This window comes from Lycium ferocissimum, chromosome 9, assembly GCF_029784015.1.
Source record: "Lycium ferocissimum isolate CSIRO_LF1 chromosome 9, AGI_CSIRO_Lferr_CH_V1, whole genome shotgun sequence".
Taxonomy (NCBI): Eukaryota; Viridiplantae; Streptophyta; class Magnoliopsida; order Solanales; family Solanaceae; genus Lycium; species Lycium ferocissimum.
In genome coordinates this window covers 21,677,097-21,749,185 of record NC_081350.1, presented here as the reverse complement: position 1 = coordinate 21,749,185, position 72,089 = coordinate 21,677,097, and the positions used below count along the sequence as shown (strand labels likewise).

Below are 72,089 nucleotides of genomic sequence, written 5' to 3'. Positions count from 1 at the left end.
GGTTTAAGTGCCATATTTTATAGGGTTTTGATTAATCATTTTTGTTTTACTCCCAAAGCTATGAAAGTACTTTTTGGTTCAAGACGAGAGGTTCATAATAATTGAAAAATATTTCATTCCATTAGCAACGAAATACATCATTAAATTACAATAGACTTAAAAAAAAAAAAATCAAGTTCTAGACACTCTTCTACTTCCAGATGTCTTTGCCACCACCGGAGTTTTGCCCACATGAACGCTTATCATGCCCAAATTGCTTACATGTCGAGCACTTGCGAGAGTAAGTCTTTTCGCTAACATCCATTTGATTGTGATAATGGGTTAGCTTGTTTTTTCCTAATTTACGGATATGGTTCTTGTTCGCAATCATAGAAAACGGCGCGGCTGGCCAATAAGCTTGATCACCAAGGGGATGGAATTGGCCGAAATACGCTTTAAGGTATTTTACGACCTTATATTCCTCCGCCATATAATCAGTTACATTTTCGGCCATTCTCTCAGCACCTGTTCGCATGAGAACATGGCATGTGGTACGTTTGCCACTTACCACAAGTGCGTGATTGTGTACGCTCGTAACGATATGTTTGTTTCCTCCTTTCCGTCGCAATAACCCGTTCTAACTTCATACACTCGTTGAACGACGTCACACTCGGTCATTTGGTGACCCTCCGCCTTTCTTCTATGGTGCTCCATCTTTTAATCAGTGGCTTTGGCATCCATGTTCTCTCGTCGGCTAATATAGCTCTTTGCGCCTTGTCCTATCCGCAAATTGCTCCACGACCTGCCTGAAAGTTAGTCTTACCATTGCGGTGACAGGTAGTCCTCGAGTAGATTTAAGGAGTCCATTGAAAGACTCTGAGTTGTTCGTTGTGAGCATGCCCCATCTCCTTCCTCCATCAGCATAAAGCGTCCATTTGTCAATTTCTAATTTCATCAACCAAACATATGCCTCTTCACTCAATTCCTTTAGCAGCTCCATTTTTGCAGCCCATTTTCTTTGTTGATCTTTGCATCGCTGCCCCCCACATCAATTTGTTTACAGTGCCATTTGCAAACTTTGTTTGTAAATTAGCCTTTAAGTGCCTTAAGCAATATCGATGGTAAGCATGTGGAGGCTGCCACCCTTCCAGAGTACGCATATTGTGCAATATGCCTTTATAACGATCCGATAGGACACATATGCCCTGACGACCCTTAATAACATGAGTTTGTAGATGAGTCAAGAACATCCCCTATGTCTCGTTGCTCTCGCTGGCGGCAGTGCGAAAGCAAGAGGGAATATTGACCCATTGGCATCCATACCTACTGCAATTAGGAGCTTAATGTCATATCGGCCATATACATGGGTCCCATCTATCGATATCACATTCCGACAGTGAGTAAATCCATCAATACTTGGTTTGAATGCCCAAAAGACGAAGTCAAAAATTTTGCCCTCTAAAAGCCGCCATTGTACAACAGTGCCAGGATTAGCATGTTGTAGAGCCACCATATACCCCGGCAACGCCTGAAAAGAGGATTCCCAAGTTCCAAAGATCGTTTCAAAAGCACGTCTACGCCCGAGAAATCCCTTTCTCTTGCTTATGATTTTACCATATTTTGAGTGGACCATGCCAATACAAATTTTGATAGGCATCCTGCATAAGTTTAAACAAACAACATTTAGCAATGATATTTTAATTGCTATAAGATATATAATGTAAACGGTCAGATAAGTTACCTTGGAGTTTCCTCAATGTGTTTAAGTAACACATGAGCAATCATGTTTATATCTAGATTAAAATGATCTGCTCGACTTTGTCCCATATCACAAGTGTGCTTCGGGTGAAATTTTGTGATTTCCCACATCATCCATCCCTTTAGCAATTCCCGAAGCAACCACAGCCTTGAGTATGTCGCTTATAAATCAGCCTCCATACCGATCTGTTTGAGTCATCAACTTAAACTCCCGCATATCCTTTACACAATACATTCTGACAGCCCGTTGCAACATCTTTTTTTATGTGAACTGCATTCCCTTTGCAATGACGCATTCATCAGTCATGGGATTTTTTGGTTCAATCCATGTTTTTTGGTGACTTTGATAATCATCTCTTGTGAAGACAAAAGCATCCTCACGACCTTGTAGACTATCAAGATATGGAATATAGTCAGAATGCCAGCTGGGTTGAAGTCGTAGAATTGGGTTTTCCGCCACCGGAGGTGGTATCTGGTGGTGAGTTGGTTCTGGGGAGTAAAATGTGTATCTTCTTCATCCCCATCACTATCTTCATCATCGGTTACCTCTGCATTATTAGCTGGTTCATCGCCGTCACTCTCTGATGTATCCACATAACTTGGACAATCAGCGTCATCTAAGAAAGGCCTCCTTTTACACGATAGATTGCATATGTTAGAAGGTTGAGAACAAAGGATGTTGCGTCGGTCAAAGTGTTGTGGCGAAATCATAATGCGAGAAGCTACTTGGGAAGCGGAAGAGGACATGAAGCAGAGATATCCTCACTTGTTCCCTATTTCAGGTATGAGTTATGTTTTGAACTATTCGTGCACAAGGTGATTGTGTGGTTAAAATTCATGTTGGTAAATTACCTTCCTAGAATACTATCCTCATTCGAGGACGAATGATCTTAAGGGGGGGATAATGTAACACCCGTAAACTTGAACTAGGTGTGAATATGTAAAAATCTAGTATTAAGATGATATTTTATCTATATGAATCCATTCTTGGGGAATTCGGGTGGAGGATGGTCGTTTTGAAGTCAAACCAATTAGTGAAGTTCTTAAGGCCTCTTAAATTCGCCTAAGTTTTGGTAGGTCTGTCTTCTGGGCGATTTTCATGAAAATGTGTTGTGAATTTGGAAACACTTCCTCAATGAAAGTTGTATATCTTTGAAATATCTTTCCAACGGTAGGTCTCCCAGCCCAAACGGAGTTACGTACAAGAAGTTATGTCCATTTTACCGAACACTGTGCAGAATCGACGCACGCTGGAATTCCAGGCGCGTGCGGGCGCGTGCGATAGCCATGCGTCGCGCGCCGATCGCACAAAAACCCCTTCTCTGAATATTGACCTGCAGATGGTCGTGCGATGGCCATGCGTCGCACGCCCATCGCATAATAGGCCCAGATTCGGGTCAAAAGTCAGGTTTACGCGTTTTAAGTTATATTTAAGCTTGGGGTTTATTTCCCCAACAACCCTAGTCACGAAAAATCACCCTAAAGTCAATAAGAACAAGTACCAAGCCTCAAGAACCACACAAGGTAAGTGATATCATGATTCTAGGTTGAATTCAAGTTCCTAATCCCTTTCTAACATCAAACCCATGATTCTTAACATGATTTTGTGATCAAAACCTAGTGGTTGCAACATAATTCTTTCCAAAGTAATTCAAGCTAGGGTTTGGGTGTTCTTCATTAGAAAAGTGATTTGTTAAACTCTGTTTAACAAATTAAGGTATGTCTCTTTTGAACATACTCTTTCTATCGGTTTTTACGAACTTTTTTGGTTGTGGTTTGTATGTCTTATCTAAAAATCATATTTTGGCTATAAGGATGATTGGTATGTCTCCCTTTTAAAAACCTTATTTTGAATGTATATCTCCCTTTTAAAAATCTTATTGTGATTTGTATATCTCTTTAAAACAATAAAATCCTTTTTGAATATAAAGGTAATTGATATGTCTCTTTTGCAAACTCTCTTGAAAGATTGATTCTTTATAAAAGCATGTGTTGAATGATATGATGAATTAGTTTTACACTCTCGAAATTTATTACATGTTTTGATTAATGGTTAATGTGCGTGAGGGGACAAGCCCACATTATATCTAGATTGTAACAAACCTATATATGTATGTGATATTATGAATCATCTTCTTCTATAAGGGATGATGATGATGGTTAATTTTTGGGTATTGATGATTTTACAAAGGAACTATGATAAAGTAATTATCTATGATATTATGGATTTTCGTAATGGCATAATGAACTTTAATGCTATTTAATGGTGTGACTATTTTGAGACAAATTGTGAATCGGCTTCTATGCTATGAAATTGGTTGTTGTGTTTGGCCTAGCTACTCGGGAGGAAGGGTAGCCACTATGGATCCTAGTGTGTCATTGCTAGCCATTCGGGAGGAAGAGTGGCCACCGGCCCGGGGTTCGCTACGGGGTGTGATGTATGCCTAGCTATTCGGGAGGAAGGATAGCCACCGCGTACTACATAGTCCCGGTGTGATGTATGCCTAGCTATTCGGGAGGAAGGATAGCCACCGAGAATTATATGTTCGGTGTGGTGCGCTATGCGCGATATGCTTGATTCTTGGGCCTGTATTGGCATGTGTGACATTCTTATTCTCTTATGGGATTGTTGATGACTATCTTAATTGATTAAAAAGGGCATATTGAAGTTGTAACTTAACAAGAGGCTTTATAAATGGGTTTTGATACTTATTATTGAGATACATAAAGCGAATAAGCGCCTTACGTTGATTTCATATGATTTTCAAGATCGATTTCTTCATGTATTATTTTACTTTATTTTCATATTATTCATTGTCCCCGAGGCACTCACCGAGTACGAAGTACTGTGCATACCATTGTTGTTTTTGATGGTATGTTAGGTAACGAAGAGAAGAGCAGGTTCGTGATACTCGTGTGTGCTTAGGAAGGACTTGGTTGCGGATAATTTGGTGAGCCCACACACTCGTTCGTGGGACACCCTGTTGATTTACTTATTTATTACATTAGTTGTCCGGGCTGCGTCCCGATGAGTCAGACTATTAATCCTTGATCTTAGAAGCTCCCTAGTATTCATTTGTGGGTAGTTATTGAGTTATTGATTAACTCTTGGGCACGTTGTTATGTTTGACAAGCCTAGATAACTAAAGACTTCGCCGATTTAATTCTTATATGCGTGATTCGTTTACCTTTATTTTATAAACTGCTTGAGAGCGAATGTTGAACCTGGCGGGTTCAAGTATTATTATGGTGTTGCTTAGGTTCTTCCGATGTTGTTCATGACGTCGGATGCCGGTCACGTCTAGGGTGGGTTTTGGGGCGTGACAATATCTGCCTGTTATAGAGATTTCATACTCATCTGTACTAACCTTCATTTTTTCATATATGTAAGTGACTAGTGATTCATAAGACATTTCAACTGGACATTTGGTCTTTTATTGTTATACCCCGCGTTTTCAGAGCATGAGTATGACATGTACCTCACCGTAGTAATGGAGTGACGGAGGCGTCCCATGATGTTTTGAAAGGCATAAGCCATGGAAAGTATGTAACAACGAAGAAAAAGGGTGAAGTACGATCTCGTAAGTCGTAACCGGGAAAGAGTATTTTGAAACACGAGAACATGGCCATTATTAGTATAATGAATGACAAATATCATGTATGGAGAGTTTCGGAATATTTCGAGATCGAGCAGAGTGAAGAAAATAAGTTCGATGAAAATTTGGGAAATCTTTGGGCGAATTTTTAGTCAACTTTGGAGGCGCACATCTCATAGTATATATGTGGAGTTTTAAGGTGTTTTAAAAGCCTAAAATGAAGTTCGTCGAGTCTAGTTTGTAATGCAACAAACCGTTCATTGATAGGACATCGGAGTAGAGAATTATAGACGTTACAAACTGAAGCGTCGACGCAGAAACAAAGATTTCTCGCACCGCTACGATCGTAGCTACGTTGAAACCGACGTTGGCAGTTTTTTAAAAGGGACAAAAACCTCATTTTTCAGCACAAAAATGTCCCAAAATTTCCAGAAACTTCAGCCTTCAAAAGGGCTCTTATTCTCACATGAAATTGAGGATTTTGCACAAAATTTCAAGCAACCAAATGCTAACCGAGGTCCAAGAACGCGTGGCGCGATTATAATTTTGTTTTGTGTTGAAGTGAGTTTGAAGATAAGTGGATGATGAGGATTTGGCTACCTTCATAAAAATAAGGTATGAATCATCAAATCTCTTTCTTTATCAACCTTGATTGAGGAATATTTGCAAGAATAGAGTTATAGTTTGTTGTGTTGATGTTGTTGAATTATGGATTAAGCTGGCTGTTTTAGGTGGATTAAATGGATGGAATTAGCTAAGTTATGATGCATAATAATTTTTGATATTGTTGTTCTTGTTGTTGATAAGTTGTTGTTCTTGAATTTGGGAGAATAAAGTGTATAAAGATATTGTATACAAAGCGTATACCGGGCTGTTTTGTGCCGATATTCGGGGCTGTTTTACATGATTTTCGTGGCTGTTTTGTGACAATATTTTGGGGCTGTTTTATGTAATTTTCGTGGCTAGTTTGTGACGATATTTTGGAACTGTTTGGTATGATGTTCGTGGTTGTTTTGCGGTGATATTTTGGGAACTGTTTGGTGGTTGTTATGAACTGTTTTGTGGGCTGAAATGTCGTGGGATTGGCTGTAGTTGTTGTTGTTGTTGTTATACTATGGATATACGGAAATAAAGAAGTGTATATAAGCATTGGCATCCGAATGTATATTGGGCCATTTTGGAAGTAATTTAAGGATGGATTTAATTCTAGTTTGATATGAAATTGTTGGTATTATTGTCGTTGGTATTTTGATTGATGCTTGGCTAAATTGGAATTTCGAGGATTATTAAGTTTGGGAAATGCCGCCCAAATTTTGTCAAATTTCATTCGTACTTGGATTGGTTAGCAAGTGATGTGGATAATCTACTCGTGGCCTATGTTATCTTAATTTTAGACCTACGAGCTCGAGAAGTAGACGTGGGACATTTAGATAGAGTTCAAGGTATGTAAAGCTTACCCTTTCTTTCTTTTGGCATGTCTTAGTTGTAAGTAGACTATGACACGAGTCTCGGGGTAACTCCATTCTTAAGATCCGAGCCCGTATATGATTCTTATTCACTTCTGATGTTAACGTTTTTAATATGGTCAAATTATGGTTCTTAAGTCTTTTGTATGGTTGGATTTCAAATGTTGCATGTTAATGTTTTTTTTTAAGGATTCTGTAACTACGAACAACCGTAACTTCTATAGACGGGCTCGGATCGCTCCGAAACGTTCGTAGAAGATTCTATAACGAACAATATCTCTAACTTTCATAGATGGACTCGGATTGGTTTGATACTCGTCCGTGGGCCCCGAGACTTTCCCTTGTGTAGTACTAACGACTGTTGAAAGGATTTAGTGTGACTATCGCCTTAACCCTCGAACGTCGATTACTTACTTCTCTATCGAGTTTGTAATGACGATTATGTCCCTGATTTCCATAAGCTATTTCATATGGTTTGATACGTATCTATGATTCCTAAAGTTCCATTTGATATGTTCCCGAGTGATATTCGGAAGAAACTTGATTTGACTATCGTCTTGGTTTTTAGATGTTGGTTCACTTTGATTATTCTATCAAGTCTTTGAAAATGTTTTAAACTGTATATAGTTGCTCACGACTCTGCTCGTGCATATGGTTGTTACCTCTTTCGCCGAGTCCCGGGCCGGTTATGTTATCGTGCACACTACGTTATATTCCGGAGTATGATGTGTCCGGTTCGCAGAGCCCCTCGCTAGAGGGTCGGGTACCGTGTATATTTGGCGTTATGATGTGTGACGGGGATACGGAGATATGAAACCTTCTGGTGTTATCTTTGTGTTATGGCGCCAATGACGGGAGGGCGACCATATTCCTGAGCCCCCATGCATGATTTATGTTTTAATGAGTAAGCATTTTGGTATTTTGGATATTGCATTTACTTTTACGTATCTCTTGTTCTGATTATGATCCTATTTCTTGTTTTCTGCTTTGCGTACTCGGTATATATTCCGTGCGACCCTCTTTCTTCCGGGCGTTTCATGCCGCGCAGGTACATATACTTGTTTGGATAATCCACCAGCTTAGGGTTCCTGTTCAGCTGTCTTGGAGCGCTCCCTTGTTCTGGAGCCTACACTTTGGCCCAGATTCTGTTGTTGTACATATGCATATGTGTATTCACGGGTACGGCGGGCCCTGTCCCGTCATATGATTTTGTTATGATTCTTAGAGGTCTGTAGACATATATGTGTGGGTTGTGGGTGATCCTTTGTTCGGTTGTGTCTGTGTGATTTGTGATTTGGACGTCCTATACTATGATAGCCTTCTTACCGGCTTATGTGTGATATCATCTTGAAAGATGTGATTATGATCTACGTATATACATTTGTGACTTCGGGGCGACGTTCACTTTTACGTATATATGTTATTTGTACCGGTATAAGTTATTCGTACGCTATTTCTGATTAATGGGTGTGTACGGGTGCCCAGTTCGGGCACTAGTCGCGGCCTACGGGGTTGGGTCGTGACATTTATTGTAACGAACTGTACTATTGTCATCAAGGATAATACCATCCCAATGTATTGAAACCTTAACTACTGGAATATCTTGAGCCATTTTTTGTAGGAACTTATGATAGTTTTTTTTGAATGACTTAAAAGACTTAAACTTATGAAATGGATGAGTTTTTACCTCGTCCAACATTCTTCTTAAATAGATTTATATTCACCCCTATTGCGTACAAGAACATTGTGTAATATGAATTTAATTCAAATAAACGGTCAAAAATGCAGCATTGTGTTGTCAAATCGATCCTTTAGGTGTCATAAAAAAGCTGAAATTGGCATGCATGATGTGTTGTCAAATCATGTCCTATTGCGGACAAGAACATTGCGTAATATGAATTTAATTCAAATAAACGGTCAAAAATGCAGCATTGTGTTGTCAAATCGGTCCTTTAGGTATCATAAAAAAGTTGAAATTGGCATGCATGATGTGTTGTCAAATCATGTCCTATTCACAAGAACATTGCGTAATATGAATTTAATTCAAATAAACGGTCAAAAATGCGGCATTGTGTTGTCAAATTGGTCCTTTAGGTGTCAAAAAAAGCTGAAATTGGCATGCATGATGTGTTGTCAAATCATGTCCTATTGCGCACAAGAACATTGCGTAATATGAATTTAATTCAAATAAACGGTCAAAAAATGCAGCATTGTGTTGTCAAATCGGTCCTTTAGGTGTCATAAAAAAGCTGAAATTGGCATGCATGATGTGTTGTCAAATCATGTCCCATTGTGCACAAGAACATTGCGTAATATGAATTTAATTCAAATAAATAGTCAAAAGTTAGCTTCAATAGGGCTTAAACGCCCAAAAAAACGTGTTATGTCAATGTCTCGCGGAACTCCACAAGAGTTTAATTTTGCTCTTAATCGTTTTCGCGAAGAGAACAATCGGATGCAAATACGTTACCATAGGGTAGAATATGGTATACAGGGTAGCACAAGATTTAGATCCAAGTGGGATTCGGACTGTGAAATGTCCGATGAAGATTAATATTTTTCTTATAATAAGGTAAGTAGGTAGGGTCATAAAGACCCTCCCCCCCCCCTGAGGGTACTTGGGGGTTTGTAACTATATAAGTAGCCCTTTCTTTTGTTATTAGACTACACCATAGTCAATCTCGAGTAGTAGAAGCTCAGCTTGGTCTTTACTCCTTCCAAAAGAACCAAATAGCAGTGATGATGAGAGTTCAAATCATAGCAGTTTTCGATACCGGTGATTTCAAACTAGACGAGCTAAATCCGCACCTTCTTGTAGAGCGTAATGATGATTTACAAATGTGAAATATTCAGATCCGCGAGAATATTATTGCGGTTTACGCCGAGAATGGTCACATCGGATTGCCGAATTAGAACGTCTTGTTCGTGACTTGGAAAATCTCAACGCTCCAATCCCAACAAGGTACTCACTAACCATGCCTCGAGTAGGTCCAGCAACTTGCGAGATGGCCGTACAAAGGATTAGAAAAGAAAACAACAGAATGCTGGCAAGACGTTGTAGATTTTACATGCTAAAGTTGGCTGAAGAACAAGCATCATCAACCGGTAGAGAACTAACATCTCCTGAAAAAAGATGTGTGTTAAGAGACCGCCAATATCGTTCTGAGGACGATATTGAGGACTTCTATTCTGATGACGATTAGGGTCTATTTAGGCTGTTTGTCTTAGATTATGGGTCATTTAAGTTTCGGACTAAGGCTGTTAATTTGTATTTTTATTTTATGATGAAGTCATAAATTTGAATTAGTTTGGCATGTTTTTAATTCTTCAATGTTTATTATTAAAGTCTATTATTAATTGACAATTTCACAAATAAACACAAATAAATTAGTAAATAAAGGGTGCGGATTACATTATAGGGGAAAAGGTACAACTTGTAAAAAACATAATCCATAGAAATATTAAACTTAATAAACAAAATACATGTAAATAATGAACAACAACAACATAGCACAAATAATCTTCCACAATTTAAGTTTTTCTTTCAAAGCTATTTTCTCGTGTTGAGCCTCGCTAAGTTTAGCCTTCAGCAAATTTCGTTTTCTTTCGGAATCGGTGAGCAACACCTTCAAACCTTTAATTTTTTCTTCAGCTTCCACAAGCTTAAATTCCGAATCCAACTTAGCGATATCTCTAGAGATACGTGAAGTCGCGGTATCTCTATCCAAAATTGGATTTTTAAACTTCGCCGCCACCGTTTTATCCACGTGAATGCTATCTTCCCACCGAAAGTATTTGCAACCGCCCATATCCTATAAACATTATAAGAAAATCAGTTTTTTAAAGTAAAATATATGGATAACGTGAAGAAAAAAAACCGCTAAAAAAGTAAAAACAGTTACTTTGGGCACTTTACAACTCCAAAAACGACGACCCGGATTATCTTGGGTCTTTGATGTTTTTAGTTTATAGTAATAACTGCATTCGCAAATATCGGATTGTATAGCAAACATTGAAGTTTCAAAACTTTGAGACATGTTTTTGGAAGTGCAAAAGTGTGTTAAAAGGGTGAAGATAGAGAAAATGAAAAAGGAAAGAGTGCATGCGGTGGGTTGGGGTTTTTAGGGAAGGGTTTCACGCACAGTTACGTGCGCGTGAAAGGGCCAAAATGCAAATGTACACTTTGGCCCTTTCACGCACAGAATCTGTGCGTGAAGCCTAGTTTGGTTCTTTTTTTTTTTTTATGAGTTAGTTTGGTTCCCAATTTTTTTTTTTTTTGGGTTAAAAAAGTGCCGGACTCCTGATATTGTTGCTAAAGTGATCAACATAATTAAAGGTTGGCATACCAAACTTCTTTCCTCTGGGGGCAAGGCAATCTTGATAAGACATGTCCTTCTAGCCTTAACTATTCATTTACTCTCAGCAGTTACTCCTCCTAAACGTACAATGGAAGTCATTGAAAAATATATAGCTAGGTTTTTCTGGTCTCCTCTTGATAGTGGATGTTAATACCACTGAGCATTTTTTGAGAATCTCCTTATAAAGAAGGAGGAGCAAACTTCAGAAGACTAGATGATATTTATCAGGCTTTTAATGCCAAACGGTGGTGGTCCTTAAGAACTACCAATTCCTTATAGAGTGAATATATGAAATCCAAATTTATCTCTGGGATCCATCTAATTAAGTCTCAACGGCTAAGGGGACATGGGGACAAGCTTTGTCTTAGAAATGTCTGTGCAATACCAAGGATTAGATGGATCATAATAGTTTTTGTAACATAGGCAAAGGGAGCTTTTCTTTTTGGTATGACAACCGGAGCAAGATAGGTCCCTTATATCAACATGTAGGCAACAATGACAGTAATGTTGACATTAAACTTAAGGGTGTCCTGTAGAATGGCATTTGGAAGTGGGACAAATTAAACGTCGTCATCCCAAATGATATTAAAGCTGCTATCAATGCTCATAATGCTTCTATTAACAACAACAAAGAGGACAGTCCAATTTAAACCCTCCCCCAGACTAGAAATTTCATCATAGGCTCAGCTTAGAGTGATCTAAGACGAGAGGACACCAAATCAGATGGACCGCAGGCTATGACATATAAACATCCTATTCAAGATGTCCTTTATTACATGGAGGGACATTCATAAATAAGCTATCTATAAATAAGAGAATTGCCAGATTTGGGATTTCTATGGAGCCTAAATGTTATTGATGTAATCCCAATAGAGTGACTACTGAGCTTGAACAGTAGATCACCTATTCTGTCATTGAGAACTTGCTAAAAAGCTATGGCTTTATTTTGAGGTCCTCCAGGCATCAACTCTAGAAACAACAGCTTGAAACTAACATTACTCAACTGGTGGAATCACAAAACAAAAAATTCTTTCTGTGCCTCATCATCAAGATCATTCGTGCTTACATTTGTTGGGAGATTTGGAGATCAAGATGCAACAAAAAATTTGAAGCAGAAAGACCTTACATTCCCAGATCAATATCTAATGTTGCTTTCTCCATGATGCAGCTTGAAGAAAAAAATTTGGTAATGCAAGATTAGGAGATTCATGGAACTTTTTTTTGGTAATGCAAGATTAGGAGATTCATGGAACTTAATATGCCAAGCATGTGACTCCATCAACCAAAAAAAATCAGCAACCGTTGTCAAATGGATCAAACCATTGCCCAACTGCATAAAGCTAAACAGTGGTGGAAGTTGTGTTCACGAAACTTGTGGAGGTGGAGGAACTGTCAGAGATCACAATGGAAAGATTATTTTTGTTCCCAATGTTCCTTAAGGGACTGGAACTAGCAATATGGCTGAGCCTGCTTCTATGTTGTATGGTCTCAAATGGTATTCAAGGAATGATTTTAACATTGTCTGGCGAGAAACTGATTCCTTACTGCTAACAAAATGCATCAACAAGGAATGGAAGCCCCCCTGGATGATCACAAATATCATAAAGGATATCCAGAAACTAGTTGAAGAGCATGAATTTATTATTACACATTGCTACAAAGAAGCAAACAAGCCCACAGATAAATTTGCCTGATTAAGTCACGGAGCTGGTGTAATTCAAATCTTCAACTTTTTTATACAATTCCTGCTTCTGTTAGAGGACTCTACAATATGGATAAATCTTTTCTTTTGGGATCAAAGAAATAAAAGATAGCAATATCATTTATGATCCTCCATAGATGAACAGGTCTCAAAGGCCTTCTTTTGGTTAGCTAGCAAGATTGCACTAGTCTCAGCTCAATGATCATGTAAAGTTTGGGATGCCAAACTCAAATTGTAACTTTTTACACATCAATGATCAGTGGAGATCAGTTTTAAGAAAACCGGCATGGGCTAGGAAGAACACATAATGATCCAACTTAAAATTAAAATAATACCACAATATCAAAATGAAAAAGTTAGTTCATGGACAAAAGTAAGCAAACATAAACAAAGAGATGGAAGAAATAACTTTTTTCCTTATATATGTTATTACGACAAAACCAACTAAAAGAGGAAAAATAAAAATGATTAATAGTTTCTAAAAATGTTAGCAGAGACATGTTTCACTAGTGTAGTGATGGGTATAAAATATACATATATTATATACTTAAAACTATACTATTTTAAATAAAGAATATATATCATACTTCAATTTCTATGTGTTTTCTAACAATACTTTGCAAAAAATAAGAACCATGAATATAGCTAAAGATGAAAGAAAAGAGGAGATTGTTGCACATGCACTTCACAATACAAGAAGTGAAGTTACATCTTCCTTAAGGATAATTTTTTTTTAAAAAAAATATATCTTCTCAAGATACATCTTAATCATTTAATGAAGAAATTCACTTCTATAAATAGAAGGCAACTCTTTGTATAGAAGACATCTTGAGTAGTAGGAAAATAACCACATTTCTCTCTAGCTATGTTCTTGCTATTTCTTTCTTTCTTTTTATTTTTCTTTTATTTTTATTTTTTATCTTTTAGTAGATCTTTGATTTATATACTCCTTAATGGAGTAATATTTTTTTATGGGAATAGTTGATAAAGCTTGGTATGTTATTATAGTATTTATCTTTATTTTAATTATTCCTTGTCCTATTTTTATCTCTATATTTAATTTGTGTCGGAATAATAGATTTTTCCTAAATATTATCACTACTCTATTATACTTTATGTTGTGGTATTTCTTGTATTAATTTTGTAATTCTCACGAATCAAAATTAATACTTTATTATTATTGCATAAAATATTAGAGTAATAATAATTTTTAGTTATATATTATTTCAAATCTTTGATCTTGCTTCTTTCAAATCTAATTCGCAAGAAGGAATTGACTCAAGCTAGTGTATAGATTTAAGGATATCTTTGTCTTATTTCTTTTAATTCTAATCCTCACGGAGGAATTGACTCAAATAAGTTTATTGACATAAAGACTAATCTCAAAAGGTCTTTACCCCTCATGATCATTTAAGCAAGGAAATTATTTCATTTTAATTGTCATTAGTTGTAATTCAATTAATATGCATAACCTCAAGGAATGTTATTGATTGATTATTTCCAAGTGAGAAAATGTAATTGTATTAGCAATAAGCAATTATTCTTTCGTGAAATATATTACATTAAGATTGCATTATAATAATGTTATCAAGTGCCTTCAATTATTCCCAACTCTTTTTAAATCTTTAGGAAACTGTTTGTTTTGTTTAAGTAATTTACAAATAATTTACAAATTTAAGACACTACTCTCTTTTCATCAATTTGATTGTCTCAAATAGTAACCGGGATAACATAAATCTGTAGCCTAGGTAGTTCCAATCTCTGTGGGACGATATCTTAAACTATACTATAATTTGACAGAGTACGAGCAAAAAAAAAACTTTATATGCGCAGAGCTCGTCAAATTTTTGGCGCCGTTGACGGGGATTGGTAAACATCTACTTCAGATGTATTATTTATCACTACTTTGAGATTATTTTTTCCTTTTATTTTGCATCTTCAATTACTTTGTTTTCTATTACCTGACAAGCATTAGCGAATAAAACTTGCGACTATAGTTATTATTACTATAATTCTTAATATTGTTATCAGATAAATTGTATTACGATTATATTATCATTTTCACATTTTTAATTTTTTTTAACTGTCTTTGAGTACGTTGTTTTCTAATACCTAACAAGTATTAGAGAGCAATACTTAAAAAAAAAAAAAAAAAAAAAAAAAAAGACTCTTGATACTCACTCTACACGCCTTCAAAATGAATCTTAATCAACCATGCAGACTTTTTGTTGAAAATTATTGTCAAGTATAATCTTTGTGGTAGGAACCATCAGACATTGAATTGCCAATCATTTATTTATGACTCAACCAAATGTTAGTTACTTCTGATTATTGTGGTGAAAATCACCTCAGTCATGGATCAAATAGGTAACACTTTCTCATATGGTGGTTCTGGAAGACTGAAAGACCTTGAAGAATTAATTGATAAAATAAGCCACAGGTCAATCACATGTGATTTTTGTGGAGGCAATCACCAAAGCTTTGAATGCCAAACAGGTAACATAATCTCATACAGTATTTTTGAAAAATTAAAAGACATTGAAGAATTAATCAATCAAAGGAGAATCAAAGACATTGAGGAATTAATCAATCAAAGGTCTGTTATTTGTGAATATTGTGGTGGAAGTCACCTTAGTCATGAATGCAAAATAGTTAATCCTATCTTTTTTGATTCATTTTATGAACAATCTCATGATGTCAAGTTCTTACAATACCTAAATTTTGTGTGGAATCAAAGTAACGTGAGTCAACCATCTCAAGAGGAGAGTAAAAGCTGTGAAGAGATTTTGAATAATTATATGGAAAATCCAAAAGAAAAATATGCACAAGAACAAACAACCATTATGAACTTGACATTTAAAATAAATCAATTAGTAAACATGTTAAACCCTTAAATTTTGGTGGTGAACAATAAATGAAACAACATCAAGTGAGAATGAATCAACTCAAGAAGACGAACCTGGTGAGAAAGAGACTATCACTCAAGAGGAAGATTCAGATCCAATGGCGATGACATACAACGAAGGTTTGGTTGAATTTGAATTATTAGAAGGAGATGAGTGCATTCCCAATTTTTGTTATCCACATAAATTGTATAATTTGAAAGAAAATGAGAATAAAAAGATCAAAGGCACAAATGAAATATTTTTTTGACCAATATTCTTCAATTTCTTTTGATCATTATGATTTTATGGATTTTGTTATTGGGGATTTTCAAAAAAAAAATACGTGGAAAGATCCTGGTGAAAAATGCAAAATGAAGTTAAGGATCATCATGCATAGTTGCTTGTCCGCTCGATACAAGGCCAAGAAAGAGCGAAATGTACGGAAAAAGAAGATATTTTGTAGCGTTCTTGGCCAAATGAGCTTCGAAAGGAACCCCAAGGAACGAAAAAGAAAAATTGATGCAGAACTAGGGCTGGAGTTCACAAGCTTTCGGAAGAGGAAAAAAAAAAGGGGAGCCCCTTTACCTCCTCTTGCTTTTACATTATTTGTCATGAGGACATGACAACATTTAAGTGTGGGGATAGAGGATATATATATATATATATATATATATATATATATATATATATATATATATATATATATATATATATATATATATATATATAGAGAGAGAGAGAGAGAGAGAGAGAGAGAGATGTTGACACCCAATTTTGTCCCTCCTTTATTTAATTTAATCGGGTTTCTAAATTTACTGACGAGCTAAATACTTTATTTTTCACTATTTTTATTTCTACTACTATTAATATCCCTATTTGTTATTTTCAACATTATGAGCATTACTTTATCACAAATTTTAAACGGTTAGTCATCGTTTCATTTTTGGGGTTGAACCCGTCAAATTAATCACAAGACAACACTTTGCTAAATCCTTATTTTCTACATATTAATTATTTATTGTCTTCACATATCATATATTGTACTATTTATCAAATTAGAAGCCCAAGAATAATTAAATAGCGGAGGAAGGATCCACAATTTTCAGCCAAATTAATAGCCCAAAATACAAATACAGTATTATTTTCCTACCCAAATAAACAATCACATTTATTACCCAACCCACATTTTCAATCCATATTTTTAACCCAAATTATTAACAGCCCAACAGACCAGCCCATTTCTTATACCCGGTCCGGCCCATTTTCCTTTTTATCAGCCTTTGTTGGAACAAAATAAGGCAAAACTTTTCAGCCGCTTTTTTCTTTCTCTCGTTTCTCTCTCTCTCTCTCGTCTCACTTCACCCGCCTCCCTCTCTTTCTCCTTTTCTTTCTCTCGTTTCTCTCTCTCTCTCTCTCGTCTCACTTCACCCGCCTCCTCTCTTCTCTCTCTCTCTCTACGCTTCTCTCTCTTCAGCCACGCTCCCCTCCACCCACCACGCCGCTCCCACTTCCCTCTGTTCCCCATTCACTGTTGTCCCCCCACGCTCCTCTCTCTCATACGCTCCCTTCTCTTTTCTATAAAGAGGGGGATTTTTCAGATTTTAGGAGGATTCAGTATTTGAAGGAACTATCTTCACACTTGATTTTTTCTTTTCTGGTGAACTTTAGCCGCGACCAACAATTACTCTATTTTCATTTTTTCGTTTGAAACTTTAATTACTCTAATCGGGTTCGGGTTCGGGTTCGTTCGAGTTCGAGCATAGATTCGAGACCTCGACATCTCAATTCACTGCACTCGAAACAGGTGAACTTACCTCTCCTTTAGTTATTTCTGCATTTACTGGTGGTTCTCATTTTCTATGTATGTGTTAGAAGACGGCCATGTTAATTGCTAGTTTAGGATATATTTATGTGCGTTAATTCCTATCTTTGTTTAGTTATGCTCAGTAGTAGTAGTCTAATATAATTCAATTCGTGCTTTATTGGCCATTTCAGTTGAATTATGTTGCTAGTAATAGTTTAATTAGTTTGATTTTGCGCTTTATTTACTCTTTCAGTGAGGTTATAAGGATATCAACATGTTTAGCATAGTCTTTGTGCTTTCTTTACTGTTTTAGTCGAATCATGGTCTTTGAAGTTAAATTGGCATAGCTTAGTTTCTTTTGTTTCATTTGCTTCCTTAGTCAAGAGTATGTTAGTAATGAAAGTTAACCACATGCTTGCATGTTTTGTCCACTGATATTTGACTCTTGTGCATAACAAATGCTACTAATGACTAGTTTTCAATCTCGATATGGATTTTCCCTGTCATCTAGCCAAGTGAATGAACATGTCTATGTATTCTGTTCAGCCTCAGCTGAGAATTATTAGCCTGTATTAGACTTACTTAGTTAAACTAACACATTAATAGCTTTGGTGATAGAAGGTGCTGGTTGTTAGGTTAGTCCTTGCCTAATTTAAGTTTGGTGTGCTCATGCTATTTCGTGGATAATCTGGTCTTCTGTATGATTGATTGAATAACCTTAGTACAGTCATTTAAGTATATAACTGTCTGCCCTCTTAATGAACCCATAAGAGTTTTTAAACTCAGCAAAGGTGCTCAATGTGTTTCTCAGACTAACTGTAAAGAGCCCTGCCTGTGAAATGAAATTGAGGTAACATTTTAGGACTTCAGCATGACTGTCCAAGCTGGTCATTTGCCTAGTTTAATATGTGGTAACTGCCTTGGGTTGCTTAAGGCTTAGTTTTTCTGCTAACATGGCAGTTTAAGTCCATTGTTGTTCTACATACTTGGATCTGGAACATGCTGTTAAGTTTGTGGTTTCATGTGTTCAAATGTTGTGACCTGGGTCCTGTTTTACTCCTTGAACTCCGCATTACTGATTGGGATTTACCTCTCTCCCTGTTCTAGATATGCCATCATGTATCATTGATCGAATTTTGCATAACCCCTGCCTTACTTGACATCTTTGTAACTTGCACCTGCTTCTCTCATCTGTAGGCATTTGCATATCCATCTACGTGCTACTTGTTTTCTTTTGATTTTTCTTTGCATAACATTCTTGCTCCTTTGTGATTTGTTTTCCTGTATGCTTCTTACCTTAATTAAAACACTACCTATGGTACATTTTGTGCAATGGACGTTATATGGCCCCATGTCATTTCATCTTGCTTAGTATTGTGATCTGCTTTTGATCATGCATCCTATGTTTAGAAATTTTCTCCAACTGTTCTTCTTCTCTTCTGCTTCTCGGAACAGAAGCTGTTCAACCATCTAAAGATATGAATGAATGAATTTGGTTAAATGTGTAATTGGCAGGATTAATAATGGACAATAGTGCGGGTAAAAGTTTGATACGTCTGCTTTATTGAAAGGACCATGTTTGTAAAACTGCCTGATTTAGTTATATAGCAAAGAAGCAATATTCATATGAATGTATTCCATTTGTGTTCTCAAATGTACATTCTAGATTTCCTCTCATTTTCACCTTCGTTTCAGTTCTGTTCTATGGGAAAATAGGACAATCAAGATAGTTTGGTTTGCAATCTCAATATCATATGTTGGAGTTTGGGTTGGGACATTTAATTGTCTGTTTGGTTCATGAAAATAAAGTATTTATACACTTCGTTTCGACCCGAAAGGCTTCAGTTCTGTTTGGTCCTGTTCTGCTTGCGCATTGGCTGTAGGTTTCATTTCAACTCTGTTTTGCTATGTTCGCTGGTGAATGCCGCTGTCATGCCTGAAACACTCTTGTGTTGCTATTTCTTGTGCTCATTCTGAACATAAACTAAAGCAATAGAAAGAAATAGGATGGTGATGACCCCTTAGTTTTTCCTCACTCCTAGTCTTTTGTTGTTATATTATTATTTGGCTAACTAACTTTGCATTTTGTTATATTCTTCTTTGCATTTTGAGGATTAGTTGCTGCATTTCCTTCTCTGTGTAAAATATTATTGAATCCTCGAAATATGTTACTTTGTTTAAATATGATTAGGTAACTATCATGATCATAATAATTATACTTTAGGTGGCTTGAAATATAAGAACATGTTATTTCATTTGAGTCCATTGTCCTTCATCCATGAGCTTAAGTTTTCGGTTTGGTCAATGCTAATAGAAACAGTGGCAGTAAGTATTGATTAGCCTTATTTATTGAATTACATTACACATTGTTTGGTCTTATTCATCAACCGTATACTAATCCTTTTCTTTTCATTTTTTTTGCATGATATCTCGCACACGAGTCCAAGCGACTCATCATCGTCTCTCCGCATTCGGTGTTGGGCCAAAGCTCAACAAAATTTCCTTATCGAGTCAGCCACATTCGCGGACCCATTAGAGAACAAAATGCAGGCCGAAGCTTGATAAGCGATGAACAGTTCGCAGCAACCCATTAAGGCTACTGGGCCGAAGCCCAACAATAGCGTACAGTGACAGTCCTAGATGGGCTGAGCCCAACTTATCCACTTAGCTATTTTATGTTTGTGTGCATTTTATGTGTGTTATATGACTAACATTTTTTAGTGTTTGTTGGTTAGTTTAGGTAGACCTTGATGACATAAAGGGTTTCAGTTAGTAATGGGTAGTTAAACCATCAATTAATTCAACAAGCTTTATTTTTTCTTTTACGTCAAAGTGATTTATAATACTTATAATATTTACTCCTGGAACAATTGATTTTTTTTAGTGGCAAGACTATATGTTTTAAAGCTAAAAGAATCAATATTTACTCCTACTATCTTGGAACACTCGAAATACAATATTTGTTCAAACATTAGTATAAATCTTGCAATGACTTTACAAATACAATTTAATTTGCCAGTAGGCATAACTCATTTTTCAAATACATATAAACATTAAACAATCCCGTTTCTTTTAGCTTATTTATAACTAAACTCTTTTCATGCAATCACTACTTTTCTACAAGTTTTACTTTAAACAACATTCTACTTCTATCTATAACTTTAGCAATACTTTCAAGATATTTCTTAAGTATTTAAAATACTATATTTGCACTTAAGCCTAACTAATCATAAGTCCGGTCGGTTAACCATTGTTAATGGGTCTTAAAGGATGCCTAATACCTTCCTTTAGACTAATTGAACCCTTACCTAGAATCTTAAGTTTCGCAGATCTTAAACAGAATTAACTTTAGATAATTACTTTAATAAACTTTAGGTGCCCTAATTCACCATAAATAATTAGGTGGCGACTCCTTAAAACAACAAAACAAAATAGGGATCACCAATATGTCATACTCTACTTTAGCCCGGGTCAAAACGGGGTGTGACAAGAGAGAGAGAGAGATTGTGTGTGTGTGTGTGTATTTTTTTCTTCATTTGTAACATATTTTCTTTTCTACACTTCCACGGATTTCTTTGGTCAATTCTTTGCCATGGTCGTATTATTTTGAATTGAACACTTTTTATAATATATAATAATAAATAAATCGGCTAAAATTTAATTTTCTTAAAATGAGATTTGAAAAAAAAAAATTGATTGAGTATCATTCATGGGTTAAATGAATACCTTTCCAACCTCATATGTGTTTTTGGTGATTAAAATTATAATGTTTATTGATCCCAAGTGTATTGTGTTGTGAGGTTATATTGCCCAGTTCTCCTGCTTATTCAAAAATCTAGAACTTGCCTTAAATGTGGTTTGAGGCAAAATTTTAGGTAGATTTTTGAGTTGGGAAATGAAAGTAGGCATTCCTTGTTGAATCATGAGATGCTTCTTTTGTTGAGAGAGAGAGAGAATTTTTCTATTGATTCCCTTCTTTGATTTATATTGATATATTGTGTGATTCATGGGCATCTCTCTTCATTTGGTGAGACACCTTTGGGATGAGTAAATATTGTGATTTTGATTCTCAATAAATGAATATGAGTGCAAATAAAATTATTTGAACTCGTAATGTAATCTTTGTTGATTCTTGTTTGTCAAAAGTTCTCATAATTTTACTTAAAATTTTAGCCGCTATTTTATTTTGTGTCCTTTGCTTGAGGACGAGCAATGATTCAAGTGTGGGGGTATTTGATGGATATAAAATATACATATATTATATACTTAAAACTATACTATTTTAAATAAAGAAGTTATATAATACTTCAATTTCTATGTATCTTCTAACAATACTTTTTAGGAAATAAGAAAGCCATGAATATAGCTAAAGATGAAAGAAAAGAGGAGATTGTTGCACATCCACTTCACAATACAAGAAGTGAAGTGACATCTTCCTTAAGGATATATTTTTTAAAAAATATATTTTCTGAAGATACATCTTAATCATTTAATGAAGAAATTCACTTCTATAAATAGAAGGCAACTCTTTGTATAGAAGACGTTTTAAGTAGTAGGAAAATAACCACTTTTCTCTCTAGCTTTGTTCTTGCTCTTTCTTTCTTTCTTTTTATTTTTCTTTTATTTTTATGTTTTATCTTTTAGTATGTCTTTGATTTATATACTTCTTAATGGAGTAATATCTTTTTATGGGAATAGTTGATGAAGCTTGGTATGTTATTATAGTATTTATCTTTATTTTAATTATTCCTTGTCCTATTTTTATCTCTATATTTACTTAGGGAAATTTCATAAATATACAATTGAGTCACTTACATTGCAAAAAAATAGCCCAAAACTTAGATTGCAAAGCTCTAACCCAAAACTCTCCTCTTCTCCCCCCTCTCTCCACTGCCTCCTTCTTTTTTCTTTTTCTTTTTTTAATTTTCTTTTAATTTTTTTTAGTTTTTTTTTTTTGTTGGAGTTCGCCACTGGCTCGTTTTTTTATTTTTTTTATTCTTTGTTATTTTTTTTTAATAGAGTATTATAATTCATATACCCCTATACACTCATATACAATATTATACAACATTATAATCCATATACTCATACACAATATTATGCACTCATATACAATATTATACAAAAATTATAATTCATATACCCATATACATTCATATACACCTATACACAAATATTATACACCCATATACAATATTATAACTCTTATATCCATATACACCCCTATACACCCGTATGCAATATTATACACCCATATACATTCATATATAATATTATACACCCATATACAATATTATACAATAATATAACTCATCTATCCATATACATCCATATACACTCGTATACAATATTATACAATATAATACACCATATATAATATTATAACACATATATCCATATACACCCATATACAATATTATACACCCATATACACCCATATATAGTCATAGCCGAAGTTCCGTTCTCTGACATATACACCCATATACACCGACATACAATATTATACACTCATATACACCCATATATAGTCATCGCCGGAGTTCCGTTCTCCGGCGAACTCCAACACCACCACCAGAACCAACTGTTCGAACATCAAAGATCCGGCGTGACAGAGGGAGAGGGGAAATAAAATAAAAAATAAAAAAAAAATTAAAGATCCGACATGATAGAGGGAGATGGGAAATTAAAAAAAATTAAAAAAATAATAATAAAATTTTAAAAAAAAGGAGGCAGTGGCGAACTCCAAATTTTTTTAAAAAAATTAAAAAAAAAAAAAAAAAAAGAAAAAGAAGGAGGCAGTGGAGAGAGAGGGGGAGGAAGAGGGAAAAAATTAAAAAAAAAAAAAAAAAAAAAAAAAAAGAAGGAGGCAGTGGAGAGAGAGGGGGGAGGAAGAGGGAAAAAAAATTTAAAGAAAAAAACGAAAAAGAAAGAGGTAGTGGAGAGAGAGGGGGAAGAAGAGGGGAATGGGTCATTTTTTTATAAGTAATTTTTGTTTAAACTGAAGATGGGCTTCTGTGGGCAAGAAACTCAAATATAGGTTATATTTGGTAGCATTAGTACCCCAATTGATACTGAGTGTAATTATCTCTATTTACTTTGTATCGGAATAATAGATTTTTCTTAAATATTATCGCTACTTTATTATACTTTATGTTGTGGTTATTCTTGTATTAATTTTGTCATTCTCAAGTAGCAAAATTAATACTTTATTATTATTGTATAAAATATTAGAGTAATAATAATTTTTAGTTATACATTATTCAAAATCTTTGACCTTGCTTCTTTCAAATCTAATTCGCAAGAAGGAATTGACTCAAGCTAGTGTATAGATTTAAGGATATCTTTGTCCTATTTCTTTTACTTCTAATCCTCACGGAGGAATTGACTCAAATAAGTTTATTGACATAAAGACTAATCTCAAAAGGTCTTTACCCCTCATGATCATTTAAGCAAGGAAATTATTTCATTTTAATTGTCATTAGTTGTAATTCAATTAATATGCATAACCTCAAGGAATGTTATTGATTGATTATTTCCAAGCGAGAAAATGTAATTGTATTAGCAATAAGCAATTATTCTTTCGTGAAGTATATTACATTAAGATTGCATTATAATAATGTTATCAAGTGCCTTCAATTAGTCCCAACTCTTTTTAAATCTTTAGGAAACTCTTTGTTTTGTTTAAGTAATTTGCAAATTTAAGACACTACTCTCTTTTCATCAATTTGATCCTCTCAAATAGTAACCGGGATAACATAAATTTGTAGCCTAGGTGGTTCCAATCTGCATGGAATGATATCTTAAACTATACTATAATTTGACCGAGTACAAGAAAAAAGAAAAAAAAACTTTATATGCCTAGAGCTCGTCATATAGAGAACTCTAAAATTTGCCAAATTGCAAAACTCTGTTAACTATTACTTCCAGAAAAATCATTGATACATAAGGAAACTAGTTATGTGTTTCTCTCGATTAAGACTTGTTTTCTCACGATTTCCCTTCCAACGGCAGATTCACACACAGTAGAACTGGAAGTGTTCTAAATTAGTAATTGATGGGGACTTAAAATCAGTAACTGTTTATCTCCTACACCAGAAGAACAAATTCTTAACACATTTAGATTTTACAAAGGGCATATGCTTTTTCTTGCCACAAAACCAACAATGTAACTAATGCTAGTATTCAACAATTTAACCGAATAATCAATTGACCCAACAACCAAACTGAAAACAAGCGAGTATTAATCAAATTTGCTGAAGAAAATAATTTAAGATCCACAACTATTTTTACTCACTTGGATATCAGTTTTAAGGAAACATACACGGATAGCAACAGGAAAAAAATATACAATTGAAACTCTGACTATGACAGGTAGAGAAAAACTTAAAAGACTTCTTTAGTATACAAGAATCCCTGGAACAATCTAAGAAAAGAAAACATTACCTGATCTTGGCCGATGATGCTCTCCAACACCGAAGACTTCCTGGAACTCTACGAAAACACCATTATTCAATCAAATCATTTTAAAAAATAGGTATTCACCGCTAAATTAACACTCAACGATAATAAAACATAGAGAAACGAACCTCAAAACTATTAATTAAGATCTCCGCACAAAACAACAAGTTCACACTAGCAACCAGTAAAATCACCAACGAGCAGGAAAATAATGAAAATGAAACAACTAGAACCCCAAAAAATCAGTTAAATTGAAATTTCCAGAAGAAAATTAATTTTCTACCAAAAATTTACTCAATTACGTTCTCTCTCTAAAAATATAAGCTCTCCGTACAATATTGAAACGGTCATTTCGTTGAAGAGTTTTGGCGTCTGAGCCTCACGCTCTGAGCCATGGCGACGCCGCCAGACCCATCGCCGGCGCGTGTAACACAAAATAATACTCCTACAGGTACTCCGAACATGGAGAACGAATCAATTCCACACAAAATGAATTATGCGGAAGCAATTCAAACCGGGCCCAATCCGAGCCCTAAAAAGAATCGCAATGGAGATCCAAATGTAAAAGCTCGATGATAAGCATGATGGGAAGACTGCTGTTCTTTTCAAACCTAGTGAATTCTATGGGGTGATGGCTAATGAATGTAAGTTCACACTGGTGGGCAAGTTCATAAAGACCAGACCCCAAATAGAAAAAATCAGAGCAAACTTCGCAGAGAAAGTCAAGGTTCGAGGTAAAGTTACAATTGGGGTTTTTGATTATCGCACTGTTTTCCTAGATTTTACTATTAAGAGTGATTGTAAGACAGTGTGGTTTAAAAGAGCGATCGAAATAGAGGGTCAAGTAATGTGGCTGGAAAAATGGACACCGGATTTTAAGCCGGAACAAGACTCACCTATTGTTCCTATCTGGGTCTTACTCCCTGAGTTGCCTTTCCATTGTCATGCCTGGAATTACATCAAGCAAATTGTGGCTCCCCTGGGAACCCCGCTAATGATGGACTAGGCCACTGAAAACAGGACTCGACCGAGTATGGCCAAAGTTAGAGTCGAGATAGATTTGACAAAACCAAAGATTAATTCTTTGTGGATTGGGACAGAAGATGAATCTTACCCTCGTAAGGGATTCACGCAGAAGCTAGAGTACGAGAACTCCCCCAAGTTTTGCATACACTGCAGAATTTTGGGACACTCTATTGCTCAATGCAGAAGAGTTGAAAAGAAAAAAGAGGAAGAAAAGGAAGGGAAGGGAGACGTAGGAAAATCTACAGAGGTTGCAGAGAAAAGTGGTGTTAAGGAAGATTGTGATTTGGTAGATGGTGATAATGTTAAGAATGGACAAAAAGAAAACAGCAAAAAGAAGGAACAAGCGGGGAACAAAACTAAAGATGATATAGAGGAAAATGAAAAGGAGGCCACTGGAAAACAGAATGGTAAAGAAAAAGTGGGAGACCATGTGGTTGGAAGAGATATGGTAGAAATTAAGCGTAAAAAGTTGGCTCGAATTCTGGCCAAAAACAAGAAGAAGAGAAAAGCTAAGAAGGGGCTTAAAAAGAAAACCAAGGTCACTGTGCAGGTCAGCAAAAGTCAACAGACTGATAATGAAGGGATAAGTACCAAGCAACATCAGGAGAATAGCAATGAGGAGTATCAAAATGAAGTTAAGAAGGGTCACAGTATTAATCAAGAGGTGGTACAAAATAATGAGGAGGTGGCCAACAGTGAACAACATGGTCCAATCTTAAGGACCGAACCTTTAGAGGCCAATCACCCCAGCACAGCGAGTAAAAAAAATGATCCTAGAGACAAAAATGATGATATGAGCACTAATAATCCGGGTAGCAACAACGAAAATGTGGTAAAATATGGTAGGAGGTCCTCAAGCCTAGACACGGTTATGAGAAATCATAAAGGCATTGAGTTGGTGGTGGATCTTAACATGAATCAAGATTTCCTCCAGAGCAGCCGTGAGCAGGAGGAGAGTTTAGATAAGGATGATGAAATATCGGATAGCCTTGCTGATTTCAACAACACAAGGATCAGTCAGGAGGCGGAGGTGGAACATGTAGACTCTGATGAATCTGGTAAGGAATATGCTCAAGAAGTGATACAAAAAAGGGGCCTTTCCCCAGGAAAGAGAGGCAGAAACAGACAACAGAGAACAAACAAAGGAGGAAATGAGAAAGCCAACCCTTCTATTAAGGGAAGGAGACAAACAAACCAAACCAAATCCCCTCAATGATCAGTGCCCTCTTCTGGAATATTAGAGGTATGTGGACTAAAAAAGCTATACACAGACTGAAAAGTCTGATCAAATTAAATAATGCTCAATTTGTTGCTATCTTTGAGCCTTTTATTGACAAAAAGAAAATAGAGGGTTACAAGAAATTTTTGGGATTCCAAAATTGCTTAAGTAATGATATTGGTCAGATTTGGTGTTTCTGGAGCACGAACTTTCAAGCTACAGTGATATCCAATAAAGATCAACAAATTACTCTTGCTTATGTTACAGCAGTGTATGCCAAGTGCACTGCCCTTGAAAGACAAGAACTATGGGATGACCTAACTGATATTTCAAATCAGATTCAAAGTGGTTGGTGCATTGGAGGTGACTTCAATGTCATTCTCGAGCCTTCTGAAAATATAGGTGGAAAGATTCATAGAGCTTATAAAAGCTTTGATTTTGCTGCATGTATGAATAAATGCGGCTTGGAAGATGCAGGATTTGTTGGTTCAAACTACCCCTGGTGCAACAATAGAAGACTAGGGAAAAGGATCTGGAAGAGGCTGGACAGAATTATTATTAATGATAATTGGCTCCAGAGGTTCAATAATGTTACGGTCAGACATCTTAGTAGGACAGGCTCAGATCATAGGCCTCTTCTATTAAAATGTTATGACAGTAATAATGATGTTATCAAACATTTCAGGTTTCGTCATTTTTGGGTGGAACAACCTGGTTTCCTGGATTTGGTGGGGCAAGATTGGCAAATAGAAGTAAAAGGGAATCCTATGTGGATTTTGCAACAAGAACTCAAAAGATTGGGAAAAAGACTCTCTAAGTGGTCTAGAGAAGACATTGGTGACATTTTCCAGAAAGTGGAAGAATGTGAAGCTACATTACAACAATTGGAAGATGTTGATGCAATAGATAAGAATGAACAGTCCAGAACAGAGCTAAATAAGGGTCAGGCTGAATACGTTCAATGGATGGCTATGCAAGAAGCTCTCCTCGAACAAAAAGCCCAAATCAAATGGTTTGAGGAGGGAGATAGCAATACAAGGTATTTTCATAATGTGATCAAAGACAGAAGAAGAAGACTGCAGCTTCACAAAATCAAGAATAGTAAAGGGAAATGGTTACACTCTGATGAGAAGATCTCCAATTCGGCTATCAGACATTTTAAGAGGATCTTCAACCTACCTGAATCTGCTGTGGATGACAACATTTTCTCCTGCATTCCTAAAATTATCACTGATGACGATAACGTTATGTTGTCTAAGATCCCAATAGAAGAAGAGATTAAAAATACTATTTTTGACATGAGCTCCACTACTAGTCTTTGGGCCTGATGGATTCAATGGCATGTTCTACCAAAAATCTTTGGGAGATTATAAAGGTGGATGTGATTAACTTTGTTCAGAGCTTTTTCTATGGTAGTGGCCTTACTAAATTCTACTCTCATTCTTGTTTGGCCTTAATTCCTAAAGCTAACTCTCCTTCCAATTTTTCAGAGCTTAGACCCATCAGTTTAAGCAACTTTTCTAACAAAATCATTTCCAAATTTTTGGCTAGAAAACTGAACCCTTTGTTGCCCAAATTGATTTCGTATAATCAAAGTGGTTTCGTTAAGGGCGGGCTCATTACTGATAATATTTTGTTGGCTCAAGAAATTGTTCATGACATTGCTAAAACCAACAAGGGAGGAAACATTGTCATCAAGTTGGACATGGCAAAAGCCTATGATAGGCTTTCGTGGAAATTTCTTATAGGTGTTCTTAAAAGTTTTGGTTTTTCAGAATGGTGGACCGGGGCTATATGGAGACTGATTTCCCAGGTTTGGCATTCCATCATTATCAATGGTAATAGAAAGGGATTTTTTTCGTCGTCTCAAGGATTGAAGCAAGGGGACCCTCTCTCCCCTTCTCTTTTTATTCTTGGATCTGAGGTGCTATCGAGATTGTTGAACAACCTTTATGAGCACCCTAACTTTATCCCTTTCACCATGAGTAAAAGAGGTCCCCAGATAAATCACCTTGCGTATGCCGATGACATTGTCATTTTCAGCGCTGGAAAGAGCAAAGTGATTAAGCTTATTATGAAGCAAATCAAGGCCTATGAAAGAAGTTCGGGTCAGAAAGTTAATGATGACAAGAGCTTCTTTTGCACTTACCAGAAGACCTCTAATTCTAGGATCAATAGAATTATTGATAGAACTGGCTTCAGGCATAAGCAGTTTCCTTTTAATTATTTGGGTTGCCCTTTGTTTGTTGCCAGGAAAAAGATAAAGTACTTTGATGATCTCATTTCTAGGATCACTAGAAAGCTTTCGGGTTGGTCTGGGAAATGCCTTTCCTACGGGGGAAAAATTACTCTCATCAAAAGTGTGCTCTAAGCTATCCCCACCTACACCCTCGTAGCCCTAACTCCTCCCAAAGGTACTTTGCAACTCATTGAAAAGCACTTGGCTAATTTCTTTTGGGGGTCCGAAGGGGACAAGAATAAGTACCCTTTGGAGGGCTTGGGACAAATTATGTTTAAAGAAGGGTGAAGGCGAGATTGGAGTCAAACTTCTCCAAGAGATCACGGACTGTTTCACGTGCAAAAGATGGTGGAGTCTAAGGACTCAATCATCTCTTTGGGCAGATTTTGTCTTGGCTAAATATTGTACCAGAGTGCATCCTGTGGCTAAATCCATTAATGCTTCTCAATCTCCTAACTGGAAGAAGATGATGCAAATCAGAGATAAGATAGAGGGTAAGATTTTATGGAAAGTTCGAGAGGCAAATAGCAACTTTTGGTGGGATAATTGGACAGGGCTAGGGGCATTGGCTAAAATCTGCCCTACTCAGTCCATTTATACCAAAATCAAAGTCAAGAATTATATCGAAGATGGGAGATGGAAAGCTGATAAGCTTCATGATTGCATTCCTAGTCATCTGGTCCAACACATTTTGAAAATCCACATTGGAAATAGTAACGAGGAAGACTATGCTGTATGGGAATCGGCAGCAGATGGGAATTTCTCTACAAAAAATGCTTGGGAGGTAATAAGAGAGCATAAACTGGAGGAATTTCTAACGGGACAGGTATGGCACTCTAACTTACCTTTTAAATTTTCCTTTCTTGCATGGAGAATCATCCATAGGAAGCTACCCTTAGATGATGGACTATGCAGTTTCATATTAATATGGTTTCTATGTGTGTCTGTTGTAATCAGCCCAAGTAAGAAACCTTGCAACACTTATTCGTGGAAGGAACAGCAGCTCAACACATGTGGATTACGTTTGGAGCTCCTCTAGGAATAAGCATGAATTCAAATTGGGGCATTAAAAGAAACCTTAGATTCTGGTGGCAAAGTAAAGGAAAAAATAGAATCCATCAAATGATTATGCACATATTACCAGTGATAATTTTGTGGGAGATATGGAAACAAAGGTGCTCTTGTAGATACGGTACTCAAAGGAAGATGTGGCATAGAGGAATGGAGAACCATGTTTGGTGGAACGTTAAAATGAGTATAATGCAAGCATTCCCGAAATTAGTTGTGCCAGAAAACTGGAGCAGCTGCTGTGAACGTATTGAGAAGTGAAAGCCCGTTATTAATTGGAAAATAGTTAGATGGGTGAAGCCGGATACTAACAAAGTCAAGATTAATACGGATGGTAGCTTCTCTAGCAATGGAGCAGGTATTGGAGGCATTTTAAGAAACTCTGAGAGCAACATGGTTATGGCGTTTGCTGTCCCTGTTGACTGTAACAGCAACTCGATGGCAGAAGCCTATGCAGTTAAACACGGCATGCAATGGTGCTTGCAGAATGGGAGCAATAACATTGTCTTGAATTGGATTCTCTTATGATAGTTGAGATGCTACAGCATAAGGGCACTAACAATCTAAAATTCAAAGGTATTATTGAGGAGATCAGAAGTATGATAAGTCGGATGGATTGCATCATTGAACACTGTTATAGAGAAGCTAATCAAGTAGCGGATGGGCTTGCTAAGTATGCTGCTAAGAGGGTGGATAATCACATATTCACTAATTGGCATCAGCTCCCTACCGCTGTGAGAAGTGCATATCAACTGGACAAAGGCCAACTTCCTAGCATTAGGATTAGATATGATAAGGCTAATTTCTTTGTAAGCTAATCGGTAGTGTACATAGTCCCAGGGACTGTCCTGGACTAACTTTTGTGGGGGCTCCATTGAATTGATGGTGCATCATCTTGTAACTTTTTGCTGATGGAATAAGATGCACATCCACTAAAGGATGTAATTTATCAAAAAAAAAAAAACCTTGAGAACTCCTCTAATACTTGTTTTTTCAAATTCTCTTTTGTAGCTACCACTGATATTGAGTTTCAACATATTTGGAAAAGGTTTATCTCAAGTTACTTGCCTCCAATTGATAACATGCTTAAATCTTTTGATTCTCCCAAGTCTGTATAATAACTCATGCATCATTTCTTCTATTCTTGGCGACTAATGCTTCAACTCCACCTGTTCTTTACATTTGTTGTCTATCCTTTAAGCCTGTCACTGGTCTCTTTAAATTTCTTTACAACTTCTATGTCTCATCCTCAGCCTGTGGAACGTGTTTTCCAAACGTCATTTATGAAGGGAAATGAAGAATGTCACCATCCCTACTTCAAGCTCTATAGTGTGAGAGATGAATGAAAGAAGAGAAATTTTTATAAATGTTTCTGTTGCCTCTCGCTTACAATGAGATTCGACACACTCATAAACAGGATTCTACTAAGACATTGCTCCTTGACTCACATGATTCTAAAGCCTAGACTTTGATATCAAATTTGTCACGATTCAAGTTTAAGGGTTGTGATTGACACTTAGAGATCGATCAACTACCCATGCCAAGTGAACCAGAATTCATCCTAGATAACATCAAATATCAATAAAAAAATTTATAGAGTTTCTCTTATAATAGGAGCATCCCAAATATTCTTATAAGAGATAAATAAATAAACCAACCGATACAGAATATCCACAACCAATAACAATAGCACGATAATGACTCCAAGTCCAAATAAACACCCAAGTATCGTAATCCAACTTCCAAAGACTAATCAAGAAGCATCTAATACAAATTTGAATATAAGAGTCTAGGGACCCAACCAATAATAACAAAAAGAAAGAAGATGGATAGAGTTAAGGTGTAACCAAGATTAAAATGCGATTGACTCACCTCATCTGAAAATAGTAATTGTCTCAAACCAGTTCAGAGAGAAACAATCGTGGTACGAGTGTTAGGATCTGTACAAACAGAACTAATAACAAGGGTGAGCATAAAGCCTAATAAGATCATCGATTCCCTTCCCCCCTCCCACCGCTGTCCTACACCTTAGAACAAGTCTTAAAACTAAAATACATGAAAGAAACAAAAGGTATACATTATATCTTTTTAATATTGCACCGAAGCAGCGAATAAGACGTGCAATACACAAGTACAAGTCAATCACATTACGTACAGATCATAAGCCCTTGGGAGTCAAGTCCCTAGATCAATCATCCTAGATCACAGGCCCTCGAGAGTCAAGTTTCCTCTACCAATCATCATAAACCAGGGGATCTTATGAATTGCAAGTAATCCACTAGACCAATCCATATAAACTCTAACGGATACTCGAAATCCATTTAGCCAAACATCAGAGGCCCTCCCGAATACAAGATATCAAACAAACCAAATAAGCATATATCAACTAACATGTACAGTCTACGGTACAAGTAATCATACATTAGATAGTGTCATGAAAGATGAGTCAAGAAATGTATATAAGAATGTCAAACATTCCTAGCATGATATAACAATTAAATCCCTAAGATGCCATGCTCAGTTTATAAGAAATCATTCAAAAGTCATGCTGGAATATCATAAATTTCACTATATAAAATATTGAAAGCAATTGGAATGGGTTCATAGAAGAAACAACTCAAAATCATAAGATTTGTCATAAAATAGTATACATGACTTAGTACCCGCTCACCCCACACGTACTAGCTAGGTGTTTGAAAATCATATATGCAATTTCTAAATCATGACGTTGAAAAACAAGTATGCAAGAAATTTAAGTGTCACTTGCCTGATATAATTGGTACGAAAACCTCACTTAAAATGCCAAAACATATCTCGACGAATTCCAATAGACTCAATCTATTCAAAGGTACAAATAGCGTGTTCAAACTAGTCTACAGAAGCCAGTCATAATTTTAGGATCCTTCGGAGTAAAAGTCAACTCTTGGTCAAACTTAAAACTGCCCCTGGGTTAACGGTCCTAAATTTGAAATTAATTGATTACATGGACATGTTACCTGTAAGCCGCAGAGTCCAAATTTATAATCACGTTTCATTCTTGATGTCAATTGATGGGTCAAATCTTATTTTTTACCAAATTCAGGTTTAGATCTAAATCTCAATATTTCACATCTCAATTCATGGAATTGAAGATAAAGCCATATCTCTATATCACTGTGGACACCCAATTTTGTCCCTCTTTTATTCCAATTTATTTCCTCGAGCTTCTAAATTTATTGACGAGCTAAGTATTTTTATTTTCACTACTATTTCTACTACTATTAATGTCATTACTTTCATTTTCACTATTCTACTATCAACATTAATAGTATTACTTTATCACAAATTTTAAATGGTTCGTCATCGTTTCATTTTAGGATTTGTACTCGTTAAATTAATTATACTTTATTAAATCTTTATTTTGTACATACTAATTATTAATTGTCTTCATTGTACTAGTTGTTAAATTAGAAGCCCAAAATAATTAAATAGAGAAGAAAATACTCAACAATTTCAGCCATTTTTACAAGTCCAAATAGACCAGCCCATCAACCACATTACTCTCTATTCGGCCAGCCCAATCCCAACACCTTACCCGATCCAGCCCACACCATTACCCGACCCGATTGGCCCAACCTTTTATTTTCCTCTCCTAAAACCTAATGAACGGATTACTCCCTTCAACCTTCAGCCGCCCCTCTCCCTTCACGCTCGTCTCTCTTTCTCTCCCTCATCCCTTCCCTTTCTCAACAAAAAAAACCAAAACTTCTTCAACCATGGCAGACCCGTGACACCCTATTTTCGTGCAAGACGCTACGTCATCGTCTTGTCTCTCTTCCTTTCATTTCCAGCAAAACGCAGTCCCTCTTTAACCCTCACAGACTTGTCACTCCATTTTTGTGCAAGTTTCCCCACTTACCCATACGTATCAAAATCAGATGAAGGCAAACAGAGCAGACCCAATTCGAACCAAATCTCAACATTTTGAGAAAAATCTGTTTCCTCTTTCGCCATCACATCGTGAAACCCCATTTTCGTGCAAACACTTCCTTCTCTCCTCCTTAACGGGCTAGTCAACATATATGGCCAAAAACCCTTCTGAAATTTCGGAAGAAGGAAGCAGCTTTACAGACTCGATTTCGATTTTCAAACGGCTCTTTTTAGTTTGTTTGGAGCCAAAAGATCGTGAATTCAAAAATCTAAAACCCTAGACTTCACCTATAAATACATCTTTAATTGCTCAGCCGAGGGGTTTTTTTTTTTAGGGTTCATAGCTTACTCTCAGAATTTCATACACTTTGATCAATCACCTTTTATTCTTGAACATTTCTACATAAATTGTTCTGGTCTGATTTCCCCTTGTCTTTACCATTCTCTTTTATTTCATTGTGTTCGGGTGCATTGAGGGTCGCACTCGAAAAGGTTCGAGCATCGTTCGCATTCGAGCGTAGATCTGAGGCCCAAGGCTCCCGTTCACTGCACCCACAAGAGGTAATACTTGATCTTGTTCTTCCTTTATAAGAATGTCTCTATGGTGACATATGAGGTTAGCGGATTAGTACTTCTTATCGCAAGCTATAATAATAACTTATATACTATACTGGAATTTTTACGCAAGTTTATGCCTCATGTGCCCGTCTTTTAGTCTATGTGTAGTTAATTCCGAGCCTTAAAGTAGAACATTTTAAACATGAACCCACAAGGGTATTGGTATATGTACAATCCATTAGTATGTATTGGAAAGTCAGGTGGTATTTGAAATTTTTGCCTTTGCTTAAAGTTGTAGGAATCATGCTTATAAAAAACACTCACACATAAATATACTCTACTCCATCTCTCGAGCTAATAATATCCCTTGTCGCTTAGAAACAGTGTGTTAAATCTGCTCGTCAATAAGAATGTTATTTTTGAGTTGCGCCTTTTGTGCTCATAATACTAATAAAAAAAAAATGTAAATCCTACACTACTACTGTTTTTTTTTTTTTAATACATGCTCTGTTTTTGTTACTCAGGATAGTCATGTTTTAGGACCCTGTTATAGTTAGATTGGGTAGTTGTTAAATTCAATTTCATCTATGGTTCTAAATCTGCAGTTGTTAAATTCTGTTTCATCTATGGTTCTAAATCTCCACAAGGTTTAGCATTGAAGCATATCCTTTAGACATGCACCTATTTGGGATCATGTTTCGGAGTCTTAATGTGTTAAAGAACCATGGTCAAAATTTCTTCCTCTAATCGCCAAAATGTATGTGGATAGAATGTTTATAGTCTTTTCCAGGTTTTAAATTATATATTTGTTGGAGATAGTCTTTTCCAGGTTTTAAATTATATATTTGTTGGAGAGTTCATTGCTGGAAACTATCCATTAACTTGTGTGTTCAATAAAGTGCCCATGAGTTTTGTGTAGTGTGTGTGTATTTATTTTAAATTGGTTAGTGTGATTATGTGATTGCATATCGTATCATAGTTCTCACGACTTGAAGTAAAACTTTCCATTAGTTCAAAATGGTCAGATAAGCCCAAGGTTATTTGCAATAGAAATCAAAACTTAACCTCTCTGTTAGCAGGGGTTGGATTTTTATAGGCCTAGTTACCATGACATTCTAACATTTGCTTTGATATGAGTTTGCATATTGTGTATTTCTCCTCTATTTTTAATATTCGCTAAGAATTTTGTATTCCTCTCTAACTCCTTCACTTTCTTTTCTTTGTTTGACATGTACACCGGAGCCGAAGAGTTTTCGTTTTGAGACTCGACGATGCTTCTTACGAAGTCTGCATATCATCCACAGTCTTCGCTTTTACTTTGATCCAACAGAGAATCGTAGAGCATCATTACTCCTTCGTGACAGCCGAGAATGGCTAAAACCATTTTATGTCACTTTGTTTATTTGTTGGCATCATTTAAATGACTTGTGTGACTAACATTTACCTAGCGGTGTGATTATGATAAATACTTAACTGCTTATGTTTAACCGAGCCTATTTTATATTAGGATGTCCTAACTAGTAAATTTAGGCCTTAAATCAAATGAGTTTAATCGTTCCTCGTAAGTTTGGCATTTTTTTAGTTAAAAGGAAAAGTATGTTTCCAAAACATCACAAATTTTACATTAATATTAGTTTATTCTGAGAAATAAAAAGGCAAGATAATTCTGTGGATAACTTCTTCACTTCAGCTCTTTTTCAACGCTTGAAACATATATTTGTTAAAACAATTCTTACATAGTCTATCTTGAACTAATAGTCTTTTGTAAGTATTACTTTTAAATAGCACTGAAAATCTCTTTTATACAAATTATTACTTTCTACAAATCCTATTTTAAACAACATTTTTATATATCTATCTATGACTTTAGCTATATTTACGAAATTATTTTCTTTTCTATAACACTATATTTACACTTAGCCTAACTAATCATAAGTCCGGTCGGTTAACCATTGTTAATGGGTCTTAAAGGGTGCCTAATACCTTCCCTTTAGACTAATTGAACCCGTACCTAGAATCTTTTTGGTTTCGTAGTTTTTAACATCAAATCAACTTTAGGTAAATTACTTTAGGTGCCCTAATTCACCGTAAATAATTAGGTGGCGACTCTTAACTTTAATTAACCCCGGAATTACCGGGATGTTGTAAACTATTTTGACTCCGGTTAAAATAGGGTATAACAATCACCAACCACATTAATTATTCAATATTATATCCATTATATCAACATCTATGACCCAAGTACAATAATCATAAAGAACAGCCTTGATACCTTAAGATTTGATATAGACGAAACTGCAAAAGAATAGAAAACTCATCCTAGTTACGTCTTTGGTTAAAGGTGTAGATGCAGTGATGCTTTTCCCCCAAAAGGCCAAACCACTACTTATTCCATGAGTTTCGTGTAAAGATCATACCCTCGTTGCTTGTATACCTATTTGCCCTCCCAAAGGAATCTGCCCGTGAAACCAAAACAAATGTGGTCTTGGTCCACTTGATTAACTAATTAAATAATCAAACTAGCTACTTCATTATTTCTCTTCTAGATACTTCACATGTGTAATTAATATTTCCAAAAAAAATATGAGTGCATTTATACTATATGAATACAATCAAGACCTGCAGTATTGTATGCACCTACCCCTTAAGATTTTGCTATTCTTATAGCAAATGAACAGTATCATTAGCTGGTATATCTTCCGGACATCGGAGAAAATGTAAATCTCATATTACGAAACTAATTCATAGGATTCTACCTAAGATTCAACCTAATATCGAGTAGTAAAGAAAGAAGACCATTTAATCATATTCTTAGTAAAATAGTAAGGACTAATTAATAGGATTTTAGCTACTCCACTAGATACCCATCAAATTATTGATCCACTATATACCTGACAAATTGTAGTAAAGAAAGAAGACCGTCCAATCTATGTCAAATGTACATGTCATGTAGACATTGTGCGTTTATTTAAAAATGTGCAGTATCATTAGCTGGTATATCTTTGAGACATTGAAGTAAATAAAAGTAGAATTTAATTAATTTAGTGGTACGGGCTAATTTATAGGATTCAACCTAATATCGAGTAGTAATGAAAGAAGACTGTCTATCTTCTTCTTAGTCAAGTAGCAAGGACTAATTATTAGGATTTTAATTACTAAACTAGATACCTAACAAATTATGCACTATAAACCTGACATATTATAGTAAAAAAAGAAGACCATCTAATCTACGCCAGACGTAGATATCATGTAGACATTGTACGTTTATTTTAATATAATTGTTTAAGGAACCAACCTTTTCTTCTAGATTTATGGTCATTTGGAGTCATCACCTTTGAAACCCATAGTTTATAGAACCGACCATTTTCTTGCTTGCCTGTTCTTTAATTTATTCACTGCCACACGAGCATCCTTGTGCCTTCTTCCTTTACTTTCAGCCAAGGATCTGTTTCACCATAAAAATTATTCATTTTAAAATATAACTTATAACACCTTTACTTTTCAACTCACTTTTCACTGTTGGGATTATTTTTATTTTCAAATTTTACCCTAAACTTTTGGATTTTATAAAAACAACCCCATCTATAGTCAAATATTCTATTTTCTTTGGGCCAGGTTCAACTTCTAATTAAGTCCTTATATCAGGTGCTAGTGTCTGGAATATTACACGACGGCTAAAATTTAAACCAGAAGTTTGGCATACCCCCAAAGGAAAACGAATGGACGACAGAAGCAAAAAATTGGTCAACTTGAGTTCTGTTCTTCAGTGATATTCTTATAAGAAAAGTGACATTACCAAAGGGTGCAGACTCTTTAAGGTTTTAAAAGAGTAGTACGTGTAGAACTGTTTGAAGTTGAAAGCACAAAATTAATGATCTCGCAAAAGATGGTCATAACATTTGTTTGTTACTATGTGTTTTTTAGCGTGTTCAACTTCATTGAAACTGTTAATGCTCGAAAATCTGGGTGGTTTTACTAATTTTTAGAAATTGTGGGGTATAAATTAAATTTCATATTTTTTAGGAAAGTACATTCAAACATGAACACTAATTCAAATATTTTTTGTAAAACACATAATCAAACACAACTATTTCTTCAACTTCAACTTCAAAAATTCCAAATAAAGTGAAAATTGTTTGATTTCTACGGCCAAAAGCCTACTAAGATAAAGTTGCGCAGGTGAGAATGATCTTAACGAAATTAAAGGAGATAATATCTTTGAAGATTACCTAGAAGAATAAACAACTGACCAAGATGAAGAAACAAGGGAGAAAACGAAAGCAAAAATTCATAAAATTTGAGAAAAAATCAATTAAGAAAGAGCTTTTAAATAAAGTACGTACTTCAAGAAACATGCATTTGACCCGAAGAAACAAAGAGCAAACTAAATTTATCAACAGAAAAAAAAAAGTACAACATAATTAGACAAAAGATAATTACGACAAAATGAGAGGGAAAATTGAAACAAAGAGAAAAGTGATAAAAACTTGATTAAGAAAAAAAATGAGAAAAGCGTTTAGATGATATGAAAAGTTAATAATTTATTTAAATAGTCATGCCAAGTCAGGTTTCGACTGACTAGAAGTGGCATTTTTGGCTAGAGTGACTTTGTAAGAAAAAAAATCCATAAGTTGAGTGACTTTTGATACAAAAATATATTAAGTGATTTAATTAAGTAATTTGATATACTTTAGTGAGCTTTTGAGAAATTTACTCTTGATTATTAATGTACTTGCGTATATTCCTATTTGCGTACAACTCTATCCACTTATTACCTGTTCTCGATATCCCTCTAACATATTCAAACAAATTAAATGTAACCGAAAGTTTCCTTCGCATCCTTTAGCCTAATTCTTTTTTTCTTTTTTTTTTTTAAGGTTAAAAGAGAAAATTATCATTAACCAAAAATGTCAGCAATTTACACAGTTAGCTCTTTTGGACATCCTCTAGCCTATTAATTGCTGAAGAAGCATCATTGGTGATTAAATATAACAATTGGAGAAGATGGACTAGTTGAAAGAGTGACGAATTGTTAGTCATATACTAAAGTCAATAACGTTGAACTGAGATAGATTTAAACGGAAACACAATCAATATGGATTTAGTTGTCCGATTTCAATTAATTTGAGATAGAGACGTAATTGTTATTGTTAAACTAAATTAATAATTGCTTGAGCATTCCTCCATGGCAGATGAATGACACCATACAGGAGACTAAGAAACTAATCGAACAAGGCAGTTGCAAAGTTCAACATTGCTACAAAGAAGCTAATCAAGTTGCAGATGCATTGACTAAATGGAGTATAGGAAGATCTACCAAAATCATCTCTTCTATCAATGGACTACCTGATCTGGCAAAAGGATCTTATAAGCTGGACTTGGTTCAATGGCGACGTTTCGACACATACACAAGAAGAACCAATTCATGTCACCCTTGGGCATGTATCTTCCCATGTTTTATTGCATTATTTTTGCCCTGTAGGAAGATACAATTTTATAGTTTCCTTGTATACATAAACTCTTTAGGGAGTCACGGATTCTACCTCTACTCCTATGTAAATAATTTTTAAAATATGTTGTTCGATATTTATATGTTGTCTCTGGACGTAAGATTTAAATTTTGTGGATTCGACCTTAAAAGTTTTTAATTTTAAACTCATTATATTTTAACGTTGTTATGAGTTTATATCTACACTAATTGTTTCGAGTTTAGTAGATTCTTACGTATAAATTTATGTTTCGCTTTGAAAGTACTGGATTTAAATGAACCCGGTGCCGTAACATTGAATCTGCCCTCCAGTTAAGAGTTGATATTTGACAAATCAAAATTATATAAAAATAACAACGACTTTGTTTAAAGTTTTAAAATTACACAAAAGCAAACGCAAAGCCAAAAATAATCTTTAACTATCTGGAATAATTTTATCAATTTTCCCATTGGCTTCCATTGCCTGAGTGTGCGCATGAGTTAAGCGGGGGGTGGGGGGGAAGAGCATTGATTTTATTCTCTGTGGGATGCGTTTGGAAGAAGAGAATTTGAGCCGTATATTTATTAGAGTGACACATGTCACAAATCAAAGGGTGTTACACCTCGAACATTTTTGCGTCGTTTGCGTTGTAAGTAAACTAACGTAAGCCCGGAGAGGTTATGGAACTCTTATAAGGTTAAGGAAGACTTCTAACAAGTGCTAAGTAAGTGTCTAAAGGTTTTGGGATCAAGCGAATCAAAAAAATTAAGTTTGTCGAAATTTTGAAAAAACTTGGCAGAATTTTGGACAGGAATTTTTGGTCCAACTTGGGGGAGGTGTATATCGTGGAATATGAGGAGTCATGGAACGCATAACCTATGTAAATTGAAGTTCAGAGAGTCTTCTTTCCGATGCAACTGACAGATCTCAAATTCAAGACAATTCGACGGTTGCAAATCGACTGACCGTTGATGCTGCCGTCGAGTTGAGGTGGTGGAAACTTCTCTTTTGCTATAAATAAGAAGGGCCACGACCTTGGGGCTTATATTTTCACCAAATCAGATCCCTAGTAACCGTATAAGCTCTCCCAAACACCCAAACCCTTCCAAACTATTTTAAGAGAAAATCAAGCTCTAAATCCGCAACTAGTTCATAAAAGTGTGTGTTCTTGCTTCTAGTTGGAGTAAGTTGTGCGTGTGGCTAGAGTTTTTCAAGAATTAGATTTGCAAGGTCGAGAAGATAGGCGTTGAGTAGTTAAGGAGACGACAAGGTATAGGCAGACGAGATGAGGACCCTCCACAGTAGGCTGCCTCTAGGTACCAGTTTTGATTGGTGAGCTCCACTTCTTCCTGGAGCATTGCCCAATCAGGGATTGTATATGTATTTTTGTGTTATGGCTATGTCGGGGGCCCTGTCCCGACTTATATGCTTTGGTCATCTCCTTAGAGGCTTTTGCAGACAGATCCTGTGCACAATCTAGTCATGTTTTGTCAGTAGTGATATCGATCTCGTAGACCCTTATATATATATATATATATATGCGTATTTTGGGAAGGATATTTACAAAGATATATGTTGACCTTGCGGTCAGATGCTTAATTAGTTTTGTACGATATTATACTCACAGGTTGACCTCGTTAGCACTACTAGAAAACTGTGAATTACATGGGGATTTCTTCCGCAGCAGTTTCCTACTGATTTTCATGCGAAAATCTTAAATTCCTAAATTCTAGTATCTTTTACCTGCGAAACATATTTTCTCAAGAAAATCTGCAGGTAAATTTGGCGCCATGTTGCGCAAAAAAATTACTTGGGGAATTATGTGGGAAAAAAATTCCACAAGCATTTGTTCACAGGTATATCCGCAAGTGAACAAATAAGATAAATTTCTTTCCCCAGGTAAAGCTACCCGGATTTTGTTAGGGATAGTTATCTGGGAATTCTTGGGGGATTTTCTTACTTGGGGAGTTATCTAAAGATTTTGATTCTGCGGATTTAGCTGGGAATTTTTTCTTGGGAATTTACTTGTTGATTTTATTACCTTAAAAATTACTTGGGGGGTCTTTTTGTTGCGGATTTTGCTGGGAATCTTTCCTTGGGGATTTACCTGGGAATTCTATTAACTGTTGATTTACTTGAGGATATTTTTGTTGTGAATTTAGCTAAACAGTTTTGCTTGGAATTCACTCTAGAATATTGCTACCTGGGAAAATACTTGGGGAGTTTGGTTCTGTAGATTTAATTGAGTGTTTAGTTTTAGGTTATTTCTGAATTTTCTTACTATAAAATTACTTTTGTTATGCAAATTTAAATAAGGTAGCCTTATTTTGAATATTAAAAATTTGTATTTAATAACTAGATTTTAAAAAATTGAAGAAGTAATAGTTTTATGCAATAATCTCACTCTAATAAGGTCTTGAAAGGAAAAGAATTAAAAACAACAATTTAGACATAATATATTATTATTATTAATAACATCATCATATTTTGTTACTTTATTTAGGGTGAAAATCATTCAGACCCCGACTTTGTTTTGAAAATCAAATTCCCCTTTCAACTTTGAACAACAGACATTCTCCTTCTCATATGTCAATAAAAATTTTGTAATGCTAATTCTAACCTTATATTATCAACCTTTGAATTTTTCTTTTACTTCTTTAAAATCATACTAATATTTTTCTAAAACTATGTAACAAATTTACCTATAAAAAAATATTATTTTCAGCACATAAAGAAAAGTGATGTTCTCTAATGAAACAAATGAGCGGAATAAATTTTTGTTTTATTGATAAACTCCAACATTCTGATATCTATTTAGACAAATAAAAATAACAAATAGTGATAACTTTATAAACATATTTCAATGTAGTAACAAAAAATAATAAGAAAGAGAGGTGAATTTTATAATTCCGAAAATATTATCTATTTATTTTGTAAATGAATTCTAAATTATAATTTGAAAATATTTCATCAATAACAATCAAAACTCGTTTATCCACATAAACAATATAGAATAAGAAAGGAGTGAAACATAAATGTACACACACAGACGCACACACATACATATATACATACATACAACAACAACATACCCAGTGTAATCTCACAAGTGATTTTGGGAAGGGTAGGATGTACGCAAACCTTACCTCCACCTTTGCGGGGTAGAGAGACTGTCTCCGAATAGATCATACATACATACATACATACATACATACATACATACATACATACATATTTAATGCATGCAAAATAAAGATAACAACCATAAAAAAGTAGCGTTAGATTTGTAACAACTTCATAAAAAGTTATTCTATTTATAATGTTCAGTAATGAACTTAAATAAAAAATTTAACAAGATATAAAATTATTTAAACTATAGGTGATAACCTAGCTTAGAAAGTACTAGTATATATATTTAAAAAATTATTACTATAGATGGAGGATTGTAAAAAATAAGGAAGAGTTAGATTTTAAAGCAAGTTGGGACGGAGCGGGGAGGGGGGGGGGGGGGGCTGGGTATAAATTATTTTTACCCATTTTATTATTAATAGCAATGTCATGAATATTTATTAATTTTATTTAAAGTTACTGTAGTTAAAATTCAGTCCCATACTTACGGTATCTGTTTCAAAAAAAAAATCAACAAATTTACATCTTGATTTTATGGATGGGAAAATTGGGAGAACAGTTGCAGACTTGCAGCTATTTAATCTCTCTGTACCACATCGGATACAGCAGACAAAACTCCGTTGTTTTAGATTATAGTGCATCTATGTGTATGTAATTGTGTTTGGATAGTGATTTTATATATATATATATATATTATGTTCAAAACACGATTAATATAATATTATAGTTTGTGCTCCGTATCTAAAACTTTATTATATTAATGTTTGCTACGAATACAAAATCGGCAAATTTATTAATATTTTTTAAAAGAGAAGACTTGTTTAAAAAGAAACTATTTTCCTCTCTTTGAGATAAAACAATAGCAATATTTAAGATCGGTTGATACTTTCAATTTTAATTCGATTAATTTAAAGGTGTAAAATACTTATTATTTTTTATCAAATTTTAATTTGGATAATTCTAATTCAAATTATTAAATTAATTTTACATGTTTAAAACGAAACAAAGTAGAAATTTATTTTCTATTTAAACGAAGAAATACTATTTTTTAATTTTTGATAAATATTCTCGGTTTAGCTCATTACTTGTCATGTTGTCTTTTGCATGATTTTTTAAGAAAACGTCGATTAGAATTATAATTTGACTAATTTACCTTATTCATTATTTGATCTCCATTTGATATTTTTTTTTACGACATTAATCTCTTTTCACATTTATTAGAGTAAGAATAAAATAAAAAGTAATTAAATTCTATCTTATTTTAAAATATAAATATTTTAAGTATATTTATTTTAGTTAACATAACAAATAAATGACATGACGGAATAACAAAAAAAAAAAAAATTGTATGGTTTGACTACTTAACCTTTTGAAGAAAAGCAATTTCATTTGCTTCCACGAATGGATTGATACGCACGTGGCAATGAATCCATCATTATTGACTTAATGAGATACTTTGGAAATTACATGAATATTGTTTGATTTTTTAATATGGGGTGCACTTTTTCTTTTGGACATTATTAATTTGCACTATTTTTATGCATATATATATATATATATATATATATATATATATATATATATATATATATATATATATATATATATACACACACTATGTTCAAAACACGATTTATATAACATTGTAGTTTGTACTCCGTATCTAAAACTTTATTATATTAGTGTTTACTACGAATACAAAGTCTGCAATTTTTTTTTTAATATGGGGTTTTTTTTTTTTTTTTTTTTTTTGATATTGCTCGATTTTGTTAATATGGGGTTAACTTTTTTTTACCGTGAGTTTGGAGATGGTGGATTCCACTTTTTTTTTTTGTTTTTTCGTTTTTTTTTATATTGCTTGATGTTGTTTAGTATGGGGTCCACCCTTTATGGGGTGCACTTTTTTTTTGGATATTATTAGTTTGCACTATTTTTATGCATATAATATATATATATATATATATATATATATATATATATATATATACATATACTCGTTCAAAACACGATTAATATAACATTGTAGTTTGTGCTCCGTATCTAAAACTTTATTATATTAGTGTTTGCTACGAATACAAAGTCTGCACTTTTTTTTTTTTAACATTATATTTTTTTAATATGGGGTTCACTTTTTTTTTTTGTGATATTGCTTGATTTTGTTAATATGGGGTCCACTTTTTTTTTCCCATGAGTTCGGAGATGGTGAGTTCCGCCTTTTTTTTTTTATATTGCTCGGTGTTATTTAGTATGGGGCCCACCCTTTTTTTTTAAGGGACAACGGACGATGAAGCATGGGTCTAAGCGCATGATTTATATGGTTTCTTTTTTTTTTTTTTTTTTTATTTTATATATTGCTTGGTGTTGTTTAGTATGGGGCCCACCCTTTTGGACATTATTAGTTTGCACTATTTTTATGCATATAATATTTTTATTATATTAGTGTTTGCTATGAATACAAAGTTTACACTTTTTTTTATATTATTTATTTTTTTAATATGGGATTCACTTTTTTTTTTTATATTGCTTGATTTTGTTAATATGGGGTCCACTTTTTTTTATGCATATATATATATATATATACACACACTATGTTCAAAACACGATTTATATAACATTGTAGTTTGTACTTCGTATCTAAAACTTTATTATATTAGTGTTTACTACGAATACAAAGTCTGCAAATTTTTTTTTTGACATTATTATTTTTTTTTAATATGGGGTTCACTTTTTTTTTTTTTTTGATATTGCTCGATTTTGTTAATATGGGGTCCTTTTTTTTTTACCGTGAGTTTGGAGATGGTGGGTTCCAATTTTTTTTTTGTTTTTTTATATTGCTTGATGTTGTTTAGTATGGGGTCCACCCTTTATGGGGTGCACTTTTTTTTTGGATATTATTAGTTTGCACTATTTTTATGCATATAATATATATATATATATATATATACTATGTTCAAAATACGATTAATATAACATTGTAATTTGTGTTCCGTATCTAAAACTTTATTATATTAGTGTTTGCTACGAATACAAAGTCTGCACTTTTTTTTTAACATTATATTTTTTTAATATGGGGTTCACTTTTTTTTTTTTTGATATTGCTTGATTTTGTTAATATGGGGTCCACTTTTTTTTTTTCCCATGAGTTCCCATTATATTTTTATGCATATAATATATTCTTCCTTTTTTTTGTTTTTTTGTTTATATTGCTCGGTGTTATTTAGTATGGGGCCCACCACTTTTTTTTTTTAAGGGATAACGGACGATGAAGCATGTGTTTAAACCCATGATTTATATGGTTTCTTCTTTTTTTTTATTTTTTTTTTATATTGTTCGGTGTTGTTTAGTATGGGGCCCACCCTTTTGGACGTTATTAGTTTGCACTATTTTTATGCATATAATATTTTTATTATATTAGTGTTTGCTATGAATACAAAGTTTACACTTTTTTTTTTATATTGTTTGTTTTTTTAATATGGGATTCACTTTTTTTTATATTGCTTGATTTTGTTAATATGGGGTCCACTTTTTTCTATGCATATATATATATATACACACACTATATTCAAAACACGATTAATATAACATTGTAGTTTATACTCCGTATCTAAAACTTTATTATATTAGTGTTTGCTATGAATACAAAGTTTACACTTGGATATGGTGGGTTTCACTTTTTCTACTTCTTTTTTTCTTTTTCTTTTTTAATATTGGTTGGTGTTTTTTTTTTTTTTTTAATATTGGTTGGTGTTAATATGGGGACCACACTTTTTTTTTTTTTAATGCTCACGGATGACGAAGCATGGGTGTAAATATAGTAGTAAAATGGCGTGCCTTGACGGAAAGGTGGTGGCCTATTCGCATGGTCAGTGCTTTCTGGACGACTTGATGTGGATTCGTATTCGTCTTTGTGGTGCGCTGACCGTATTTGCGCCTCTTCATTAAAAATTAAAAAAGAATTAATATATAAAAAAGAATTTTTCATATATCTATCTATATATAATAGGAGAGACAAAATAAAATTTAAAAAAATTCAAATGTAAAGAAGAATTTTCTATATATCTATCTATCTATACATAATAGGAGAGGCAAAAGCCTGGTGAGATGACAAGTGTCATCATCATAAAAATCAGAAATTAAAAATTTAAAAATCAAAAAGAAAAAAAAAAGAATAAGCTACAATAGTTTTTTTAAAAAAAAAGCTGCAATGAGCAAATTATTCAACAAAATAATTTAAAAAACTGCAAGGGCATACTTAGCAAATAAAAAATTATTAAAATAGTGACACCACGGTCTTGAAAACTGCTTAAGTTAAAATCGTTGAAACTGCTAAATTTAAAAATAAAAAATGAGCAAATCCGACAAAATGTTTTAAACCAAGAAAACCCACGTTTGCAAACAACTATCAGGAAATAAGGCACATGTCAAAATATGGAAAAATAATGCCAAGTGGCAGAAGATAAATGGATGTTTTAAATTTGATTTTAAATTCAATTCTTTAATAGTAGAAATAGCACATCCAAAAAAAAGGACAAAAGAAACGGTTTTAATCGTGGGTTTGTTTTAAAGAATTGAATTGAGATAAGAATAACAGTTCAACTCAACTGCAAATACCTCTAACAGCAAAATCCTAAAAATCCTCTTCATCTCAAAACATGTTCATTTTTCAAACTGCTTCACAAACAAGTAAGATAATACATTTTCAGATATTAACTGCAATGGGATTGATACTAAGTTTCGGAAGTTTGAGACTGCCAATCTGCCATATTACGGGCTTTATTAAAAGGGTTCAATCTGAGATTGATGATTTATAGCAGAAGAAGTTAGTTCAACCAAATGTGAATTGGTTCTGCACAAATATTTCACGAAGTAGGCATTTTTCTCTTCAACTTATCAAGGCTATGTTTCTTTTAGTGTTATTTCAAACCACTATTTCTAATTTGCTTTTACTTTTAATTTGTTTTAGAACTTTAGGAAAAGATAATAATGTACTTTTATTAGTTTTTTTCTTTGTCTTCACCTGTATATTTTATTTTATGGCATGCATCTCTAAGATTCTCACATTTGTGGATATTAACTTTTGTTAAAAGATTTCATCGGTCTTTTGGAAATTGTTGGATTCGAAGCGTAGATACATTATGTAAATTTTCTTATTCTTGACTCGTTATTGTGTTATTTTAATATATTATACATTAATTCTTAATCATATGCATGTATTTTGGATCGAATTTAGTATTTTAATTATGTTGTATAAGGAATCGATAATATCGTACTTTTATTAGTTTTTTCTTTGTCTTCACGCCTAAGTTTTATTTTATGGGAGGCATCTCTAAAATTCTCACATTTGTGGACATTACTTTTGCAGTATTTAATGGTCTTTCGGAAATTGTTGGATTTGAAGGCAGAGGTACATTATTGTAATTTTTATTGTGTATTTTAATATATTATACAATAATTCTTAATCATATGCGTGTATTTTGGATCAAAGTTAGTATTTTGATTATGTTGTATAAGGTTAACAATATCTTATCCTTAAATATATGCAAGAGGATTTGGGCTTCTAAGCAAAGATTTATTTGTCGCTAACTTTTTTTTTTTTTTTTTTTTTTTTTTTTTTGTTTTTTTACTCCTGAGAGATTTACTAGCAGTGGAAAGCCTCATAACAAGGAATTTTTATACAAATAATTGTTATAGTAATTAGATTGCTAGGCAAAAGAAAAAATATGCAAGCTCCTTGATGATATGATTTACTATGGCATGTCTATAGATCAACTCGGTTTTGCGTATATAAAATTCCTATTCTAATGCATATATATTAATTGAGAATAATATTTTATTGTTTGTTTATCATTGACTGATTTAATTGATATTGTTATTTTGATTTGTTGGAAAGAGCAAGAAGAATGACAGAGGAGAGAAGAAAACTGGGGACCTATAGAAGAAGGAAATAAAGAGGGAAAAATAAAACGATGACAAATTATATATGGCTTTTATGAATTCACATTTTCATTAAGAAGGTTGAGTGTCCAAAGTGATCAATATCATCTTGAAGTTTCAAAAATTTATTTTTAGTGACTTTTTCCGCTAAATTTAATCCTTTTTATGGCGCTCTTTTTGTTGTTTCACATTTGATGTAGATTTAACATTTGTAAATATTAATTATTTGTTCTTCTATCCGATATATAATTGTGTAATCCCTTAATTAAATTGAAGAGAAAAGAACAATTCTTGCCCTTGTGCTTTTCAATTTCCTACTGTTGGTGTTTGACTTGTGTTTTCTTAATCTTTTAATACTTATTTATATATTTATTTATAGTGTTTTGAAAGTTCAAAAGAAGTTGCTATGGGTGATGCTAATTCAATTTGATATATCTTTTATTTGGCACAAAATATATTTACATTGGAAATTCATACATTCTATATTTAAGTTTAAGTCGTTATTTTGAAAAGGAAATATCATATTGAAGATGCTTTATTGAGATTTTGTTTAGCTTATTACATTTGAATCATGTTATATTTTCATGTTGTTTATATCACATACTATATTTTTTCAAAATCTCATAACTCTTTTGTTCTTCGACATATAATGAAACAAGTTGCAGTCGTTATTTAATTAAAATATTATGATGTAATGCGCTAAAATAAGGAAAATTATAATTTAATAAGTTTAATATTTTATGATAATATTTGCTCATTGTGCAAATCCTATTACTAACACTTATTATACTAAAATGAGAGCATGGGGCAAAAACAATATTAGTGAAGCACAAGGTAATAAAAACTTATAGTATAATGTAATAACGTGTACTCCAACAAGACATCAAAACTATTTCTTGATTAATATTTATTTTGATAGTCACCGCGCATCGCGCGGGTACAAAAACTAGTTATTATTAATAGCCAAGGAAAAAACACCACATTAAGCCAAGTGGCGTTATCAGAAAAAGCCACATGTAACTCATTAACTACTCTTATTAACTAATAACTAATTCATCCATGTGGCATAATTAGAAAAGGCCACATATAACTTATTACCTAATTACAGTAATAATTAATACTTGAGAGGAAAAAAAAACTAATTAATAATTAGTAACCGTATTCGTAAAGTACAGGACATAAAAACTGCTGTAGCACTAGTAGACTTTTCTTATTTGCTTTTAACCAAATTTAGATCTATTAGTAAATTTATCAGGTTAGATGAATATACTATTCCAATTCAAAATCTAAAAATGAAGTCATGAAGATATAGATAGGACCTGTCTAATTCAAAATGTAACCGTAAAATAAGCAAAACAATTAGATATAATAATATTAAAGCATCTAGATGATGCCATTCAAATTCAAAATATAACTGCACAAACCACTAATGGATCACGTCCAGTTTATTTTGCTCCAATTTTTTTTAATTATTGCTCTAGATTTTCTGTTTTAGTTTTGATTTTTCTTTTTCAAGAAGTTATTGCCAAAAAACTAGATTAAAAAAAGCTGCATAAAAACATCCTATATTTAAGGAAACAGTTTTCAAGAGTAAACCAGACCAGTTTCCAAGAGTCACGACACCTGCATATTAGGAGGAGGAAGAAACCACTATTATGCACTGCACGTACTAATCAAACTACCTCACGTCCTTTCCCTCACTCCTCACGGCACACGGTTACACAATGTACACACAGAATAAATGCTCACATTCACGGCCAAAAAGAGTATATTGTGACTGAGCTTTAGTTATTCAAATGCAGTTACAACTTGAAACATGAGTTTGTTCACAACTTGAAACATGAGTTTGTTCATCTGCAAATTCTGACAATAAAATTGCTGAATAACACTGGTTTGTTCAAACTAAATATCCACTTATAGCCTGTTGGACCTCTGCATGAAGAGGCGATCACAATCTCTTCTCCATTCTCCACTTTCTTACTTCCTTATTTAATGAATCTGTTGTAGTTGTACTTTTCCACAACTATTACAGAGAACAATCAGAGGGAATGTCGATATTCATTTAATTAACTTGATATTTTTACACTCAGACTATTGACGGAGTTTAGTTACGTTCCAGGATCATGAATTTCAACAATACGATCAAAGACAAGGTTTTTAGGCATGTTATTTCATAATTAACTTCACTTGCAATGGCAATCTTGATGAAGTTCTTGCCACTGTAGTGCAGATCTGATGTGTTCAGTGTCGGTGTATTCTTATGGGAGCAATGACTGAACATATTCCGTGGAATTAGGACCTTAATCACTTAGAGGTATCTCGATGTTTCTTTCACTATTATCGGAGTATATACATGCAAATGCTAATAGCAAATTGTCCATCTATAAAGATTAGTAGTGTGCTGGTACCAAAGGAGTTAATGTATTTGAAGGTTGTTGGAGTTGTTGGCTTGATGAATGGTATGCTGGACATTCCTCACATAATTTATCCTCACATTTCAACTATTATCCTTGATTGTTGGCAAATCGCTTTCCTCTGCTTTTGTTTGATATTTCATCAAAGTTTATATTACAAACTATGTCATTCGGACTCTCCAACAATGTCGTTGTGTCACATCCTCCAAATATGCATTACTTTTGAAAGATCTGACACACAACTGTTAACATTTTTAAGAGTCCAAGCAATATAGACTGTAAATGAACATTAAGCCATTGTTATTTAACTACAGCATGCACAAACTTCGTCCATCATTCGAACATGGAGCTAGGCCGGGCCGGGCCATAGTTAGTGAGCCGGGTTGGGGGCCGGGTTGGGGGAGGGAAAGGGGTGTAACAAATCCTAAACCCGGTAGGGGTACATAGTGGACTAAGTGGCCCGGGCCGGATTTTAATTATTTTTTTAAAAAAAATTCTAATACTAAAGTTTATTTAGTTTGATACTTTAAAATCTAGTTGTTGTCAACTTTATTTTAACCATCAAGTTCCTTAAATTATACTTTGGCCTATTTTCAATCTATAAATACCATTCATTCTTCTCCATATTGTCTCACAATTCCCTACTCTCCTCTTTCCCTAAATTTCCTCCTCATCTAAATCTTTCTATGTTTCCAGGTACCTGTAATTGTGATCCGTTTTTAATCCAAGGGGTCTTTTTCAGAGAAACCTCCACGAACAATCGTCATTTTTTGATGGTTTTTCCGGACCTCACAATGCCGTTCTTTCCACAAATCCTCCGGATACTTGGTGCCAAATTGTCGCCCCTTTCCTTATTTCTTTGATAATAGAGTTGGCTATCTTTGTGGCATCGATTGTACAAGTTCGTGAAGAGGGCTGGACGAGTAGAATGAGGGAAAGCGGCTCGATCGACAAAAAAGAAGAGTAGCCAAACTCTCTGTCACGACCCAAACCGATAGGCCATGACTAGTGCCCGAGCTGGGCACCCATACCCATTTACTCCGGCTAGGATATAATCTTACCGAAACCGAAAACAATATGGCACTGTAAAAAAGCATGCCGTGAACTCATCATATCATACATCGAAAGAACCTATCTCCCCGAGAAGTCAGGCGAACCAAAACATAACAAATATGCAAGCCGACAAGGTCGCCACTATACACGGACGTCCAAGAGACGACATCGATATAGTTGACCAAACCGTATATACACAACCCACATATGTCTATAGACCAAAATCTCAAGAATGAGCAAGTAATATATGTCAAAAGGAGTCGTACCCAAAATATCTGTAGAACAAGGAAAAAGGAATCATGCATATATATATATATATATATATATATATATATATATACCGAGTGGGAGCGTGAAATCATTATATATTAGATCGGGCATGAATCATATATATATACCGTACCCGAAGAAAAAGGGTTAGCTATGAAGTGAAAAATGTACCGAGTATGTAAAGCATCATATATATATATATATATATAATAATGATATATATATATATATATATATATGTCCGAGTAGAAAACATTATGAGGCAAGATGGTAATCATATAGGATACTACGCATCCCCTATGAATTAATATATATAAATACCGCATCCATTTTGAAATCATGATACTATTAAGAATGCCCACACTAACCCTCCCTGGTGGGCGAACCCTTGAGATAACTACCTTAATTTGATACAACATGCGGAATAAATACTTTTATTATAAGAAATTCCCAAAATCTGGTCTAGACTCATACAAGAGCTTCTAAGAAGTTTACAATTTGAATAGATAACGGACTCAAGCTGGATACGACACGTTTAAGGATAGAGAACAACGAAATCTAAGGAGAGACTGCGGGTTGCAATAGCTCACCCAAACGTCTTTGACGAATGCCTCGAAACGGTCGTGAGACTCCGAACATCATCACACGAAAATAACTCTACACTCCGGAAGGAGTGTAGCAAGAGTAGTATGAGCACAACAACACTAGGCTCGTAGGTATCATAGGCCGACAATGGTTAGTTCACGCATATAAACAAGAAGCAACTAACAAGTAAGCGGATAAGTAATCAAACACGGTCACACATCTAGCACATGAGAAAGTCTTGCATTAACGATAGTCACGGGGATCTCAATATCTCGGATTATAAGCCTAGGGAGAATTCTATAAACCTCGATTCCATCCAACCTTTAAAATAAATACTCACAAACAACAACTCGGTAATTCACAAATCAAGAATCAATCGAGAGAATGTGCCATGCAATGACATGAATGACCATTCAAATGGAGTGCTATGCAATGCAATGTCGTGCTATGTAAATGTTATGCAATGCGGTAGTCACCTCTCACACTCCACTCCCGTACACACATGCTATGGCAATGCCTCATAGTCATGACCCATGGGGGACCCGCGAAGTCCATGTACCACTCGCTCCGGAATATAACCTCGGATCACGAGCACACTCTCACGATCCGGCAAAGACCTCGGGCATCGGACACTCCATCGTTCCGGCAAGAAACCTCGGGCAACAAACACTCACAATCTCCGGAGAAACCTCGGAGTCTCTCTGTCACTCTCAATCTCGGCGAAACCTCGGAGTCTCTCTGTCACTCTCAATCTCCGGCAAAAACCTCGGAGTCTCTCAATCTCAATCACTCTCCTCACCATTATAACAACATAAGAGTAATATGAAAGCATGTCATGCATGATATCGGTCTCAATTATATCACCAATATGCAATAAACAAGTACAAGTCATATTATTGCCCACGGCTCAATCATCAATATTACCCTTCCCTTTCATAAGGTGAGGGAGCTAGTATGTGATAAAGATACAACTAGGTGATAATTACATCACATAGCACATAGAATATGGGATGCATGCCTCGCATGGAATCAACCTCAATAATCACCGCAATCATAGGTTCCATAGATTCATACTAGGAATTGCAATTCAATATTCAATTCTCGGTAATAACCTTCCTCTTCCATATGACCGGTGGGAGAACAAGAGAGAGAGAATTATATCAAATACATGAAATCACAATACAATGACAGCTCACATAACAATATCGTAATAATGGCGACGAGCCCACATAACATGATATCACAATAATGGCGACACAGATATCACAATAATGGCGACAAGCCCAACATATCACAATAATGGCGACAAGCCCACATAACGGTGGCAATACCAACCTAGATGGAATTTACCTCCACACCATGCCCGAAGGCCTATCATGCTTTCCCCGTCAATCACTACTATTTACATACGTTTCGCTAACCGGAGTCTAGACATAAAGTAAACCGTAACCTACCTCGATGCCGAACGGGTGTCACGAACTTTCACGCCAAAGCTTTTTCCTTCGAAGTGCTTCCGATCGGACAAGGTCTTTAGTGCTTATTCGTCACACAATATGTGTACGCTACCCAATAATACTTCAACCTATATTAAGACGCCAACAACTATGGTTAAGCTACGGGGAGATTCAAACGTATTCTAACGTTAGTAACTCCTTTCTAGATGTTTAGGCGATGTTTTCTCTTGTATCTAAACCAACCACATACTACCAATACAACATCAATAATTATGTGTTCAATACCAATCCGGACAGCCCACACAATATTCTAAACAACCCACATTCATAACATGCAATAACGATTCACATACGGCTTCGACATTCTCAAGTTACTTTTATTAGTTTGTAGCCTTAACGTTTGCATGTAACAACTTATAACAGCCCATCCAACATACAATATGATGTATACTCTTAACTTATAATTATTCTTTCCAACTTAATGAAAACACAAGTCCAAAACAGTCCACTACCACAACATGTCCAAAACAGTCTCTAACCGACAACATAACGATGTTCGGAATTCTTGCAAACGTTTACGAACATACTAAGCCAACCACATGCGATTTTTATACATCATTTCATGTCTTCTTTTCATATAATTTCAGTAAGTTATGACCAGCTATCCACACGACAAGTACAACATCAATTCATACGCAACTACGCTATATCGTCATTTTTATAATCCTTATAACAACTCACAAATGACTTTAGTTTCAACTCCAACCATTAAACACCTTCATTTCCATCATAAAATTCATGATAATAACAATCAAAATATCAAGTAAAAACAGTTCACTAACTTCTTCACAAAACAGTCCACACACGGCTACACCATGCTTCAACATCTCACATAAAATCATAGATTCAACCATTTTCATACTAACATAACTTCACCTTTAACCTTCCAATTCTTTTCATTCTTTTTACCATGAGATCTATGATAGTAACAACCATATTTATTAAAGAAAATCAGTCCATTAATTCCACCAAAACAGTCCCTACGGCCAACTAACATTCCAACACCAACTTTCATGATTTTATGCATGCGATTCATGTTCGTCAAGTTACAACCATACTTCAACATCAACACATATAACCCCATAACTACTATCATGTTCCAACATCAACACACCTTATTTCATGCATACAACTTATATTCACACATCTACATCACCCTTAATACATGAAAAGAAAGTTAGATCTTACCTTGACAACTTGACTTCTCTACTTGGCTAGAGTTGGTGACTTGAGATGGAAATGGTTCTTGTTGCTCCAAAGACTATCTTCACGTTTTAGGGACCTTCTAAAGGGTTGAAACACCTTGGAAAATAATTTTTGGATCAAGACTCAAAGGGCTCAAAAATCAGCCCCTTGGCCGAATGCTCTCTCTCTCTCTAGGCTTAGGTTTTCTTTCTTTGTGTTGTGTAGTTGAAATGAATTGTGATGGCTGATTTCTTGGTCATTATTTGGTTCAACTTTGATGCCTACAAGTTGGTCACATGCTCCACTTATGGCATGAGCACTCCATTAACTTTACACAAAATTTCAATTTTTTTCTACAACTTTCGGCCAACCTCACCTTCTTGTTTCTCCTTTCTTCTTTCTTTTCAATTGTTTACAAGACAATTGTATGTGTGTTGAATGATTCATACACCACCCTTTGTCCATTGTAATCATGCCAAGATGAATGAGCAATATTTAATGTGAAATATTCTTCCTAACATGTGTGTCTTCATAAAATAATGTATACTTTCATAAAGTAGTAGATGCTTAAATATTCAAATGCATGCCTCAACTTTTTCTCCCCCATTTTCAGCCACCTTGGCTGAACCTCACCTCTTATTTTCTTTCAATTTGGTTGTCCACAATATGATGTAAGTGTAGTGGATGAATTAATGTTTAAATGTATATTTGTATGTCTCCCATAATAGTCTTATTTAAGATGACTTTGAGTCATCTTTTGGACATGGCATGTTAATGCTCATATTGGCTCATTGTTGCCACTAATTTTAACTTAACACCACAATTAAGTAGTTCCTAATTTCCATTAATGCTTCTATACCAAACAAAATTTGTAGATAAATTGTGACTTCAAACGAAATCGGAAGTTAAAGTCTCTACTTTGTATCTTGAGATAGTCTTAATACTCAGCCCGACTTGAATCATCCATATCTCCTTACCCCGATATCATTTTGACGAGCTGTTTGTTGCGTTGCAAACTAGACTCGATGAACTTAATTTTAGGCTTTTGAAACACCTTAAAACTCCTCATATACTAGGAGATATGCCTCCTACAATATAGGCTAAAATCGGGTCCGAGATTTTACTGAAATTGTTCCGATTCATTTCGTTTAACTTCTAATCCTCTTCCAACCTCATGTAACCTCTTATACATACATATACACAGTCATTTACATCCATAACAATTCATATACATGTCTCGAAGGGTCCGTAGAATCACAATAACCATAAGTAGAACTCACAAAGCTTCGACGAAACTCCAATCGAAAAAGTATATTCCTATCTTTTGTCCATCTTCTATATCATTACTAATAATCTCAAATACTTTAAAAGGTCACTCACATTACCTCATATACATACTCATAACGCGATTTCAAATCCTTTAGGTTACCAGGTCACCTCGAGATACTTAAGACAACCATATTTATAACGATATTCTTACTAACTCGATTAACTTTCCTTGAACCTTCTTAACTCATTCTTTCTTGTTTTAATACAAGTAGCAAGGATTATTATGGAGTGTGACATTCTCCCCTCCTTTAGAACATTCGTCCTCGCATGTCAAATGAGGACTAAAACTCGTCAATTAAATAACCGAATCACCCGTTATCGCGAGACTATAGACGCAAGATTTGACCACGAAAAGGGTGTTTTAGGAATATTATGCCTAAAAGTGCTAAACGACCAAATGGGTCGTTACATCGGATACCAATTAAACAATCGCTCGTCCTCGAGCGACATGAGAGAATGAACGCGACGGTAACTAAAGAATCTTTAATAGGACAATGCGGGAAACCTCTACGGAATGCATCATAAACATTTCTCTCTCGCCTTACTAGCCGGAACTCCCTCTAACTTAGATAAAAGACCTAATTTTCATATTTCCAAATTCAAATTTTCCCCCATCCTCGGTTTTCGAATATAAGCACTGCTTTTGTCGAAATGTTCTAATCCTATATAACCAAACCTATGAATGTTATCGATAGGCCCCACAATTTTCCTTAGAACCACACCAACCTTAGAATAAGACGCAAACCTTGCCCACTCGAATCGGTAAAGTATTCGATTTCACTAACCCTTCTTTCACCATTCTTAAATTTTCTTCGTACCACGACTTCTTAGGAATACATGAAGACCAACCCGAAACCACAACATACTCTTGTCAGGAAAGACTCCTTGCTTTAGCGGAGCAACCTTAAGCGATCCCAACAAACTGATCCACTCATAACTGACCTTGCTAATTCTAAGTCTTACTTACACCTCCAAATCACAATGCGGGAAGCATACCACCGAATACTCCGCAGCCAAGTTCGTAGGACACCATCCGATCACCCTATAACCTCTTGCGACCATAGTACCTTAAATCACTACCAAGTACTAACGTAACCCATTAATTTAATCATACTTTAACTCAACGGAATCCACAAACCCACTTTTCATGGATAAACCCCAATTTCTACTTTAGAAATTCCGGATTAAAGTTTAAACTAAGGAATTGAATCAAGGGGAAATACTTATATTATGGTTTAGACCTTACTCCATTGAAGGAACTTGGAGAACGCCTTTGAATTCTCCTAAGTCCAAGCTTTCAATATTATGAGGAACCCAAAAGCAACATTAATAACAAAAATGCCCAGCTGTTCTGCCTCGTTTCTCGTGCCAACTGATCCCAAAACTCGCTTTTGATGCTTCCAACGGATTCCTTGTGAAATTTCACTCAAGTTAGGCTTTTGAATCACTCAATTTGACCTTATAATGAATGAGATATGGTGGTTTAAAGTTTTTGGAAAGACTGCAGATTTTTAATACGAATTTCAGTAGCAATTTCGCAACTTTTAAGCAAAATTACACCAGAAAAACCAGCAGTGAATTCCTTTAGTAAAATTGTCATATCTCCCTCATACGATGGCGAAACGCGAGGAGACTTGTTGCTACGGCTCCGAAATTACGATACGGATCTAACGGTTCAATCGAAACACGTTTCCCCAAAATAAATAATTTATCCAAATAATTTAAATTCCAAAATTTTCATAGTGAAACCTTCTGCCAAAGTGAATCAAATGATATCCGTTGACTTCAATTTTTGCAAGCAGGTCAAAATAAATACTACGGAGCTTCTAGAATGGACGATACATCAAAAAGAGGATCGATTTTCAAAACGACCGATCGCTGCTCAAACCTGTTAATATTCTCATATTCTTTCGTCGAAGTACCCTTGCCAAAAATCCTTAATGGAAATAATTCCCCTTTTACCTTAGTTCATAAGTTCACTAACGTGATCACCGATATCTAAAAGTCTTTCACCATTAGTACTAGTCACACCATCATCATTCTGTTACCGTAAATAATTCCATTGACCCATGCCTTATTCAATAGTCCTCAAAAAGGTGCTCACGTATGAATAACCAACCCCTTACTTAACTATACCGAACCATACACATCTAACTAACCGTATATTGTATATTTTTTTTTTTTTTTTTTTTTTTTTTTTTTTTTTTTTTTTGGCCTTTGGTCAACCCTAAGTCATTGTATTCAAAATCAAAGAAATCCTCAAGATTTAACCTTTGCACAACTTTCCGATAATTCTCATTCGAAAACTTAGATGCAGCACCCGATAATCCTTCAACTATACCTCCATCCTTGTCCAACGCAAGAGTTGTTTCTAATTGTCGATCACTGGCTCCCATTAGCCTACGACAAGTTCAGCAGACCAACGCCTATACGACTTTAACACTACCCTAATACCAACCCATTATGAAAATGCCCACGAATCAACACTCTTGGCTTCAACAATTCCCTCTATCATCACTAACCTCGAAGATGCTAAGTGAACCCACGAACACACTTTACAAGTGAATGAACACTACTGTCTATTCCACTAGACTTCACTTATCATAAGTAATACTGCAACCCGATTTCTATCGAAAACCATTTTCGAAAGAATTCTCAACCACTAATTATATTCTCGCTATCACAATACTAATCAAATTTAAGCCAACTCCACATTTCATAGCCTATACAATTTGTGCACACGCACACTTTGCAACTTATCTCATAAACGCGTCAGATACCAATCATTCCGTTCCTATAGTGAAGATTGATCTATCTGAGTATTTTTTTTTTTTTTTTTTTTTTACGCCTTTTTCACATCCTCAAAATAACACTCTTGCCAAAATACCATAAGAACTCTTACTTTGCTATACGCTTCCCAAAACCGATCATATCATCGAACAAATCGCTCTTATTAAGCCATAAATGCACTCTTGCGCCTTCCGAGAAAACCCAATACTATAATTATGGAGATCCTATGACCCTATGAATCGCCTCTCCCATCTCTTCAACCAACCCACAATAACGAGCCTAACCACGACTCCACACAACCTGAAACCTTAGGTCATATCTAGAAACCGAACTTAGTCACGCATCTAAATTAGGACAACACAACTCGTATCGTACCACATGTCGGAAACAACCGTTCGCGCAAGAATTTAAGGATGAGTTCCCATCATCCGGGAGAAGGTAAAACGAGAGAAGTTCGGATACCAATTGGGATCAACTAGATACCAATTTGAATGAAGTAGCACGAAATAATGAAAGAATCGAAGTTTCCTAGATGTCCCATAGCCTCCCAATTATAAGTGTGGCGCGCAACACACCCATAAGTAGGACTCTACTAGACATTGCTCTTGTACTTATAGACCGGGTAACCTAAGCTCTGATACCAACTTGTCACGACCCAAATCATGGATCATGCGGGCACCCACACTAACCCTCCCCGGTGGGCGAACCCTTCAGATAACTACCTTAATTTGATACAACATGCGGAATAAATACTTTTATTATAAGAAATTCCCAAAATCGGTCTAGACTCATACAAGAGCTTCTAAGAAGTTTACAATTTGAATAGATAACGAGACTCAACCGGATACGACTTCGTTTAAGGATAGAGAACAACGAAATCTAAGGAGAGACTGCGGGTTGCAATAGCTCACCCAAACGTCTTTGACGAATGCCTCGAAACGGTCGTGAGACTCCGAACATCACACGAAAATAACTCTACACTCCGGAAGGAGTGTAGCAAGAGTAGTATGAGCACAACACTAGGCTCGTAGGTATCATAGGCCGACAATGGTTAGTTCACGCATATAAACAAGAAGCAACTAACAAGTAAGCGGATAAGTAATCAAACACGGTCACACATCTAGCACATGAGAAAGTCTTGCATTAACGATAGTCACGGGGATCTCAATATCTCGGATTATAAGCCTAGGGAGAATTCTATAAACCTCGATTCCATCCAACCTTTAAAATAAATACTCACAAACAACAACTCAGTAATTCACAAATCAAGAATCAATCAGAGAATGTGCCATGCAATGACATGAATGACCATTCAAATGGAGTGCTATGCAATGCAATGCAATGTCGTGCTATGTAAATGTTATGCAATGCAGTAGTCACCTCTCACACTCCACTCCTGTACACACATGCTATGGCAATGCCTCATAGTCATGACCCATGGGGGACCCGCGAAGTCCATGTACCACTCGCTCCGGAATATAACCTCGGATCACGAGCACACTCTCACGATCCCGGCAAAGACCTCGGGCATCGGACACTCCATCGTTCCCGGCAAGAAACCTCGGGCAACAAACACTCACAATCTCAGAAACCTCGGAGTCTCTCTGTCACTCTCAATCTCCGGCGGAGAAACCTCGGAGTCTCTCTCTCACTCTCAATCTCTCGAGAAACCTCTCACTCTCAAAAAACCTCGGAGTCTCTCAATCACTCTCCTCACCATTATAACAACATAAGAGTAATATGAAAGCATGTCATGCATGATATCGTCTCAATTATATCACCAATATGCAATAAACAAGTACAAGTCATATTATTGCCCACGGCTCAATCATCAATATTACCCTTCCCTTTCATAAGGTGAGGGAGCTAGTATGTGATAAAGATACAACTAGGTGATAATTACATCACATAGCACATAGAATATGGGATGCATGCCTCGCATGGAATCAACCTCAATAATCACCGCAATCATAGGTTCCATAGATTCATACTAGGAATTGCAATTCAATATTCAATTCTCGGTAATAACCTTCCTCTTCCATATGACCGGTGGGAGAACAAGAGAGAGAGAATTATATCAAATACATGAAATCACAATACAATGACAGCTCACATAACAATATCGTAATAATGGGACGCCCACACGAGCCCGACAAAACGATATCACAATAATGGCGACAAGCCCACATAACAACCGGTAATACCAACCTAGATGGAATTTACCTCCACACCATGCCCGAAGGCCTATCATGCTTTCCCCGTCAATCACTACTATTTACATACGTTTCGCTAACCGGAGTCTAGACATAAAGTAAACCGTAACCTACCTCAATGCCGAACGGTGTCACGAACTTTCACGCCAAAGCTTTTTCCTTCGAAGTGCTTCCGATCGGACAAGGTCTTTAGTGCTTATTCGTCACACAATATGTGTACGCTACCCAATAATACTTCAACCTATATTAAGACGCCAACAACTATGGTTAAGCTACGGGGAGATTCAAACGTATTCTAACGTTAGTAACTCCTTTCTAGATGTTTAGGCGATGTTTTCTCTTGTATCTAAACCAACCACATACTACCAATACAACATCAATAATTATGTGTTCAATACCAATCCGGACAGCCCACACAATATTCTAAACAGCCCACATTCATAACATGCAATAACGATTCACATACGGCTTCGACATTCTCAAGTTACTTTTATTAGTTTGTAGCCTTAACGTTTGCATGTAACAACTTATAACAGCCCATCCAACATACAATATGATGTATACTCTTAACTTATAATTATTCTTTCCAACTTAATGAAAACACAAGTCCAAAACAGTCCACTACCACAACATGTCCAAAACAGTCTCTAACCGACAACATAACGATGTTCGGAATTCTTGCAAACGTTTACGAACATACTAAGCCAACCACATGCGATTTTTATACATCATTTCATGTCTTCTTTTCATATAATTTCAGTAAGTTATGACCAGCTATCCACACGACAAGTACAACATCAATTCATACGCAACTACGCTATATCGTCATTTTATAATCCTTATAACAACTCACAAATGACTTTAGTTTCAACTCCAACCATTAAACACCTTCATTTCCATCATAAAATTCATGATAATAACAATCAAAATATCAAGTAAAAACAGTTCACTAACTTCTTCACAAAACAGTCCACACACGGCTACACCATGCTTCAACATCTCTCACATAAAATCATAGATTCAACCATTTTCATACTAACATAACTTCACCTTTAACCTTCCAATTCTTTTCATTCTTTTTACCATGAGATCTATGATAGTAACAACCATATTTATTAAAGAAAATCAGTCCATTAATTCCACCAAAACAGTCCCTACGGCCAACTAACATTCCAACACCAACTTTCATGATTTTATGCATGCGATTCATGTTCGTCAAGTTACAACCATACTTCAACATCAACACATATAACCCCATAACTACCATCATGTTCCAACATCAACACACCTTATTTCATGCATACAACTTATATTCACACATCTACATCACCCTTAATACATGAAAAGAAAGTTAGATCTTACCTTGACAACTTGACTTCTCTACTTGGCTAGAGTTGGTGACTTGAGATGGAAATGGTTCTTGTTGCTCCAAAGACTATCTTCACGTTTTAGGGACCTTCTAAAGGGTTGAAACACCTTGGAAAATAATTTTTGGATCAAGACTCAAAGGGCTCAAAAATCAGCCCCTTGGCCGAATGCTCTCTCTCTCTAGGCTTAGGTTTTCTTTCTTTGTGTTGTGTAGTTGAAATGAATTGTGATGGCTGATTTCTTGGTCATTATTTGGTTAAATTATGATGTCTACAAGTTGGTCACATGCTCCACTTATGACATTGATTCATTCAATTAACTTTACACAAAATTTCTAATTTTTTTTCTACAACTTTCGGCCATACCTCACCTTCTTGTTTCTCCTTTCTTCTTCTTTCTTTTCAATTGTTTACAAGACAATTTATGTGTAGTGAATGATTCATACACCACCCTTTGTCCATTGTAATCATGCCAAGATGAATGTCAATATTTAAGTGTGCAAATATTCTTCCTAACATGTGTGTCTTCATAAAATAATGTATACTTTCATAAAGTGATAGATGCCTCAATATTCAAATGCATGCCTCAACTTTTTGCCCAATTTTCAGCCACCTTGGCTGAACCTCACCTCTTATTTTCTTTCAATTTGGTTGTCCACAATATGATGTAAGTGTAGTGGATGAATTAATGTTTAAATGTATATTTGTATGTCTCCCATAATAGTCTTATTTAAGATGACTTTGAGTCATCTTTTGGACATGGCATGTTAATGCTCATATTGGCTCATTGTTGCCACTAATTTTAACTTAACACCACAATTAAGTAGTTCCTAATTTCCATTAATGCTTCTATACCAAACAAAATTTGTAGATAAATTGTGACTTCAAACGAAATCGGAAGTTAAAGTCTCTACTTTGTATCTTGAGATAGTCTTAATACTCAGCCCGACTTGAATCATCCATATCTCCTTACCCCGATATCATTTTGACGAGCTGTTTGTTGCGTTGCAAACTAGACTCGATGAACTTAATTTTAGGCTTTTGAAACACCTTAAAACTCCTCATATACTAGGAGATATGCCTCCTACAATATAGGCTAAAATCGGGTCCGAGATTTTACTGAAATTGTTCCGATTCATTTCGTTTAACTTCTAATCCTCTTCCAACCTCATGTAACCTCTTATACATACATATACACAGTCATTTACATCCATAACAATTCATATACATGTCTCGAAGGGTCCGTAGAATCACAATAACCATAAGTAGAACTCACAAAGCTTCGACGAAACTCCAATCGAAAAAGTATATTCCTATCTTTTGTCCATCTTCTATATCATTACTAATAATCTCAAATACTTTAAAAGGTCACTCACATTACCTCATATACATACTCATAACGCGATTTCAAATCCTTTAGGTTACCAGGTCACCTCGAGATACTTAAGACAACCATATTTATAACGATATTCTTACTAACTCGATTAACTTTCCTTGAACCTTCTTAACTCATTCTTTCTTGTTTTAATACAAGTAGCAAGGATTATTATGGAGTGTGACATTCTCCCCTCCTTTAGAACATTCGTCCTCGCATGTCAAATGAGGACTAAAACTCGTCAATTAAATAACCGAATCACCCGTTATCGCGGACTATAGACGACAAGATTTGACCACGAAAAGGGTGTTTTAGGAATATTATGCCTAAAAGTGCTAAACGACCAAATGGGTCGTTACGGGGACCTTTAGTTTAATTTGGTAATTTTGAAAACAAAGAAGGTTACGGAAACATTTATGAAATCATACCATAAGAATCATGCCTTTGAAAGAAAGGGGCGAGCCTTAACATACCTGCTTCTTAAATATTAAATAAAAATGTAATTTTGGTTATTCCAATTATTTATAACTTATTCGTAGTGATCGCAATCTACATTTAAGAGGACTCACACAATCGTTAGACTCATCGTAGTATATTTGTGCTAAGCTCTCCGGTCAAACTATTTTATATCTCTACGGCCAACATCGAAAATCGGGCAAATTTGAGCCATTTTCCCCAATTAGTTTATATGCCTAGCCCGGAATCTCAATTCATATATTTTGTGTTTCAACCAATTGTTTGAATAGAAACAACAACAATACCAACATCAATAACATCATTTCCAACACCAATATGTACCGTAAAATAGCCCACACTATATCGTTTTTTCAACTTCCATAACTAACCAACTTACTACACAACTATTTAATGACTTTATCTCCGTAACTAAGTCTTAAATAATACCAAAATTCTTTCATACCTTCTTTCTTGTTAAAACCGCAATATCCTCAATATCCACGCTAAAATCCACCGCAAAACAACACTAGAATCACAACCATGACGATTAAACTATATACCTAAACTACTACTGGTTTGTACTTGAAAATTGCTCACTTTTTGTTTTCCTCACTCTCTCTCTTCAATTTCTGGAATTTTCTAGCAAAATCTGATGGAAAAAGGGGGTTATTACCCTTTATATGGGGGTCAAATTTGGGTCGGGTTCATGTATATTAACTTTAGCAAGTTGGCTTTTTGTTTGATGGTTAAATTGTAGCACGCGTTTCGCTAAATTGTGGGTAATTTGAACTTGTAACGTCTATAATTCTCTACTCCGAAGTCCAATCGATGAGCGGTTTGTTACGTTGGAAACTAGACTCGTTTGAAGTTCATTTTAGGCTTTCGTTTCACCTTAAAACACTTCATATGCTAAGAGATATTCGTCCCCCAAGTTGGACCAAAATTTTCACACAAAACATTACCCATCCTTTCTCCAATGTCGTACTACTCCATTTCTTCCACCCATTTCCTTACAAAACCTTCCGGTATACCTTATATACGTCCTTCACTCATTAAATATACTTAATAATGCTTGCTCCTTATATTCCAAAGTAGTTTTACTTAACCATAACTCAACGTACTTATGTTTCAAATTTGATAAGTGCTTCTTCGAAGATACGGGGTGTAACACTCTCTTTCTTCCAACTTCCAAGTTCAAATTTCAAAATTTAAATTTAATGGATAATGATAATCCTCCACATCCTCCTCTAGTCCGAAGATCAATTTCAAGTCCGGTGTGGTTGCATTTTGAGCGAGTAGACGAGGAACATGTTAAATGTCAACATTGTGGTCAAATATATCTCCATAAGTCTGAACCGGTTTTTGGGGGTACCGCTCCGTTACGTAGACACTTGGACAAAAGGCACAAAATTGAACTTTGAAGTTTATCTCTTCTTTAAATTTCTCCATCGATGCTAGCATTTTGAACTTTTCATTTGTAATAAGTTAACCCTTCAAGTTTGTATGTTTTGAATTTGCAATGTTATCAATTTAAGTTTGAAGTTTTATTTTAAATTACTTATGTAGTCTTGTATTACATTCTCAATTTTTTAATAATTTTTAGCACTTAAATAGCCGTTGGGAGTCTTCATTCCAACAACATATTCGAGATATACACAAATATATCATTAACATATACAAGATATACATAAATATACCACTTAAATAAATTTTTTTTTTTTTAAAAAAAAAAATTAATTGAATTGGGAGGGGGCCGCGGTGGGTCAAAACAGCTATTGGTGGGTTAACTAATGCTGAATGGCATGTAAAGCCCGGCCCTAATTTTTTTCCACTAGCCCAGCCCACCACCCTCTTATCGGGTTGGGGGCCGGGTCAGTTATGGGCCGGGTTAGGTGGGCCGGTCCCGGGCCGACCCGACCCAATTGACAGGCTTATGTGTCTATAGAAAATGTAAAGCGAAGCAAGGAACCGGGTACTTTAGCATTCAGAACATACGTAGTGGTAACTTTTGATGTTTTATATTTCTGATGTATATCTTATATAAAAAGATATTTTCTAAAATTTTGTTCATTTGTAAATTAAAACACAAATATAGGACAAGCACAAGTATGTAATATACTTATAGCCTGTTTGGCCAAGCTTCTAAAATTCGCTTATTTTAAAATGTAGTTTTTTCAAATGTGCTTTTCAAAAAAATACTTTTGATGAGAAATAGTTTGTGTTTGACCAATTAATTTAGAAAAAAACACTTTTGAGCAGCAATTAGTGCTTGATCAAACTTTAAAAAGGTGTTTCTAATTGCATTTTTCTAAAAGTACTTTTCAAAAAAAGTGCTTCTAGGAAAAGCTACATTTTAGCTTCTCCAAAACTGCTTCTGCTACTCTCTAAAAACACTTATTTTCTCCTAAAAGTTTGGCCAAACACCTCACTTTTTAAAAACAAGCAATTTTGGAGAAAAATAAGCTTGGCCAAACAGGCAATTTATACTTACTTTGAAAATTGATAAAACTCATACTCTTAACTAAATAAAATCACGTAACTGAAATTATAATAGATAAAGTCAAATGGCAACATATTAATATTTAAAATATATTTATTTAAAAATAAGTAAAGAATGAAAGAATTTCAAGCAAGAAAATATAATTAAATTTCTCAAATATGAAATTTTGGTAATTGCTCATTCAACGTAATACGAAACTAACAATTATTACAAATCAATATAGTTTATAATAAAATAATAAAAGAACTTTGCATATATCAAATGGTAAAATACTCATTAAGATGTCATATTAAAAAAAAAATTATAAATAGAATATTATTTAATGTAATTATACTTGGATTTAATTTAAAATATAACACAAATAAAAAACACTCAAAATTATTATTATTAAAAAATTTAAATAGTAATAGAATTCCAAGAAATAGAATGACAATATACAAATAAATAAAGTGTAAGAATAAGAGAAATCATATATATCTAATAATGAACAACAATATAAGTCAAGTTAGTAAAAAGTGATTTCGCAATGAAATATATCAAATAATAAATATATTGCAATAACAATAAACATTTACATATAGGATAGAATAAGACTTAAGCCTGTTTGGATGGGTAGGAATTCTAACTTGTGATTTTTGATTTATTTTTGTTATTTTAGCTTAAAATAAGTGTTCAAAAGCATTTTTTTAATTTTGCACAAACACTATAAAAGTGCTTAAAAATTATTTAACTTAAAAGCACTTAAAATAAGTCAATCCAAATAGGCTCTAAGTATATGTATAAAACATTTGAGTGTATTGGAGTGTAAAAATAATTAATATTCTCAGAGCATTGCGCGGGTACGTATACTAGTTAAAATATAAATGAAAAGGTGGTGGCCCATTAGCATGGTCAGTGGTTTCCGGACAACTTGATGTGGATTTGTGTTTGTTGTGTGTGTACTGAGCTGACCGTATGTGTGTGTGTCTTCATTAAAAATTAAAAAAGAATTAAAAGATAAAAAAGAATTAAAATATAAATGGAAATAGAGTAAGTTGAGAAGAGAATAGGTTTAACGGTGGGAGACAGGGGGGTAGCTAATGTTGTAACCAGGGTAATTTCAAAAAAATTAAAAATTATATTTAGCATATAAAATTATTGAATTAAAAACACGAAATAATTAATCCCTTTTTTCATGAATTTTTACCAAAAATTTCTTGCAAACTTTTGTATTTTTGGCAAAAAAATCCATAGGTATTATTTTATATGCGATTTTAAAATCCCCATGTAATTTATTTGGGAATGTGAAAATCCGCAGGTAATAATTACTTACGAAGGTTTTTTCTTTGGATTTATTTTTTAGGAAAATTCGCAGGAAATTAGGTTACCTGCGAATTTTCATAAATAATCAGCAGAACTTTTATAGTAGTGTGGCCTTGCTCGTCTTTCAGGACATCGATGATGAGAGTTATAGTTTGGTTCGCTCCGCCCTAATTAGGTGTCGGGTGTCAATCATGCCTCATCAAGATTGGGGTGTGACAAAGGGAGAGCCAGAAAATGAAGGGGAAGGTATTGGAGAGGAGCCGCTTCCGTCTCAGCTTGTGAGTTCAAAACTTTTCTTTATTTTGCTTGGAAATATTATATTTCCATAGAAAAACTAGAATACGAGAAAACAGTTTGTAGTGTAATGGATTCAAAAGTTGGGGCTCCCTTTCACCAACTTCTGTTACAATTACGCGTCTTCTTTCCCTTTTTTGTGGTCCATTTAAAAAAAAAAAAAAAAAAAAAAAAAAAAGGAAGAAGAAGAAGTCATTTTTATATTTATTTTCTTATTCAATATCTCAAATGACAGTATTATTTTTATTTAAAGATACAGAAGCCTCTAATGATAGCTAAGAACGCACACTTGAGTTTCCTTGACCAACCCAACTAACTATAAAAAGGACCACATCTCCACTATAAATAACCATTATCTCCTATAAGCTTTTCGAACACTATCCCATTACAAAACATTAATCTTCCTAGTCCTTTCTAAGATTTGTCAAGCTCTAGCTCCTTTTTCATCTTTAAGCATTCGGTATCTCAAATCTCAAACTGATTAACAGTACCAATGGCTTCAGTTATATCTGAAACAATAACCACCAATTCCTCACCGGAAAACAACGTTACGATCACCGAAAAAATATACACAAGAGTCCGTCTTGCTACGAAGGCTGATCTGTCCCATATATACCAACTATTTTACGAAATCCATGTATACCACAACTTCACTCATTTGTACAAAGCAACCGAATCCTCCTTAGCGGACTTGCTCTTTAAAGAAAACCCTCTTCCTCTTTTCTACGGCCCATCCGTGCTTCTACTCGAAGTATCCCCAACCCCTTTTACCGAATCCAGGCATACCACGGACGAAGGGTTCAAGCCCGTCCTTACAAAGTTCGACCTTAAATTCCCCGTTGTTGAAGGACAGGCGGAGGAATTCAGGTCCAAATATGATGATGGGAACCATAAGAGTGATGCTTTTATTGCAGGATATGCTTTCTTTTACGCGAATTACTCCTGCTTCAATGACAAACCTGGATTCTATTTTGAGAGCCTTTACTTTAGGGAAAGTTACAGAAAGTTGGGAATGGGGAAATTGTTGTTCGGAACTGTTTCAACCATTGCTGCGAACAATGGCTTCGTTTCCGTAGATGGAATAGTTGCAGTTTGGAATAAGAAGTCTTATGATTTTTACATAAATATGGGAGTTGAAATATTTGATGAGTTTAGGTATGGGAAGTTACATGGTGAAGCTCTTCAAAAGTATGCTGATAAGGAGAAAAATGATGACGCAAGCTGTTAATTGATTTATTTATTTTAATTACCTTATTGTTTTCTTGATCATGCAATTTATCAAATTCTTCATATGTACTTTCTATAAAAGCAGAATGCTCAGTGTGTATTACATCCAATCCACTTTACATGCCATGTTTTTCTTTTTAATTTGTTTCATAAAAAATAATAGAGTATCTTTCTATATGTGAAAATTCACCAATGACACAGAAATGTCATGGTATGCTTGATCACAATTCTTAAAGATATTTTGAGCTGTAAAAAGATAATCAAAAGAGGTCAATTTGAGGCGCTCGTGCGCAATTATCAAATTAGTAAATCGTCCTGTCCATGAATTTTAATTTGGGTTAACAATAACTAGACTACAAGTAGGTGCACGCACGTAGACATAGGTTAAGTATACTGTTTACTTTCGAACTTTTTATGCTGATTACTTTAGCTCATAACGGAAAGTGAACCTCCATAATCTAATACGTACATCTGTAAATACAGTACAAACGACGTCAAATTTTAAAAAAGCATACTTTAGTAGAGAAGTATTTGAAAATTCTGAATATCCAATCATCAGTTGATAAAATAATTAGATTAGTTAGATGAATCTACAAATTATGTTAAATAGAATTAGTATGAACTGATTGATAATCAGAACTGGCTGATAGTTAAGTCAA

General features: G+C 34.7%; 3 protein-coding genes and 1 long non-coding RNA gene across 4 annotated transcripts; 3 read left to right on the top strand and 1 right to left on the bottom strand.

Annotated features, from left to right (window-relative positions):
• Nucleotides 1–1,219: 1,219 nt before the first annotated feature.
• Nucleotides 1,220–1,764, bottom strand: LOC132031662 (uncharacterized). Its single transcript, XM_059421609.1, has 2 exons — nucleotides 1,721–1,764; nucleotides 1,220–1,637 (listed from the first exon to the last, which is right to left on the bottom strand). Exons 1-2 carry the CDS (start codon nucleotides 1,762–1,764, stop codon nucleotides 1,220–1,222), a joined length of 462 nt encoding a protein of 153 aa, XP_059277592.1.
• Nucleotides 1,765–27,277: 25,513 nt separating this feature from the next.
• Nucleotides 27,278–28,579, top strand: LOC132031660 (uncharacterized). The gene has a single exon (XM_059421608.1). The coding sequence runs from the start codon at nucleotides 27,278–27,280 to the stop codon at nucleotides 28,577–28,579; it is 1,302 nt and encodes a 433-aa protein (XP_059277591.1).
• Nucleotides 28,580–48,208: 19,629 nt separating this feature from the next.
• Nucleotides 48,209–49,792, top strand: LOC132069298 (uncharacterized). The gene is made up of 3 exons (XR_009417731.1): nucleotides 48,209–48,488; nucleotides 48,985–49,026; nucleotides 49,513–49,792. It is a non-coding gene; the product is annotated as an uncharacterized LOC132069298 (long non-coding RNA).
• A 20,788-nt stretch (nucleotides 49,793–70,580) lies between these two features.
• LOC132069297 (tyramine N-feruloyltransferase 4/11-like) lies at nucleotides 70,581–71,507 on the top strand. Its single transcript, XM_059462692.1, has one exon. It carries the CDS (start codon nucleotides 70,697–70,699, stop codon nucleotides 71,429–71,431), a length of 735 nt encoding a protein of 244 aa, XP_059318675.1. The 5' UTR covers nucleotides 70,581–70,696; the 3' UTR covers nucleotides 71,432–71,507.
• Nucleotides 71,508–72,089: the final 582 nt, after the last annotated feature.

Excerpts from the sequence above, each read along its gene's own strand:
- LOC132031662 (XM_059421609.1), bottom strand. The coding sequence starts at position 1,764 with ATGATTGCTCATGTGTTACTTAAACACATTGAGGAAACTCCAAG. Across the intron at positions 1,638-1,720 it reads CACATTGAGGAAACTCCAAG|GATGCCTATCAAAATTTGTA; the intron begins GTAACTTATCTG and ends AAACTTATGCAG.
- LOC132031660 (XM_059421608.1), top strand. The coding sequence starts at position 27,278 with ATGTGGACTAAAAAAGCTATACACAGACTGAAAAGTCTGATCAAATTA.
- LOC132069297 (XM_059462692.1), top strand. The coding sequence starts at position 70,697 with ATGGCTTCAGTTATATCTGAAACAATAACCACCAATTCCTCACCGGAA.